Here is a 59,898-nt window from a genome sequence, read left to right on the forward strand (position 1 = left end):
AGCATTTATTTCTATCCTTTTTCTTGGTTTAAATTTCAGATTTCTGATGGAAATAGATAGTTTGAGACACGGAGAATCTGAAAATATAAAAAATTTGAGCTAAAAAAGTTGTTTTGAGGGAGAAAACGGGTCTAGAAAAGATGAAGGCCAGTTTGGTGGTTTTTAATTGAACTTTGCAGTTTTTTGAGTGATTTTTAATGATTTTTGAATTAAAAAACAATGGAAAAGGGTAAAATTAATGTTAGAATAGACTTTTAAGAGTTTTTATGCGAAAAAATCGGCACAGAATAGGATTTTTTTTGTATTTTCCACGATTTTTTGTTTTTTAAAAGCAAAAATAATTCAAAATCCTTAATCTCCCCATTTTTCCTCATTTCCATTCAATTTTCTCCAATAAAATTCAATTTTTAGCTAGAAATCGAGTATCTGGGTAATTATCCGACAAGAGGACCCTAGTAAATGTGAGTTTTCTTATTTTTATCCAAAAAAAAAAACGAAAATCTGATGAAAATCGTATTTCTTGACTTGTTTCATAACGAAAAATCCCTATTTTACCTGATTTTTCTTCTTAAAAACCTAAAAAATACGTTTTTCTTCACGGAAAACCAGATAATTACCTTTTCCGTAAAAAAAGATCATTTTATGAAAATGTCATATCGGTTTGTCAGGAAAATTTTTTTTTTAAATCGATTTTTGACTCGAAAAATGCTGATTTTTATGATTTTCATGATCATTTTTGACATTATTAGGGTAAAATCGATTCCAAAACCACTTAAAATCGAGAATTATCTCAAATTTTTAATTTTTTGGATTAAAAAAAATGGATTAAAACCAGCAAAAACTGCCTATTTTTGAGATTTTTAATCGGAAAATAAGCTAAAAATGACTCAAAAACGTCCATAAATAGCTTAGAAACCCAATTTTCTGAAAAACTACTCCATCAGTTGTTAAAATTAAGCTGAAAACAGTGAAAATAGGTAAAATTTCAAGTTTTCTGACTGATTATCACCTTAAAATCCGAATTTTTACAAAAATGAAGCTGAAAATTCAAATTTTTTCTCAAAATTCGCCGAAAAAAGCCTATTTTATAATTGGTGGCCTAGAAACCCAAATAGTTGGGAAAGTAGGCCATCGGTTTCGCTATTAAGTACGAAATTCTGATTTTTCTGCATAAATTGGGCTCCAAATCTAAGATTTTCATAAATTTTCAGCCGGGAAACCATTTTATAACGAAAAAATAGGTTTTCAAACCTTAAAAATCGTCAAAAAGTGAATTTTAGCCTCTTTTTCTGGTTTTTTTCAGTCCAAAAAGCACGAAAATCTGATATTTTCAGATTTTTCTGTCAAAATTGGTAGTTTTAAGCTGGAATTTTGTATATTTTCAGTGGAAACTCCTCCCTATATATATATATATTTCCAGTTCCATCTCCATATCTGAAAATGGGTCTCCGATCACACGAGCAATTAGTCGTGTGTGTCGGAGTGATGTTTCTCCTCACCGTCTGTATCACTGCTTTCTTTTTCCTCCCTTCCGGTGGAACTGATTTATATTTCAGAGAAGAGAACTCAGTTCATGTCAGGGATGTCTACGTTAGGTGAGCCGATTTTCAATCCAAATTTGCTCAAAAATCTGTCAAATTGTGTCTGAAAATGGATTTTTTAATGAAAAATCTCGGAATATCAGGTAGAAAATGAACAAAACAGACTGAAAATCAGATTTTGACAATTTTTCAGTTCATTTTTTAAAATAATTTTTGCCAATTTCACACAGTTTCTATCGTATTTTCTTTGATTTTCAGAGCAGATGAATCCTGATGAATTTGTAGCGATTTCAACTGATTTCAGACAATTTTTCAAAGTTTTAAACCGATTTTCAGCTTATAAAATGCTTCGAAACGGTCAATTTGTGTCTGAAAACGGATTTCTAGTCATTTTATAAAAATTGTTTAAAAAAAAACAAAACATCTGATTTTCAGCAATTTTCAGACACTCTTTCGTTGGGAAACTAGGTTTTCAGCCATTTTTTCGTGTCCTATTACACTTTCCGGTGGTTTGAGACGATTTTCAGCTGGTTTTGGTCCAAAAATACACTTTTTGACCAATTTTAGACGATTTAGATTTTAAAAAATTTCGGAATTTCATGTGGAAAATGGCGAAAAATGGCTGAAAATACGAGATTTTCACAGATCCTAGACCGATTTTTAGCGTTCATCTCCCCCAAGACGGTCAAATTGTGTCTGAAAACGAATTTTTCTCCATTTTCAGCAAATTTTGAACGATTTTAGTCAATTTTTCAGTGTTTTAGTCGAAATTTTCAGCTTACGAACGGTCAAATTATATCTGAAAATAAATTTCTTTTAAATTTAGGCCAGTTTTAACTGATTTCAGTCAACTTCTCAGAGTTTTAGACGAGATTTTTAGCTTAAAAACCGCCAAATTGTGTCTGAAAACGGATTTAGACAATTTTTCATCAATTTCCAGAGAAGAATTGCGACGAAAAGAGCAAGATGCTTTGCGTCGAAAAGCCGAAGAAGCCAATCCGATTCCAATTCCAAAACCAGAAATCGGTGCGGCAGATGATACGGAAGGCCGTCGTATCTTCGTCAAACAAATGATCAAATTCGCATGGGATGGATATCGAAAATACGCGTGGGGAGAGAACGAATTGCGGCCGAATTCCCTCTCAGGACACTCCTCGTCGATATTCGGATACGGAAAAACGGGCGCCACTATCATTGATGCAATCGATACGTTATTCATTGTCGGATTGAAGGAAGAGTATAAAGAAGCGAGAGAATGGATTGCACAATTCAATTTTAAAGAGTCCGCGGTACGGGAAATCACGTTTTTAGAGTAAAAATCGGCTGAAAATGCGGAAAAATAGCCGAAAAATGCCAGAAAAGAAGTGGGCGGAGCTTAGATAGGCTTCGGTGAGAAAAATCGCGTTTTTAGAATTGAAAATCTGCCGAAAAAGTGGGCGGAGCCTAATCAGGCCGGCCTCCTTTTTTATAGGAAACTCTGTTAAAAGTGGGCGGAGCTTAGGCACCCTGAGAACTCACAAAAGTCCAGAAATGGGCGGAGCCTAGGTAGTGTTGCACAATTCAATTTTAAAAGAGTCCGCGGTGAGGAAAATCGGCTGAAAATGCAAAAAAAATAGTCGAAAAATTCGTTGAAAGGGGCGGAGTCTAATCAGGTTCCGCCTAATTTTGCATGAAAATCTCAATTAAAAGTGGGCGGAGCTTAGTCTTTCTGAAATTTTGTTTTTGAGCCGAAAACTTGCAAAAATCAAGAAATGGGCGGAGCCGAATTTCCATAAAAACTTCCAAAATTTCGCTAAAATCTCAAAAGCCTTAAAGTGGGCGGAGCCTAAGCAGGCTCCGCCTACTTCCAGATGAGAACTTCTATTAAAAGTGGGCGGAGCTTAATTTGCCCGGAAACTTACAAAAATCAAGAAATGGGCGGAGCCTAGGTAGCCACGCCTCTTTGAAATCACATTTCAAATCGAAAACTCAAAAAATCGCGAAATTTCGCGAAAAGGGGCGGGGCTTGAAGAAACATCGATCTTGCAAAAAGTGGGTGGAGCCTATGAGGCCACGCCCATTCGAGATCATAGTTTCAGATGAATAATCTCCAAATTTTCGCTAAAATTCACAAAATCGAGAAGTTTCGCAAAAAGGGGCGGAGCTTTTAAAAGACGATTTTCTAAAGTGGGCGGAGTCTAACTGATTTCTAAGCCAAAAATGGTCATTTTTAACTCAAAAACCACCAAAATTTCACAAATTTCAACCAATTTTCTTTGCAGAAAGGTGATCTATCGGTGTTCGAAACGAATATCCGATTCACGGGCGGTCTCTTGTCAGCCTATGCTCTGACAGGCGATAAAATGTTTCTGGAGAAAGCAGAAGACGTGGCGACACTTCTCCTTCCAGCATTCGACACGCCCTCTGGAATACCGTACTCCCTAATTGATCTACAAACTGGGCGGGCGAAAACGTATAGTTGGGCGAGTGGAAAAGCGATTCTATCGGAATATGGATCCATTCAACTGGAATTTGATTATTTGTCAAATTTGACTGGAAATCCAGTGTTTGCACAGAAAGCTGATAAGATTCGAGACGTTTTGACGGAAATGGAGAAGCCTGAGGGATTGTATCCTATCTATTTGTCGATGGATAACCCGCCTCGGTGGGGACAACGTAAGGACCACTTAATGCCTAAAAAATAGCCGATTTTTGAGCCTAAAACCAGCAAAAACCATCAATTTTCTACGAAATGAGCGTAAAAGTGGTGAAAAATGACCTAAAATCGGCCTAGTGGCCTAGAAACCCGAATTTTTGGAAAAACTAGTCCCTGGACCTGTTAGAGTGAAATTGGAGTGAAAAACCATTGAAAATAGGTCAATTTTCAAGTAAAGCGACCAAAAAACAATCAAATTAACCCAAAAATGCCAAAAAATAGCCGATTTTTGGGCCTAAAACCAGCAAAAACGAGCGATTTGCTACCACATGAGCCGAAAAAACGCTGAAAAGTGGCCTAAAATCGGTTTGGTGGCCTAGAAACCCCAACTCTTGGAAAACTAGTCCCTCAACTCAAATGGCCAAAAATAGCCGATTTTTTAGTGAAAAATGACCTAAAAATCAGCAAAAACTGCTTATTTGTGAGGTTTTTTAATCGAAAAATGAGCGAAAAATTACTCAAAAACGTTCATTTTCATGATTGATGGCCTAGAAAACCCAATTTCAGGAAAACTAGTCCCTCGCTGAAAATGGTTTTAAGCTATTTTTCAGCATTTTTTCATTCTTTTCCAGCCAAAATCTCAGAAATTGCCCATCTTTCGGTCATTTTTCAGCGAGGGACTAGTTTTCCAGAAAATCGGGTTTCTAGGCCACGAAGTGGTTTTTGCCGATTTTAGGCCATTTTCAGCGTTTTTCAGCTCATTTCATAGCAAAAAAGCGACAATTGATCGTTTTCAATCAGTTTCCAGGTTTTGGCCGCTTTTACTTGGAAAATGATATCATGATGGCCCAGTTGTCGGATCCTAGGCCATTGACTACTTTTCTATAAAAGTTGCCAAAAAAAAGTGCATTTTCGGCTCCTTTTCTAGCCTTTTTCAGTCCAAAAAAGTTCAAAAATTTGGATTTTTATAGATCTATTGCTTCAAAATGAGCGGAAAAACGCTGATAAATGGTCGGCTTTGTGGCCTAGAAACCCAATTTTTGGAAAACTAGTCCCTCAGCTCGCTGAAGATGAAAAACGACCGAAAAAATGTCAATTTTCCGAATTTTGGCTAAAAAAAACAGTGAAAAAACGCAGAAAAATTGCTCAAAACCGGTGAAATCAGTCTATTTTCGAGTTTTTTGAATTGCCATTGTTTTCTGAAGTACAAAATTCAGTTTTTTTTTGCCAAAATTGGGGTCCAAGTCTGATATTCTCATAGATTTTCAGCCGGGAAACCATTTTACGACGAAAAATGGGTTTTCGAATCTTAAAAAGTGCATTTTCGGCTCCTTTTCTAGCTTTTTTCAGTCCAAAAAATCTGAATTTTTATAGATCTATTCTCAATGGGAGCAATGGCAGACAGTTGGTATGAATACCTGCTGAAACAATGGATCTCAACTGGAAAACGAGATAAACGAACAAAAAGAGAGTATGAAGAGGCGATATTCGCAATGGAGAAACGAATGCTCTTCAAATCAGAGCAATCGAATTTGTGGTATTTCGCAAAAATGAATGGAAACCGAGTGGAACATTCATTCGAACATTTGGCATGTTTCTCCGGTGGAATGGTTGTTCTACATGCGATGAATGAGGAGAATTCAACCATTTCAGACCATTATTTAACACTTGGAAAAGAGATTGGACACACTTGTCATGAGTCCTACGCGAGATCTGGTAAGAATCGGAATTTCAGCATGAAAAGCTGATTTTTTTTGGGACAAAATCGTGAAAAATGGTCAATTTTAAGGTTTTTTCAAGTTTAAAATGACTAAAACGGCCAAAAACTTTCAGAAATGCTGAAAAACGACCAAATTTCAGACTAGTGGCCTAGAAATCCGATTTCTTGGAAAACTAGTCCCTTGACGCTTTTGTGTTAAAAATCAGCAGAAAACTTGTAAATGAGCTAAAAAGCAGTGAAAAATGGCTAATTTTTGTGTTTTTTCAAGCTCAAAATGGCTCAGCAAACGTACATTTTCAAGATTGGTGGCCTAGAATTCACAGATGTTGTAAAACTAGGCCACTTGACATTTGGAAAAGAGATTGGACACACTTGTCATGAGTCGTATGCGAGATCTGGTAAGGAACACGAAAATTGACATTTTTAGAGTGGAAATAGACTGAAAATGCGAAAAAATGCGCCAAAATAGAGAAAAGTAGGCGGAGCCTTTGTGGCCACGCCCATTTGAGATCATAGATTGAGATTTGACACACTTGTCATGAGTCCTATGTTTCTTTGGTAATACAAGAGAATTTCAGCACGAAAACTGGTTTTTTTTGGGTCAAAATCGTGAAAAATGGTTAATTTTAAGGTTTTTTCAAGCTCAAAATGACTCCAAAACGTCGAATTTCGAAATGCAAACTTGTTTGTAGAAAAAATGCTGAAAATTCTATATTTTCCGAGTTCTCAGCTCAAAAACTTGCAGAAAATTGATGAAAAACGGCCAAATTTCAGACAAGTAGCCTAGAAACCCGATTTCTTGGAAAACTAGTCCCTTGACGCTTTTGTGCTCAATTTCAGCTGTAAACTTGTAAATGAGCCGAAAATTAGTTCTAAAAATATTCAAAACCCCTGAAAAAATGCCAAAAAAAACACGAATTTTCAGTCGGAAAATGTGATTATGGGCGAACTTTTGATATTTGGGTTTCTAGACCAGCAAAGTTCTCCCATGTCTTTCGGTGGAAGAACTTTCCATATGTTGGCTTTTAGAAACATAAGCTAGGCCGTGATCACATTTTTAGCATTTTTCTGACAGAAAATTCGAGTTTTTAGGCTTTTTTAATGATTCTGAGTATTTTTAAATGATACTTTTGCTTTTTTTCGGCATTTTCTGCAAGTTTTTGAGCTGATAATTCAGAAAATAAAGCATTTTTCGACTAAAATTTGCATTTCGAAATTTGGACGTTTTGGAGTCATTTTGAGCTCGAAAAAACTCCAAAATCAGCCACTTCTAACTAATTTTCAGCTCATTTACAAGTGTTCAGCTGAATTTTATCTGGAATTTGAGAGTTTTTCAGCATTTTCAGCAAGTTTTTGAGCTGAGAACTCGGAAAATATAGCATTTTTTCGACTGAAAAATCGTCAAAAATCCACTCAAATTCTTCGTTTTCCAGCCACCGGCATCGGTCCCGAATCCTTCCAATTCACGTCATCAATCGAGGCGAAAACCGAACGTCGTCAAGATTCCTACTATATCCTTCGTCCAGAAGTCGTCGAAACATGGTTCTACTTGTGGAGAGCCACAAAAGACGACAAATATCGTCAATGGGCGTGGGATCATGTGCAGAATCTCGAGAAGTACGCAAAAGGCACCGCCGGATACTCGGGAATTCGAAATGTGTATGATGAGCGGCCGGAGCAAGACGACGTGCAACAATCATTTCTGTTCGCTGAGCTCTTCAAATATTTGTTCCTCATTTTCAGTGAAGACGACGTTCTTCCATTGGATCAATGGGTTTTCAATACGGAGGCTCATCCATTCCGGATTCGGCATTAATTACTTCTAATTACCCTAATTATCCCTCTTTTCCTCCTGTGTAAATATGGGTATCACTCTTCTGAAATTGCTCTTTTCCATAATTTATTTATTTTCTTCTGTAATTTATTCATGTTGAATTTTCCTCTCCGCCTAATTGCCACCAACATCAATCATTTTTAGCTAATTTTCACCGATTTCAGTCAATATTTCGATAAAAATGACAGAAAAATCTGATTTTCAGCCTTTTTCTGTCTAAAAAAACGAAAAAGTTTCGGAAAATTACTGAAAATTCGAGATTTTGTCATTTTTTCAGCGAATCACCGAATCCTCCAGCAAAAATTTATAGGAAGTGGTGCAATAAAAGAAAATCGATAATCATCATCATCATCATTAGAGTTCAATTTTCCCTTTTTCTCACTATTTACGAAATACTGTAGCGGGGAGGGGCGGAGCTTGAGGAGGATAGTGACCTTCCGGCTTCTTTTTGTCTGAATTACTATAATTCAAGGGGGACAGAGAGATTCAGGGAGAAAAGGGGGCGGGGCTTATAAAACAAGATTCAGGGGGCGATAAAAACATTAAAAATGCAAAAATCAATAAATTTTAGGCCAAAAAATGCAATTTAAAGGGGGAAAATTAGCAAATTAAATACCACCGCATGCTCGATTGACACTCGGCGTTCCGTGAATTTCGTCCAGATATCCGACGAGTCGATTGCTGGTGAGTTGACCGCCTTTCAGACCAGAGTACAGCTGAAATTTCAAAATTCAGATTTTTTTTTGAAAAATTTGAAATTTTTTTTTGAATTTTCTGGAAAAAAGTTAATTTTTCCAATTTTTTCGTAATTTACCTGGAAGAATTCGGCAATCTCAATCTCTCCGTTCTTGTTAAGATCCACTTCGTTGAGAAGCTCGTGAAGGACGCGTTCGTCGATTTTCTGGTTGTGTTCCTGCAAAAAATGGGTGTATTTCAAATATTTATACATTTTTTTTAATGCAAAATCTTATTGTTTCGCAAAAAAACGATCAGAAACACTCGAAAAATCACTTTTCTAACTGAAAAATCGCAATTTTAAAAATTCCAGTTTAAAGGCGCATCGAATTATCTGAAATCGTGGTCTCGCCACGACATTCAGTACGATGCTCCGTTATTACGCAGGGGAAATGCGCTATGTTTAGCGTAAATCGACACGACTTAATTTCAAAAATGGGCGGTTTTTATCGGAAAAAAACGCGATTTCCGGCTGAAAAATATAGTTTTTAGCGTTAAAATTGATAATAGAAAAGAATTTTGGATAGAAAATGCTGGAAAATCGTGTGATAATGATGAATTTCAGGTCAAAAAACTGTTTTCTTAGAAAAAGGAGCATTGCGGGGTGGAAATTATGCAATTTAGGCAATGAAAATGAGCTGAAATATTGATTTTCACATGAAAATCAACGGTTTCCAGTAATTTTCAATAAAAATCGTGTTCTCGGCGGCGAAATGTTTTAAACTTGATAATGTCATTCTGAGGCCCAGAAATCGAAGAAATGCGATTTTGAAAAAGACAACTCCTAAAATATGTTCAAAAATGCAAATTTTCAGCTTTTTAACTGTGGAAAACCACAAAAAAGTTCAATTTATCGCTCCAAATCCAATTTTTCTCGTTGTTTTCGCGAAAATTCTAACTTTCTCTGTTTCGAAGCTATAAAATTGTAAATTTGGGGCGATTTGAACTGGAAAATCTCTAAAATCCGTGATTTTCAGCTTTTAAACTGTGAAAAACACTAAAAATCCTCAAAAATCGCAAATATTTCAATCTTTTTTCCAAATAAATAAAGAAAATTCCAATTTTCCAGTTCCGCAATTCTAAACTGCCAAAATATGCTCAAAAATGTAGATTTTCAGCTTTTTAACTCGGAGAATCGCAACCACTTTCCAGAGCTATAAAATAATCTCATTTTGGGGCTTAGAGACCAAAAAATCGCGATTTTTCTGCTTAAAAAACTCGAAAAACCGCAAAAAATTCCAATTTCTCCTTGCTCTCACCCTAAAGTGTTTCCTCAAATCGTTAACCGTAATATGCCCCTTGCGATCCTTATCCAACTGATGGAATCGCTCCTTCGCCCTCTGCATCTCCTCTTTAGTCAAATTCAACGGCGCATTCGACACGGCCGTCTGTTTAGCCATTTGTCCCATTTCCAAATCGATAAACGTGCGAGCCTTTCGAGTTGAGCTCTCTGCTCCGCCGAACTCCATCCAAGCTCCTCCCCCATGACGCGTACGACGTCGGGAAGAACTTCATGGGCGGCGTACGTGTTGAGGAACGCCAGACGCATACGTCTCGCGATCACATCGACCGCCGTACACGCGTACTCTTTCACCGCGTACCGTACCTCTGCGTCGAGATATGGGAATTCTGGATGAAGACGTTGTCCAACGATGGGCCAACGCTTTCCAGTCATTTTACACATCCGAGCGACAACAAAGGCGCGGTCTCCATAAGTGGAACTCAAATGTTGAGCAACATCAACTTCCATTCCATAGTCCTGCACTAAATGGATATATTGGAGTGCGTTCCAGTCGTGTGCTCCTTCTAAAAGGAGCCCAGGGGTGACACATCCGGACACTGTCTGGAGCCCATGGACTTCTACCACCTTGTCAACGGTCTCCTCCGCCATATGACGGTATGTTGTCCATTTCCCACCGGCAATCGTGATAAGTCCCGATTTTCCCACTTCGATGATATGATTTCTCGCCAGACTCTTCGTATCCTTCTTATTCGGGTCACGAACAAGTGGGCGGAGTCCACTCCAAGCGCTCATCACGTCTCCACGTCGCACGGAGACATCTTTCGAGAGGTATCCTCGAATTTCTTGGAGAATAAACTCGATATCGTGGTCGGTGGGTTGCGGTGAGAGAGTCACTTCCGACGGGGCGTCTGTCGTCCCAGCGATCGTCATTCGTTCCCACGGTAGGAAAAAGATGACACGCCCATCTGAAGTGTCTGGATCCAATAAACCAGTGTTCGATGGACTGTAATATCCGGGTAGGGTGATGTGCACACCGGAAGATGGCGCACAAATCGGACGAGCCGTCTCCGGATCACCCATCAACCGAATCGAATCGGTGAACGGGCCGGTCGCGTTGATCACCGCCTTCGCTTTGATATCCCACTCGGCGCCGGTGACCATATCACGGACATGGGCTCCTGTCACTTTTCCTGTCTCGTCCTTGTTGAGACGTTCGACGCGGACGTGGTTGGCACACTGAAAATTATAGTTTTTTGGGGGAAAAATCGTTAAAATCCGAAAATTCGCTCCAAAATTCATCATTTTCCGATGAAAATGGCTCGTTTTGGGGCGATTTTCTATGAAAAATCTGAAAAATGAACCATTTTCAGTATTTCGAGCTCAGTCACAGAGATATAGCATGTGACTTGTTTGCTGAAAATACTGTAAATAGCGCATTTTTTCACATTTTTCATAGAAAATTGTGATTTTCAGGCGATTTTTTCGCGTTTTTACAGCAAAAAACTGTAAAAAATGAAAAATGAAGTTTCGACATGGACTTTTTTCGATTTCTAGTCCACCAAACACAGAACTGAGCACAATTTCAAATTTTTCATATAATTTGCAAAGTTTTGAGCCCCATATTGACCGATTTTGAAGCATTTTGGGGTCCGTGGCCTAGAAACCCAAATTTTTGGATTTCTAGGCCACGGACCCCAAAATGCTCCACAATCGGTCATTATGGGGCTCAAAACTTTGCAAATTTTGTGTAAAACTCGAATTTGATGTTGGTTCCCTGTAAAAAATTCGGCTTTTAGATTTTCAGAAGTTTTGAAGTTTTCGAGAAATTTTTTGAATAACACCCCGCTAAAATCGCCCTAAAATCCACATTTTCCATGAAAAATGCGACATTTTCATTACTTTCAGTTTTCAAGTCATATGCTATAACTCTGTGAGCAAGCTGAAAATGCTGAAAATATCTCATTTAGGCTCAAAATAGCTCGTTTTTCACGGAAATTGGCTCATTTTAAGGCGATTTTTCGGGGTTTTTCGCCGAAAAAAGGGAATTTTTCGGCCCAATCCATACCGCCGCTCCATGCCGAATAGCCGTCAAAATGATTGCCAAATTCATGCGAGCATCATTGTGTTGTCCATCATAATAAATGAGTGCTCCCTTCAACGACTCATTCTTCAACATTGGAAATCTCTCCAACGCTTGCGATTTACTGATGAAAAACGAGTTTTTGAGGACTCTTTTGCCCGAAACAAGTCGTATGCCTTGATTCCAGACCAATAATATGGTACTTGCCATAATTTGTAAATGGGTAACATAATTGGAAGGGGACTGCTCAGATGGGGAGCAATTTCCAAGAGATTATGTCTCTCGAATAGCGCCTCTTTCACCATTCGATATTGTTCCAAGTCCAGTTTCATGATGGCCGCCTGCAAGAAGAATTTTTTTGAAAAAAATTGAAAAATTGCGTTTTTTTTTTCGATTTATTGTAAAAATTTGAAATTTTCCTCGTGTACTCCTCTCGGACAAGTCGAATCCAACCATTTCATTGGTTTTTCGTCAGTTTTTGTGGACTTTTTCGCGGGAAAAATTGACCGAAATTCCAGGAAAACGAATTCTGTTTGTCCGGGAGAAGTGCACAACAAAAAAAAAAGAAAATTTTGAAAAATTCGCGTTTTTAGCGATTTACGGAGTTAGGGGTAGATTTACGGGAGTGTCGATTTTAATTTTTTCAACTTGTCCGAGAGGAGTACACGAAGAAATTTTCCTGCAAAAAAACATTTTGAAAAATTCGCGTTTTTAGCGGAATTTTTGAAAATTTCCTCGTGTACTCCTCTCGGACAAGCCGAATCCATTTTTCAATTTGACATCGTTTTTTTGTTGTCAAAACAATTTTAGTGATTTTTAGGAATTTTTTAGGGTGTTAAATTACGGGAAAGTTGATGTCGATTTACGGGAGCTAGGGGTGGATTTACGGGAGTCACGTGTCGTTTTACGGGAGTTAGGGGGGGGGGGGGATTTACGAAAAATTTCTTCGTGTACTCCTTTCGGACAAGCCGAATCCATTTCACTGGTTTTTCGTCAATTTTTGTGACTTTTTCGCGGGAAAAATTGACGAAATTCCAGGAAAACGAATTCTCTATTTGTCCGGGAGAAGTACACAACAAGAAAAGTAAAAAAAAATCGCGTTTTTACCGATTTACAGAGTTAGGGGTCGATTTACGGGAGTCATGTCTCGATTTACGGAGTCACCTGTGGATTTACGGGAGTTAGGGGTCGATTACGAGAGCTCACGGCTTAAGGATCCATTTACGCGAGATTCTTAGCCAAAATTTCGAATATTTTTTCGTGTACTCCTCTCGGACAAGTCGAATTCATTTCACTGGTTTTTTGTCAATTTTGTGACTTTTTCGCGGGAAAAATTGACGAAATTCCAGGAAAATGGATTCGGCTTGTCCGAGAGGAGTACACTCTCGTGTGCGGTGGGTAGTGGTTATTATAGAAAATCCGAATTTTTAGTCAGAAAACTGTTGTGGTGATGGCCTAACTTGGGTTTCTAGGTCATCGGAAAGTTCTTCTATTGACGTGACAGAACTTTGGTGGCCTAGAAACCCACAGTTCGGCCATTATCACATTTTAAGTTTTTCTGACTGAAAAATCGTGTTTTTTGTGATTTTTCGCTGTTTTTCAGCCAATTTCCGCCTATTTTTCACGATTTTTATGCGTTTTTTTTTGGATTTTCCCGCACCTGAAGGTATCTAACACCTCCATGAATCAATTTCGTCGATCTCGACGATGTTCCCGACGAGAAATCGTCCAACTCGACGAGTGCCGTCTTCAATCCACGTGTTTGAGCGTCGAGGGCGACGCCAGCGCCAGTGGCTCCGCCTCCAATGATGAGAACATCGAATTCGTCACCTTTCTGCAAAAAAATGAGATGGAGATGGCCTAGAAAACCAAATTTTCGGTTTCCTAGGCCATCAAAATTCTTACATTCAAACTGGTCAGAATATCTTTTCGGGTTGGGAGAGCACTCGGAGCTCGTTTATTCAATTCGGCGAGTCGATCGGCGGTGAACTGTTCGGAAGTGATCTTTCTGCAAACAAAAATCAATTATTTGTTTATTTTTTTCAAAAAAGCATAAAATTTGACATCTTTTTTCAAAAAAAAATCGATAATTTGGGTTTTTTCCGAAAAAATGGATTATTTAACAACTGTTTGATGCAAGTGCGCTCTATCGGACTCTCTAAAAACTTCTTGTGCGGTGGAGCGCATTTACAACCAGTCTGTTAGAAGTGATGAAATCGCGCTCCACCGCAAACTCAGATTGTGCAATAGAGCGCATTTACAACCGATTTTTAAAGGGGTGTTGCAATCGCGCTCCACTGCAAATTCGTCTTGAGTGCGATGGAGCGCATTTACAACCTTTTTTAAAGAGGTTTTGCAATCGCGCTCTACTGCAAATTCGTCTTGAGTGCGATGGAGCGCATTTACAACCGATTTTTAAAGAGGTGTTGCAATCGCGCTCCACTGCCAATTCCTCTTGAGTGCAATAGAGCGCATTTACAACCGATTTTTAAAGAGGTTTTGCAATCGCGCTCCACTGCAAACTCAGATTGTCCAATAGAGCGCATTTACAGAACCAATGCAAACTCACACACGCTCGCTGAAATCGCTTCTCGTTCGTCATGTCGAGCGCGAGCATCGCCGCCGCCGACGTGGCGACGACGGCGACGCCCGTCTTCGTGAATCGCACCCACGACATCTGAAGTTGGGTGTCTGGAAAGAAATTCAGAAATGAAGGGAGTTTTTGGCGCGAAAAAATTGGAAAAAATCGGAGAAAAATCGAACGAGAAAGGTCAATTTTGACGTGGGAAGAGTAAATATGTGCACTCCGGATGACAATGTACTCATTGTTGTCAATGTCAGCAGTTGTGACTTAGATCTGAGTCTAAGAGAGAATCCTAGGCCATGCTGGGAGGTTTCTAGGCCATCTTCACGGTAATAAAGGAAAATATGCCAAAAAATGTGTCGAAAAATGTGAAAATTCCTAGAAAAACACAATTTTTCAACAATTTTCGCGTTTTTTTTCCATAATTTTTGGAAAAAACCTTCCAAAAATTGATTCATGGAGGTGTCAGGTACCTTCAGGTCCGGGAAGATACTGAAAAACAGCCAAAAACTATAAAAAATGGCGAGAATTTGCTGAAAACCCGTGAAAAACCCCCAAAAAACCGGTTTTTTAGTCGCCGAAAATGTGATCTGGCCGAATTTTGTGTTGCTAGGCCATCAAAAGTTCATCCACGTCAATGGAAGAACTTCCCCTGGCCTAGAAACCCAAAGTTCGGCCATGATTACAATTTCAGCATTTTTCCGACAGAAAATTAGTTTTTTCGGGTTTTCTTCGCGATTTTTGAATACTTTTATAGGAGTTTTATAGTTTTCGCCACATTTTTGGACACATTACCCGTTATGACCTAGAACTTCATATTCGGGAAAATGTTCTTGTTTGTCCTTGATTAAATCAAGTACGATGAGTGGAATTAAAGTGTGTTGACTTAATTGTGTTAATTACATCATTAATGAGATTAAAGGGGTGTCTTATAGTGATAAAATCTATTTTAAGAGGGTCAGACAAGATGACAGAGGGGGAAAAAGCGGAAATTTCCAGAGAAATCGCTTTGGAAACTCATCACAAGGTACTCATCAGAGTTGCATGGAAGTGAAATTTTCTTATCCGGAAGTCGGAAGTCGGAAGTCGGAAGTGAAAAAACGCCCGGAAGTCGGAAGTCGGAAGTCGGAATTAGATTTTTTCGCAAATATTCAAAAACTCCAAGAGAAAAATCATGAAATTCGCCAAACTCAGTGGAAAACTAGTTTTTGGCTGAAGAAAAGCCTATTTTCTGTCCTTTAAGACCATTTTTTCATGCATTTTTGCGAAATGCACTTTTCGAAAATTCCACAGTTATGAAATGACGGAAGTCGGAAGTAAAATTCCTTATCCGGAAGTCGGAAGTCGTAAGTAAAATTCCTTATCCGGAAGTCGGAAGTGATTTTTGTTATCCGGAAGTCGGAAGTATGAATGGAAAAAATGCCCGGAAGTCGGAAGTCGGAAGTCGGAATTCCATGCAACTCTGGTACTCATGGAGAATTTCCAAAATTAAAAAATGATGACGGAAAAAATCGAAGAACTCTATTCTATATTAATAGAATTTTTGTTTTCCGTATAGCAGAGAGACTAGGGACCAGAATTTCAGCAAAAGAGAGATCTCGTTGTATGAAAACTAAAGAGATATCCAGCTCTGCGGAAAAACTATTACAACTTTAATGACTCTCTGCTAGAGATCTTAAAGTTTTGCGGGGAAAAAACTCTGAAAGACAAAATGCGCCGACGGCGCGCCAGATCGAGAGTTTAGGAAAAGTGTACTTGTCAGCGGGCCGAAACGGGCCGACACGGGCCAGCGCGTAACTCGCTTCAAACTGAGTTTTATGAGCTGAAAAATATACCAAAATGTAGATCTCGACGAGTTATATGTCCGTGACCTATTACGGACCGGATGTCTATTCGTTAATGTGCCGCGGGTCGGGCTAGAATGGCTTTTTTGGCCATTTTCGCGTTTTTTGCCACTTTTTCCCGGCCCGCGGCACATTAACGAATAGACATCCGGTCCGTAATAGGTCACGGACATAGAACTCGCCGAGATCTACATTTTGGTATATTTTTCAGCTCATAATATTCATTTTGACGCGAGTTACGAGCCGGCCCGTGTCGGCCCGTTTCGGCCCGGTTGACAAGTATGAGGAAAAGTGTCCAACGAGATTTGAATGACTGCAAATTGAATATTCTGAAACTGAGATTGCTAGCATAACAATCCCTAGGCAAAAACCCAGAAAACGAGGAAAAGACTGCAAAAACTACAAAGAAAGAGGGGAACTGAGCCGAAAAAGTACGAAAATCTCCTTTTTTCTCCTAAAATATACAAGGGATAGAGATATCTCTTTCACACATTTTGCATCATATAGACACAGAAAAAGAGAGCGGGAGAGTCTAGACAGACATGTGTGTGTACCAGAGTTGCATGGAAGTGAAATTTTCTTATCCGGAAGTCGGAAGTCGGAAGTGAATTTCCTTATCCGGAAGTCGGAAGTCGGAAGTGATTTTCCTTATCCGGAAGTCGGAAGTCGGAAGTCGGAAGTGAAAAAATGCCCGGAAGTCGGAATTCCATGCAACTCTGGTGTGTACTAACAAAAAATACTAAAAATGGGCATTCGAACCATTTGAAAATCAGAAAATCTCCTACTTGTCATCTTTCTTTTTGAAATTTCGAACAATTTCCCATCGAAAATGTGAAAATTTTTGATGATTTTTCAGAATTTCTTCTAATTTAGAATTGATAGGCAAAAATGTTACTTTTTTCCCAAAAAAATTCAAATATTCAAAACAATTTGAATCGCGAAAATGGACACCTAAATAAAAACACCCTAAAAACCGCCGATTTTTGAGGATTTTCGAGGAAAATACCTTTTTTTTTGAAAAATTTTACAAAATTTTTGATTTTCTGCAAAAGAAAACCAGATTGCACAGAGCTTAAACCGACATAAACTAGTCTTGGCTGAAAATTTCCCTATCAGAGCTCAAAAATAAGCAACAAACAGCAGTAATCGCGTCAGAACTTCAGAAATCGAAATTTTGCAACGAACTACGTCAGAATCTTGCAGAAACTAGCGAAAATGATAGATTTTGACATTAAAAAATCACTTTTTGAGGCTTAAATACGTCAAAATCATGCAAAAAAAACTCGAAAAACTTGAATTTTACAGAAAAACCGCGTCGGAGGAGCTAGAAAACGCCAAAAAAACCGTATTGCTAACTTGAAAAGCGCCAAAAGCGCGCCAGAATCCTAAATACCTTTTTTTTCTCGCTAAAAATGGCGAAAAACTTCAAAATTTAACGCGTCAAAGACACGCCAGCCACTTAAAAACCGCGGAAAACCTTGGAAAACTGTGTGAAATGACTTGTTCGTAAAATGAAATGGTAAACATTTGGGGGTCGGGGAATCGGGGAAAAGACGGTAAACAACGGAATCAGATGGGCGGAACGTCATCTGGAGACAACGGACGGAGAGAATATGTGAAAACAATTTTTGGGAAAAAACGGGCGGCACATTTCCAATTATTTTTCACTTTTGTTCACTCCCGATGAGCCAGCCATGAGATATTAAACTCTTTTCTTCCGCCTCTCGGCAAGAAAAAAACATGAAAACGAGAGAGTACACGAAATGAAGAGTGTGGCGAGAGAAATGACATCGATTGAGAGAGCGAAGAGACGCAGAGAAGCTAGACGGAGAGGAGACATGTGAAAAGGGCGTGAATGGCTTCGCGCGCCGACTTGATTGGTACTTTGGTGTTGTTGAGTGGCGATTTTTGAAGTTTTCTGTTGGAAAATTCGGAAAAATTGATCCCAGATCAAGTTTTAATAGAAAAAACCGCGAAAATTTTCGAAAAACCACCGAAAAATGAGTTTCCAACAATTAATTACAGTAGCTCCGTAAATCTACATTTCAAGGCGCACGCCCAAAATCTGTCAATCGGGTCTCGCCACGATAAACATTTTAAAATAGAAATTTAAATTTTTTGAATTTTTAATAAAATAACAACGAAAAAAGGGCTTCACAGATTCAAATGTCATGAAAAAATGCAATTAATCAGTTTTTTATTATTATGAAACACGAAAACAATCAGAAAACTCGAAAAGATTGCCCAGACTGAGAAAAGACAAAAATCTGAAATTTCAGAGCAGATTTTTAATTTCCAAGAATTGAAATAATTATAAAATTCAAGATATTCTCTAAAACCACTGAAAAATCGCTAAAAACTGAATAAAAAAGCAAATACTCCGCTGATCAAAAAAATAAAATGAAAAATTACAGTACTCCTCGTAAATCTACATTAAAGGCGCATGCTCAACTTTGTCTCTGGGTCTCGACACGAATATAGCTAGAGTAAGTTTTGAAGCATATTTTTGAGTGATTTCAGAGCTTAAAACTTAGAAAAAAAACTCATTTTTAGGCCAAAACCGATTCTTTTGAACTGAAAAACGTGGCCAGTGATAAGAAATGTGTGAGAAATAGCAATAAAATGATAATGACATCAAAGTATTTTGCACTTTTCTTCATGGGAAACAATTTTTTTCGCGAAACAATATTAAATCAAAATCAATAACAAACGGGGGATAACAGGTTAGGAAAGAACAAGAAAAACGAAGAAATAGTAGGAAAAACGGGTGGTTAACAATAGAAAAAAAACAAAAAAGTTATCAAAAAATGATTTTTAAAACGAAGAAATTATTCCTCTTGCATAGGCTCCGCCCCCTCCTCCTCCTCAGCCGTCTCCTCCTTCATTTCGTCGTCATCAAACTTCAGATCATCCAACATTTCAGCCAACGAAGGCGCCTCTGGATGAGCATCGTCGTCGTCTCCGTCGATGGCCACTGCCTTTTCGGCGTCCTGGAAAAACAGGTTTTAGGGGTCAAAAAGCTGGAAAAACTGGCTGAAAATGCCATTTTTGAACAATTTTCTTTGGAAAAATGTTGAAAATTTGGTAATTTTTAGAAGAAAATGCTTTTTAGCACCGAAAAATTCGAATATTTTATGAAAACATGAAGTTTCCCCTCCAAAAATCCTAATTTTTTGAATAAAACTAGATTTTTTGGTCGCAAAACTACTAAAATTCGGAATTTAGACTCGATAATCTCTATTTCAGTAATTTTAACTGAAATTCTCAGATTTTTGTTTAAAAAACTGGCTGAAAAATGACATTTTTCAGAACAATTTTCTCAAGAAAAGGTTAAAAAATTGAAATTCCGCTCATTTTTCTTCAAAAATCAGTCGAAAAAGTGGTTTATAGCATCGAAAATTCGAGATTTTCATCGAAAATTTCAAACTTTGGCAGTGAAAAACGCTTAAAAAAGCATTTTTTGAACGATTCTCCCTCCAAAATCGTCAATTTTCAGCATCATTCTACCTTATAGATATTGATTTTCTCTCTCATCAACGCGTCCTCCTCAATATCTTCCATAAATCCTTGGAATTCATCAGCAACTGACGCCGTCTCATTTCCAACAATATTTCCATCGACAACCAATCTTTTCAGCTTCCATTGACGTTTGGCGACACGGCGGGAACGATCGAATACCTGGAATTTTCATTTTTTTGAGATTTTCTGGATTTTTCTTCCATATTTTCACTGATTTTTACTCGAAAATATGGATTTTTCAACCCAGACTGGCGCGCCTTCGGCGCAGAACAGCAGACTGTAACTTTCAACAAAAATTAGACGGTGAGTCCGAAAATTGGGTGTCTGGCGCGCCTTGAACGCCTGGAATCAATGAAAAAAACTGGAATTGATCAGAATTTAAGATGGCTGTCGCGCCTTTGGAGCCTATTTCCAGAGATTTTTACTCGAAAATCTGAAATTTTCAACAGAAATGGGAGAACAGAGGTCCAGGCTGGCGCGCCGTTGGCGCCTAGACTCTATGAGACTTCTGATTCAAAAAATCTGGCGCGCCTTTGCCGCCCGGAGTCTATTTTCACAGATTTTGACTCAAAAATCTGGATTTTTTAACAGAAATGGGGGCAGATTGGCGCGCCTTGGGCGCAGAATCAGCGAGAGTTAACAAGACGGTGCGAGTCCGAAAATTGAGTGTCTGGCGCGCCTTCGGCGCCTAGAATCGGTGAAAACGGCTTATTGCAGCCGTTGTTAGGGATTTTCAAACACTTTACATCGGTTTTTGACGGAAAAATGGCGAAAATCCACCACTTTTTGGCTGAAAATCAGAATTCTTACCTTTCTGACGATAATTGCGTCTGGAACATTATCGACACTCATCGCATCGAATGTCGCATTGTTCACATTGCAATTCTTCATGTCGAAAGCTGAAAATAGTCAAAAATTAAAATTTTCAGCCCATAAATATAAATTTTAATGTAAAATATGCGTTTTTCCGATGAAAATCAAGCAAAATTCTGCCGAAACCCTCATTTTCATCATAAAAACTTCCAATTTTGCACTGAAAAACACAATTTCCGTCTAAAAACTCGATTTTCACTCTAAAACGTCAATTTTCAGTATAAAATCTCAGTTTCCCTATTGAAAGCTCTATTTTCAGTCCAAAAACATCATTTTTTGTCGTAAAAAATGAGTTTTTTTGACAAAAATTCAAGTAAATTATGCCTAAAACCTCATTTTCAGCCTAAACTCCAGCTAAAACCCGCCAAAAACCCTCTTTCTAGCCTAAAAACCCTAATTTTTCCACTAAATAACACAATTTCTGGGTGAAAATAGTCAAAAATAGGAAGTTTTCACTATAAAAACTCTAATTTCAGTGTAAAAATATCATTCTTGATGAAAAAAATGAGTTTTTCGACTAAAATCCAATTAAATTCTGTCTACAACTTCATTTTTACCTTGAAACCTTCAATTTTTCCACTGAAAATTACAATTTTTGGCTGAAAATAGTCGAATGTTGGATATTATCAGTCCAAAAACATCATTTTTGACGTTAAAAAAATGAATTTTTTCGACAGAAATTCAAGTAGATTCTGTCTGAAACCTCATAGCCTACAAATCCCCAATTTTTACACTGATGCTGTGTCGAAGGCTGAAAATCGGATGAATAGACACGCGACAGACAAAAATGACTGAAAAAACACAATTTCTGGCTGAAAATAGCCAAAAATCGATATTTTCACACCAGAAATATCATTTTTGCTGGGAAAAATGCGTTTTCCGATGAAAATCCAGCTAAAATCTGCCTAAAATCTCGTTTTCAGCCTAAAAATCTCTAATTTTTCCACTTTCCACTCACCCATAACCAAGTCACCAGGCGACAACAAATGTCCCAAATGAGTTCTGGCTGAAAGTGACTGAGCATCCGACATTCCAACTTGATCACTTCTCACCAACCACACATCAGCCAACTCGTGCTTCTTACTAATGTATCCGTGACCAGCTTTCCGTTCGAAATTATCGATTGACTCCACGTCGAGCACATAGAACTCTGTCAATTGTTTCGGTCCACACAACGAATCGAACGGCTCACGCCAGAAGTTTGTACTGAAAATTAGGCAATTTCTAGTGAAAAATAAAGGAAAAACACTGAAAAATCGCAACTGTTAGCGAAAATCAGTATATTTAATAAAAAATCAGCCGCATTCGCTATTTTTTAGTGAAAAAATCTCTTAAATCGTTCAGAATCATCGATGAAATGGGCTGATTTTCAGTGAAAAAGTGATGGAAAACAGCTCAAAATCGTCATTTTTTAGCGAAAACAGGTAATTTTATTCAAAACTATGGAAATTTTGCTAAAAATTGATATTATTCGTTTAAAAAAACTATCGAAAATTCGAATTTTTCACCGAATTTTCCGATTTTCGTCTCTGAAACACTGAAAAATTGATTATAGATCGATTTTTCTATACAAAAACTGCTAAAATCAGGATTTTCAGTCATTTTCATTGAAATTTCCTGATTTTTGGCTTAAAAATGCTGAAAGATCCATTTTTGCTGAGAAATTAGTGAATTTTTAGTGAAAAAGTCGTTGAAAACACTGAAAAATCGTCATTTTTCAGTCAAAATCATAAGAATTCAGTGAAAACTAGTCTTTATCAAGAAAACTTGTAATTTGTTGGAAAACTGTAAAACCTTGCTTATTTGCAGTCAGAAAAGTGGTTTTTAGTGTCGAAAATTCGAATTTCCAGGTTAGAAAATGCTATTCCTCCAAAAATCGTCATTTTCTGATCAAAAATCGATTTCTCACAGCCAAAATCTGAAATTTGGCGTCTGAAAGTCACAATTTCCCGATTTTTGGCTCAAAAAGCGCTGAAAACCCCCAATTTTCCCTCTATTTCCACCCAAAAACCCGTCCAAAACCCTCACTTACGCCTGAACATCGACCAACTGCAAATTGTTGGGATCGATGAGAGTGATGACATTGGACACACGGAGACACAGAACGATTTGTGACATATTTCCGTATTGTTGAGCCTGTTTCTTGGGAAGACAAACGATATTGTCACGACAGATTGGAACGATTTCAACGCAGAATGTGTGTTTGTAGTCGTATGTATTGTTCTTCGTATCGTGAGAAACAAGTTCCTGCAAAAGAAAATGGATATTGGGATGGCTGGCGTGTCTTTGGAGCGTTTTCCCACAGTTTTTGATTCGAAATCTGGATTTTTCTACAGAAATGGGACAATATAGGTGCAGACTGGCGCGCCTTTAGCGCAGAATCGGTGAGAGTTCAGGCCCTAAAATCTGGCGCACCTTTGGCGCCTTGGTCTCATTTTGGAGAATAGTGGTACAGACTGGCGTGCCTTTGGCGCCTAGAATCTGTGATACTTCGGACTGAAAAACTGGCGTGCCTTAGACGCATCATACCACAGACGAGTTCCTGGAATTGATCGGGAAATTGAGTGGCTGGCGCGCCTTTGAATCTTTTTTTTTCATTTTCACAGTTTTTGACCCAAAAATCTGGAATTTCCCACAGAAATTGGAGAACAGAGGTCCAGTCTGGCGCGCCTTTGGCGCCTAGAATCTGTGATAGTTTCTAATTCAATAATCTGGCGTGCCTTTGGCGCATGGATCTCCTTTCCACAGTTTCTTATTAAAAATCTGGATTTTTCCGGAATTTGAGTGTCTGGCGCGCCTTGGGAGCATATTTCGAGAGATTTTTACTCTAAAATCTGGATTTTTCAACAGAAATCGGAGAACAGAGGTCCAGGCTGGCGCGCCTTGGACGCAGAGTATAATTCTACAGATTCTGACCGAAAATCTGGATTTTTCAACAGAAATCAGGGAACAGAGGCCCAGGCTGGCGTGCCTTTGGCGCCTAGAATCTGTGATAGTTTCCGATTCAAAAATCTGGCGTGCCTTTGCGCCCGGAGCATAATTCTACAGATTTTTATTAAAAAATTTGGATTTTTCAACAGAAATTGAAGAATAGAGATCCAGTCTGGCGCGCCTTGAGCGCTTTTCAACAGAAATGGGAGCTGGCGAGTCCAGTCTGGCGTGCCTTCAACGCTAAAATCCGTTTATACAGATTCTGTCTCAAAAAGTGGTCTGGCGCGCCTGGAGCGCTTTGAATCGGTGAAAATGGTTCAGAAGAGAAGCCAGCGCCTCATTGTAGACATTTTTCATCGGTTTTTAATGGGAAAATGCCAAAAATACACAAATTTTCGGTCAAAAGTCAGTTTCGATAAAAAATTCCAGACTTCAAAAACGGGTCGATTTTCGAATATTTTCAGCTATTTCAGAGCAAAAACGCTCGATTTAGAGCGTTTTTGCTCTGAAATAGCTGAAAATCGAGTTTTTGAAGCTCCAAAACTGCTTCTTGCCACTGAAATTCGATTAATTTCTCACCTGTGCATAATGATATTTGCACGGAAGTACGGTCATCAAAAAGTCGACAAATTTGCGTGCCTCCTGTTGTTTTGCAAAGTAGAAATCGATTCCAGTCGGCACTGGCTTCACTCCAGTACACTCTTTATGGGCAGAGTGTTTGAGAAGAAGTTGTTCCAAATAGAAGAGTGTCTTCTTGAATTCGGCACGTTGACGAACTTGAACACACGCACGCCAGAAGTCTTTCGCTTCCGCACGACGACAGTCATCACACAACTGAAAATGGGCGGTTTAGAGGGATTTTTCTGGGAAAATCGACAAATTTTTAGCTTTTTAGATGCAAAAATAGGAAATTAGAAGGGTTTTGACGTATTTTCATGAAAAATCGGGCTATTTTTGAAACAAATCCAAAATTTCAGACCCGTTTTTGCCAATTTTGGGTAATTTGGGTCACTTTTGACAATTTTCAGCTCAAAATCGACTGATTTGGATCATTTTCCAGCCGCTTTTTTTTAACAGTTGAATTAAAGCTGATTTTCAGCTGTTTTGATGCAATTTTTCGTGAAAATCGGCAAAATTTTAGCCATTTCGGCCGTTTTTTTGAGTGAAAAATAGGAATTTGCATAGATATCGATTGATTTTGAGCTGAAAATTCGAATTTTTCATCGGTTTTCGACAATTTTTAGCTCTAAGTCGACTGACTTAGGTCATTTTTCCATTTTCCAGATATAGATTTTTGAAGATATTTGGCTTATTTTTACAAAAATTCGATTGATTTTGAGCTGAAAATACCAATATTCCGGTTTTCCATCAGTTTTTGACAATTTTCAGCTCAAAATCGACCATTTTCAGCCGTTTTTACGCTAAAAGTCTTAAATTTGAGCCGATTTTCAGTATTTCCAGTCATTTTCCACTTAATTACCTGACTATGAACAGTGAACTCGACGACGACGGCCTGTTGAAGAATTGTGTTTGTGAAGACTTCCTTCTGAATCGTAATCTTCACTTTGATACGTTTCGAGTGAGCCTCAGTCCAGACGAAACACGCGTCAGTGAGACGGACCTGGAACAAGGGAAAAATAGAGAAATATCCCATTTTGGGGTAAAAAAACTCGAAAAAACTAGATTTTTCAAGCTGAAATAAGCGAAAAATAAGGTTTTTCAGCTTAAATTCGATGATTTTAGCTAAAAAAAAAAACCATTTTCCCTAAAAAAAGTGGAAATTTTCTCACTTTTGTGAGCATTGGCTTCAATTTTTTGAGACAAATCGACAGAAGTTCCTTCGATTCGAGTTCTGCTCTCATCCACGCACTCGGTGGCACAAAGTACCTATCGCAGAACTTGCACATGTAGATTGTGCCTGAAATTTCGAAATTTATCGATTTTTTTCGATTTTTCAATCGATAATCGGCCTTACACGATCTCTGAATGCCTTCGGTGATGTCGACACGCGAACGGAGACATCCACTGCACATATTCGCCGGATTCGGCTCGATTGCCACACCGCATTCGCAGCAAGCGATTAGGCCGACCGTCTGTTTGATTTCCAATGATTGCATCTTTTTTGGAGCTGAAAAATTGAGATTTTGAGTGAAAAATGTGAAAAAAATGCGGAAAAACGAAGAAAAATGAGTGGAAAATGTGAAATTTAGGTGAAAAATGAAGAAAAATTGTGAAATAAACGTGACCCAGCAAGTGCGCTCCATTGGACTCCACCGGTTTTGCGCGGGTTTTCAAAAATGGATTTTTTCGCTGTTTCGCATTATTTGAGCTTTAAACGCAAATTCAAGTGGTTCATTTTCATTTTTTTAGTGGTTAAAAGAAAGAATTAAAGTTTTTATACAAATTTATTCAATTTATTAGTAAGATATAGATTTTCAGTTGAAAAACTTTCGGAAATTTGGTTTTTCGGACAGAAAATCATGGTACTGGTGTAGTTAGGTTCTCTACGAAACAAGGGGCGATTCGATTGGACAAAATCCTAAACTTATTTTATTAATGATTTATTCATTACATGTTTTTCTTATCTTTTCTTTTTTTTATTAGAAATTTATATATTATGATCAAATAGAAACTGGGATACAGGGAAAAGGGAACAGGGAAATATATCAAATTGTGTCAAAGAATTTCAAATTTTTCAGGGAAAAGAAAAGAAACCGCATTATGTACAAACTCCGTATCAAATGAATCAAGAAATGGCCAAGTAGGGGTACTGTAATTAAGGGGGCGGGGCTTCGAGTCGTAGTACAAATAGATTTTCCATTGGAAACAAGATGGGAGGGGAATGAGACAAGAAAACAAGTTATTAGAACAATTACATAATAATAATAATAGATTTTTGGGGCAAAATATAGAATTTATCACAAATTTTCGACCGTCGGCGGGCATTTGCGGTCGAATTTCCGCAATTTTTTGGTCGGTTGGCGTTTGATTGGTTTGTAGTGTTCATCGCACGAGTCTTCGTCGCCGAATTGAGAGATTTGGGGATGGTCGTACGGGGCGATGACACCTTCCATTCGTTCGTCCCATGTCCAGACGGTAGTCACTCCGTCCCACTGGAAAATTTATCTTTTGCAACATGGAAGAGAAATAGTGGCCTAGGATTTGCAGGGCGCGGGGAATCTAGGCCAGAGTTGAGCGGAATGCGGTTTTTGAAATGGCGGAAGGCGGAAAGCGGAAGGCGGAAGGCGGAAGGCGGAAAGCGGAATGGAAAAAAATGCCAAAGGGCGGAAGGCGGAACACAATGTCGCTTTCAAAAATACGATTTTGGCCTTATTTTGTAGTAAAAAACACTAAAATGGTTAAATTTGTGTTAAATTTTGTTTTTTCGGTAAATACTGATAGCTTTGCTGCAAAAAACCCCAAAAATATCAGTAAATTGGAATAGGTGATCAAATTTTTCATGCTGAGGAAAAAATCTTTAAACAGCGGAAGGCGGAAGGCGGAAATAGGACAATTTTTGGCGGAAAGCGGAAAGCGGAAGGCGGAACTCCGCTCAACTCTGATCTAGGCGTTTTTTGAGCTAAAAATCGCAAAAATCGGAGTTTTTTTAAAACAAATTCCATAAATTTTGTAATGTTCGAACGCTTTTCTACCGAAAAATCGCAACATTCTGTCAATTTTCACCCGTCCAAGCTAAAATCAATGCTTTCGAATGGATTATTCTCGTTTTTTTCGGTTAAAAATACGTTTTGAAGCGGATTTTAATGCCAAAAACGATGAAAATCAACAAAAAAGCATCAATTTTCGAGTGAAAATCGTGATTTTTCAATCAAAACCGTTTTGGTGGCCTAGAAACCTTTGGAGAGTCGGAAAACTAGTCCGCGTGATTAAAAATCGCAGAAAAAAACGATGTGGGTTAAAAAGCTGAAAACTCCGGCTGAAAACGAGAAAAATCTGTATTTTTGGAAGAGAAAGACGCGATTTTTAGTTGTTTGAGGGCGGAGCCTAAATTTCCCAAATTTTTAGAGTTTTTATTGTAAAAATAGCGAATTTCACCAATTTTTGTGAAATTTTGGCTAAAAATTCAACGTATCTAAGAAGCCCCAAAAATCCGCGTTTTCTAGTCCCCAAACCCCCAAATTCCTAAATTTCCCCATTTTTTCGTATATTTTCGACCTAAACAACAACCAAAACACAACTTTTGTCACTTCCTCCCTAAGCTCCGCCCCTTTTCTACCCTGCTGCTGCAGAGAAATGATGACAAATAAGGAAAGACGCAGTCTCTGGTCGTTTTAGTGAACTAGAGATTGAGAAAAAGATTTTTGGACACATTTTCATGGCCTAGAAACCCAAAAATCGGGTTTTCTAGTCCCCAAACTTACCGAACTGGAGACAATCTCGTTCTCTTGTGGATGCCAATCACACTCTCTCACCACTGATTGATGACCTTTCAGACGGCGGCTTACTGTACCCGTCACGATGTCGTATACTAAAAAAAAAGATTTTTGTGAAAAATAAGGGCAAAACCGACAAAAAATTGCCAAAGTACAGTAACCTGGATCCTAGAAGCAGGTTCTATAGATCCTGGATCTGGTTACGGTAGCTAGATCCAGGATAAAGTACAGTAACCCGATCCAAGATCTAGGATCCAATGTCCCATATAGATCCTGGATGGGGTTACTGTAGCAATATCCAGAATCTTGAATCCATCCCCAGATCCTGGATCCAGGACAAATCGATTACTGTACTTATCTGACTATTGTTAGATAAGATACAGTAACCTTCAGATCCTAGCAACGCACCGGATCCAGGATCTTATAGGTTACTGTAGCTGTCTCTAGATCCTAGACCCAGGATCCCCGGATCCTAAGGGCTACTGTAGCTGAAGGATCCTGGATCCTAGATCCAGAATCCAATAAGTTACTGTAGTTGAAGATCTCTGGATCCCATATTGTAGATCCTAGATCCAGGATAGGTTACTGTAGCTCAAAATTTTCCTTTTTTTTTCAACTAAACTCACCAACAACCTCTCCTCTCGCACATCCCGTATAAATGTATCGTCTTCCGGTGTTCTCTGGAGAGAATTTGGCTCGAACCAGCGTGTGCAGGACACTGTGTCCCCTGAGTGTCATCACGGAGGTGTCCCCTTGGACCGCTTGACACAATCCGGGCGGTGCCGGCTGCCATCGATAATCCCAGTGTTGACTCTGAACGCACGCACGTGTAGCTTCCTATAAATGAGACGTCGTCTATGCAGGCTCCGCCCCCCGTTTAGACTAAGCCCCGCCCCCATTTTAAGCTACTCACCACTCCGTCCTGACTCGAGAATTTCCGCAGATCCCACACTTTGATCGTTTGATCCTTACTGTTACTCAGGAGATACCGTTCGTCTTGCCGCGAATCGACGTATGTCACACCGTCCCGATGTCCGGCGAACACACCGACGGGGATGACGTCACCGTCGGACCACGCACGTTTGTCCCACACCTGGAAAGAGGAAATTACAGTAATGAGATCTAGGATTCAAAATTTTTCGGATCTAGGATAGGGTTACTGTAACCTATAGGGTCTAAGATGTAGGATCGCTAACCTATGCTACAGTAACCTATGAATCCAGGACACTTTAGATCCTGGATACCTAAGATCGAGTACAGTAATCCAGCGGATCCTATAGCCGAGATCCCGGATCGGTTTACTGTACTTCGATCCTGTGATAAACTACAGTAACTCATTTCAGGAACTAGGCTATAGGGTCTAGATGACTAGGATCCAGGATCAGCTAAGCTACAGTAACCCATAGGATCCTGGATCGATATCTCATAGATCCCGGATTGGGTTACTGTACTTGATCCAAGGTATCCAGAATCCAAATCTGAAGGGTTTCTGGATCGGGTTACTGTACCTTCATGGATCCAGACTATAGGATCCGAGATTACTGTACTTGATCCTATTGATCCTGGATCGGGTTACTGTATTTTCTAGGATCCAGAATACACGATCGAAATGGCCAGGATCTGGCAGGATTACTGTACTTGATCCTAGAGATCCTGGATTGGGTTACTGTATTGGATCCTAGGGATACAGGATCTAAATCTGAAGGGTTTCTGGATCGGGTTACTGTACTTGTTCCTAGAGATCCAGGATCCAAATTTGCGAATCCAGGATCGGGTTACTGTACCTTCGTATCCTAACCAGAGAAACGCTTAGAACACTTATTTATAGACAAAATGATGATAATCAAGTGGTCATCATTATCAACACCAAAAATTCTAAAGTTTGATGTGCAGGGTCACCAGGGGGTATACTGTACCGTACCTTCACTAATCCATCATCTCCCGCACTGTAGATCAAATTCGATCCAACGTCCGCAAAACAGACAGAATTCACGTCGTCCTCATGCGCGTTGACTATCGTTCGAATTCGGCGACGTTGTTCGACGTCGAACACGTGGATACTGTATTCGGAGGTGCCGCACACGATTTGTGCGCTATCCGCCGAGAAACGGACACAGAACACCGCGCAGTGACTGAAAAATTCGAAATTTTGAAAGAAAATGAGGTAAATTCATGGAAATCAAGATTTTTCACTAAATTTTTGAATTTGGCGCCAAATTGTCATAAATCCAGTAGAGCGTGTTTTCTTCAATTTGCGATTTTTGAAGTTTTGAGTCGCTACGCAGACAAGTTTGATACGGAAAAATTGAAAAATGTGTTTTTCCTTCAATGACCGAGTTTTTGCAAAAGTTAGGCCACCGGTAGTTCACGATGGAAGTGCGCTCTATTGACAAGCTTCAATTCCACCGTGTACTCCTTGTGGACAATCATACAAAGATTTTTCATCAAAATTTCAAAAACGCTCTTTGATATTATCCACGAGGAGTACAACGTCAAAAAATTTGGTGGCCTAACTTTTGCAAAAACTCGGCCAGCTGTGAAAATCAAGTTTTTTTTCACATTTTTATGATCTCTGTATCGAATTTGGCTGCGTAGCGACTGAAAACCTTAAAAATCGCAAATTCTCATAAATATTTGGCGGGAAATTTAAAATTTTGTGAATTTGAGACATTCACAGCTTTTACGTATTCAAAGCGATTCAAGCTGCTCAAATTTGAATATCTATGCAAATGCGCTCTACCGGACTCATGAAGATTTGGCGCCAAATTCAAATTTTTGGCTCCAAATTTCAATTTTTCTCGTTTTTTCGCGTACTTTTGGCCGGCATCCTCATTCCAATCGATCGGGAACCATATAATATTCTGAGTGTCCTCTTGCTCCATTCGTCCAATATAAACAGCGTCTTTCCACGTACAATAGCATATCAAATCTCCGCTTTGATTCACTGCCGTATCGAGAATCGACCAACTACAATGGTCGACACGCAACTCATTCGATTGCACGTATTTCGAACGATATTTCGATTTCTCCGGGCATTTCTGATAGAAACGAATCTTCTCGTCTGAAAAATCGATAATTTTCATCGAAAATAGTGCAAAAATTGGGTTTTTGAGCTAAAATCGCAAAATTTGGAATTTTTGACCGCTTTAGGTAACAATATTCATTGAAAATGTTGCATTTTTCAACCAAAATCGTCCTGATGGCCTAGAAACCCAAATGATGGAAAACTAGTCCGTGTGTCAGGCGAAAGAACTGAAATGTTCATCATTTTTGGTTAAAAACATCGGAAAATCAGAAAAATCGATATTTTTGAACAAAACATCACGAATTTTAGTGTTTTTTTCATAGCGAAATCTAAATTTTATAGATTTTTTGATAAAAATCCGAGTTTTTACTGTAAAAATAGCGATTTTTCACCAAAAAAAATGAAGGTTTCGCTACGAAACCTCATCAAGCACAAATTTGTGGGCGTGGCCTATTTTCAGTGCTAACAATGCTGGATATGTCGAATTTTTCGAGCTCGGGGTTTTTGGGGGGAAAATGTGAAAAAAAAAGCGATTTTTGGGTTAAAAAATTGAAATTTTCGTCATTTTTGTGTCAAAAACTTTGAAAAACGCGATTTTAGGCTTAAAAATCTTTCTAATGGCAAAAATGCGTTTTCTGACTCAAAAAATCGCCATTTTTCAGTCTAAAATTCCGAATATTGCAGTTTTTGGGCTAAAAATGACAAAAATTGCAGCTTTTTCACCAGACAAATCGCAATTTTCCTCCTCCGACTCACGCTGACTGCTAATAACCAAAAACACTGGAATTCTTGTCATTTTTTGCCTAAAAACCTAGAAAAAAACGTGATTCTTGGCTTAAAAATTACATTTTTCGATGAAAAAATGATGAAAATCAACAAAAAAAGGTCAAATTTTAGGTGAAAATCGTGAAAACCGTCTTGGTGGCCTAGAAACCCAAAAGCGTGAAAAACTAGTCCCCGGGTGGAAATTGCCCGAAAAATTGCGATTTTAGGGTAAAAAACCTCGAAAAATGTGATTTTTGACTCAAAAAATCACAATTTTCTCAATTTCTCAGCCTAAAATCCCAAATTTTCGCAATTTTCTGCTCAAAAATCAGTATTTTTACGTTTTCAAGCCTAAATATCGGTCAAAAATGTGATTTTTGACCCAAAAAATCACAATTTTTTGAATTTTTCAGCCTAAAATCTGAAAATTTCCAACTCACCCTGACTACTAACAACCATTTTCCGTCCGTTCTGTACGTATTGCGCACAGAAATTCTTAGTTCTCAACTCATCGACTCGTCTCTTCTGATTCGGTAGATGTGTATTCAGAAGGTGGGCTCTCGTCGTTGACGTCATCACCGAATGCTTATTTTGAACGTCTCGATTCAGAAGATTCGCCTGATTATTCCAAGAAGACGTCGACGGGCGGCATCGAGAGTTGATGTCACGGCGGAGTTGTTGGCAACTCTGAAATTTTACGGATTTATTGCAAATTCAAGTGATTCATACCATTTTGAGACTCTTAAAATGCTAAAAAATCGATTTTTTTTCAAAAATTTCTTGATCTTCTGAGTGGATTCTGATTTTCAGAATTCTTCCAACTCATCTGAATCGCCACGTAGCTTTTTTCAGAAGACGTTGGCATTCAGAAGACAGGGGCCGACAAGACACGTGGCTTCTGAATTCCCCCCTGGAGGCGTTGAGAGAGAATTCAGAAGCCACGTGGCGGTTAAGATGACGTCATCTTGGTATTTTGATCGCTAGGGAAATTCTAATGATTGGTGCAAACGCGCTCTATTGAGAAAAGTAGGATTTTACCATTTTTGGAAGTGCGCTCTATTGAGAAAAGTTGGATTTTCAGAGTTTTCACTTATTTCTTGATGTAAAAAATGATTTTAGTCGGTTTTTAGCATTAAAAATGTCGATTTCAGCTATTTTTTTAATAAAAATGTCAAAAGACTGGTGCAAATGCGCTCTATTGAGAAAGTACGCAATTTTGGTGTTTTTTTTCGAGTTTTCGATAGTTTTTAACGCAATTTTTGAATAAGAAACAGGTTTTGACTGGAATTATATTGAATTCACAAAAAATTCTAATAAAAAGCTGTTTTTTTAGATTGAGAATTGATGAAAAACGGAATTTCGGGATTTTTTCGGAAACTTTCTGGTTTTCAAGAGTTTTAGAGAGTGAAAAATATGAAAAATTCAGCTCAAACATGAATACTTGGCACTATTTTCAAGGTTTGAGCACAATTTAAAAATTTTGAAAAAAATTCAAAAAAAAAATTTTTTTTCGAAAATTTTTATTTTTCTAAAATTCTCTAAAAAACACATTTTCCTATCTTAAAATCATCCTATTTTTCCATTTTTCGTCATTAGAAAGTCCCCAAATCCCTCTTTTTTCTCTCAAATCCCACAACACCTGTCGAAGCGTCATGTCATGTCATCAAGTCACACTAACTACAAACTACAAAAAATGTTACGCGTTTTCTGGTTTCTATGATTTGTGTCGGGGATTTTGAAGAGAAAAAACTATTAAATTGGGTAATTTGGTGTATTAAAACTGCTTATTTAATTTTAATTCGATAAAGAAAAAAAATTATTTTTCAAAAAAAAAAAATTTTAATGAAAATTTTCGAAAATATCAAAAAACTGGTAAATCATAACAATATAAGATAGTTTGTACTATTTTGAGAGCCACAAAATGCTGAAAATATAGATTTTCAAGTAAAAAAAAGTTTCAACAAAAAATTGTTTTTCTTTAAATTTTCAGATTTAAAAAAATTTCAGATGTTTTTTTTAACTGGTAAATTATAGCAAATTAAGTTGATTTCGACTATTTTAAGACGTTTGAAATGCTAAAAAAAGAACTTTCAAGCAAAAAATTTTTTTGAAATTTTTTTTGAAATTTTCAGAATTTTTTCAAAAATATTCAGATTTTCAGATTTTTTAAAAACTTCAAAAACAGGTTAATTATAGCGAATTCGCGTGATTTAGACCATTTTGAGAGCCTAAAAATGCTCTAAAAATTGATTTTTAAGCAAAAAAAGTTCCAAAAAAAACTTTTTTTTTCAAAAATTTTCAGATTTTTCCAGCATACTCACTTCAGGATCTCCAATGAAGCAGCGCCCACTGAAAGCGACTTTCTGCTCTCTCTCGAACATTCTCTGCTCTTCTTGAGGTGTCATCTGAGGGCATCCACCTGAAGACGTCGTCGATCCCCCCTCCTCATCATCATCCGAGAAATCTGTGTCACTGTCATTGCGTCGACTCTGAAAATTGGAAAAAGTGGGCGTGGTCGGTTTACAGATTGAACACAGATCATTATATTGATGTCTTTCTTAGTCGGTGGTTAGCATTGTGTAGTGTCCTTTATTTTCTCACGTGACTTCTCAGTGACGACAGACAATTCACGTATTGCGTCAGCACACCACAAAACTGAAACCATTCTGATGGCTGAGTGATGAAAGTGCGCTCTAGTGGACACACACGAGAAAAATCACGAAAAATCACGAGAAAATTCGAGAAAATTGGGGGAAAAACCGTTAAAATCAGAGAATTTTCAATAGAGCGCGGTTGCAACATCTCCTAATGGAAGTGCGCTCTATCGAATAGAAACACCAATTTTTGTCAATAGAGCGCGTTTTCACCACTTTTCGCAGTCGAAACTACGAAAATGTGGAAAATGCGCTCTACTGAACACTCTACTGGGCAGAAAACGTCGATTATCAATAGAGCGCATTTTCATTTCTTTGATAATGATGATGATGAAGAGGTCAGAAAGTGCGCTCTATCGAACAATCAATTAAAAATTGGTCGAAAAGGTCACAAATCATCGAAAACTATCGAAAACCAATTTTTGTCAATAGAGCACATTTTCATCACACTTAGAAAATGTTGAAAGTGCGCTCCACTGGAAAAATTTGAAGCCGATTATCCATAGAGCCCGTTTCCACACTTTTCGCAGTCTAAACTACAAAAATGTGGAAAATTTGCTCTACTGAACAAAAAAAAGCTTCGATTATCACTAGAGCGCGTTTTCACCACTTTTGTAGTCTAAACAACAGAAAAGTTGAAAATGTGCTCTACCGACTCTCGATGGAGCGCATTTCTCTTACGAATGGAATCTAATCATCAATAGAGCGCACTTTCTCCTCCAAGGTGTCTCCACCTCCAAATGCTCCAGTTAGTGAAAAGGGGGCGGAGCCAAACGAGAGAGGAATGGCGTGAGAGAGAGTACTGTAGCCTCATCGAATTGTCATCATCACTTCAGAAGAACACTATTTTTCGTAGTTTGTAGTCTAACGTAGTCTAAATGGGGGGATTCCCCAAAAACCACCTTCCACAGCAAGTGCGCTCTACCGAACTCTCAGTACAGTACACACTTTTCTGTGTAGTTTGCTGGGAAATGAATAAATGTCATTCCCCTCGCTATCAGCTGTTCCAAAAAAAGAGGAAGTACCAGACTACAAAGACTACAAATGATGACAAAAAACGAAGAAATTATTCAATTTTTGATGACAAAAATGAACTTTTAGAAACAATTTCAGAGAACTTCCAAATTCCAACGGGAGGGACTAGTTTTGGGATTCTAGGCCACCAAGTGAAAAAGTTAGGCCATCACGGAAAAAATGGTTTATTTTCAACGATGACCGAGTTTTGGGATTCTAGGCCACCGAATGGGAAAGTTAGGCCACTTGCGGTGGCCTAGAAATCCAAATTGTTTGGGTTTCTAGGCCATCACCACTAAAATTGACGGTGGAGCGCATTTACATCGCTTAAAATCAAAAAATCACGTTATTTCGCGTCTTGTAACAAGCAAACCAAGAGGTGGCCTAGAAATCCAAAAAAGTGGAAAACTAGGCCACCAGAGTGTTCTTAAGGACTTTTGGATGTTAGATGAAAAAGAGGGACTAGTTTTCTCTAGATTTGGTTTTCTAGGCCACCATGGCCTAGAAAACTGAAATTTGGTGTTCTAGGCCACCAATGGCCATGACGCCGTTTTGTAGATCAAAAAATCGATTTCTTTTTTCTCACTTTCTCTCTCTCCGACTACACTCTACTTCCGCATCATATTTACCTTTTTTTGTTGTGATCTACGCTCAAAAAATGAAAAAATCTCAAACTCACCCTCTTCAGATCAGGCGAACAACTGCCACGTTTTTTGAATGGCATTTATTTCGAAAAATAGAAAAAATTTGATAAAAATAATAGGAAATTTCAGTGAAAAAAGGGCCTAAAAGGTTAAGAATGATGATGACTGTCGGCTGGCGAGTGGAGACGAGAGACGCAGAGAGTGAAGAGACGCAGAGAAATGAGAGAAAGGAAACGGGAATCTGTCTCTGCGTCTCTCTCTTTTCAGTGTACTCTCTCGTCGTTTCGATTGATCGGTGGGGAGAGTACCGCCTGTGTGAGGAGAGAGAAATCAACTGATTTCTCTGTGTTGTGATGACAAATGACTAGAAGTTTGTGTGTGTTCAGTCATGAATTTTATCGATTTTTTTTTTAGATCAAAAAAAAAATTTGAGAAAAAATCTTCCAGAACGTTCCAGATGACTATGACTAACAGGTAGATCAAAAAATCACTATTTTTACAGTAATTTACACAAAAAAAGACAGAATTTTTTTTTAAGCGAAAAGCCAATTTTCGACTCAAAATTTGGGGAGAATCGTGATTTTTACTGTAATTTACACAAAAAAAAAATGATTTTCGCCGATTTTTCGAGGTTTTTGACACAAAAATGACGAAAATTTCAGTTTTTTGACCCAAAAATTGCATTTTTTGTCCTGATTTCCACCCGGGGACTAGTTTCCCATCTTTTGGGTTTCTAGGTCATCTAAACTAAAAACGGTGATTTCAAACGGATTTTTAGCCAAAAATGGTGAATTTTAAGCCTGAAAAGACAATTTTTGCTGCATTTCAATCGATTTAGGTGGAAAAAACTGCAAAATCGAGTTTTTAAGCCAAAAACCGCAAAATTCAAAAATAATTTTTTATTAAAACTGAAAAAAAATCCGGGTTTTTTGATTAAAACTCGAAAAATTTTGTCATTTTCGGCAAAAAAACTACGAAAATCGGCTTTTTACAGATTTTTTCACTGAAAAATCGCAAAATTTTGTCAGAAAATCGTGATTTTTCAACCAAAACCGTCTAGGTGGCCGAGAAACCCAAAAGCGTTGAAAACTAGTCCCTGCGATGCAAAATTGAGACAAAAATGAGAAAAAAAACTAAAATTTTCGCCATTTTTGGTTCAAAAACATCTGAAAATCCGGCTGAAAACGGTAAAAATTGGTATTTTTGGCCGAAAAATCGCGATTTTCCCCGATTTTTTTGTCGAAAATCGAGATTTCGCTAGGATTTCAGCCTAAATGCACGGAAAATTCGGGATTTTTCGAATTTTCAAAGCGAAAACCTGGAAAAAAATCGTGAAAATTAAGTTTTCTAGCTCTAAAAATGTCTGTCTGTATATATGTTTGTCCGGATGTCTGTTTCACAGGCAATAGTGCAAAAGCGCTCCATCGAAGAGTCCAGTGGAGCGCACTTACCGGTTTCATATTCTGATAGGCGACAATTTCGGCGGCCACGGCGAGAGATAGTGGTGCTCCTCGGTTAGAAGCACTTTCGACTGAAAATTTACTCATTTTTGTAGTCTTTTTGTAGTTCTAGAGACAACTGTACCTCCTCTGGGTAATTCTAAAAAACGGCGATTGGCGGATGGGTGGAAAAGATGATCGAATCGAAGGAACGTCGAGGTTATCCAGTTGCCCATTCGAGCATCGAGTAGAGAGAAGAAGACAAACTATAAAGCATTTATTCAGCAAAAAGGCCGAGAAAACTACACATAAAATGAGAAATTATCATCAAAACACGAGAAATTGATGACAATTGGTTGGAGATAAGAGTGTGGAGAGCATGAGAATCACGTGGAGAACCAATTTATCAGAAGAAAATTCAAAAAAAGAAATTATTTCGGCGGTTTTTGGGGGAAAAATGAGGGAAAGAATGCGAAAAAACAAAAGAAATAAATTAATTACAGTAACCCCCGTAAATCGACATTAAAGGCGCATGGCAGGAAACTGTCGGCGGGGTCTCGCCACGAAATTGGTTTTTTTTTGGAAAAAATCAAGGAAATAAAAATTTTACATTTTCTGAGGGTTTTAAGAAGAAAATAGGCGCGTTTGAGATGAAAAACATTAAAAAATCAAAGAAAATAGACAATTTTTGAGAAAACTCGATTTTTAGAGAGTTTAAACAGAAATTTCGAGGAAAAAAACTTGTTTTTGAATGATTTTAACTTAAAATTTCGAATTTTTGAGTGAAAACCAACTTATTTCTACTTAAAAACCGAAGAAAATGGTTAATTTTGAAAAATAATTTTCCACCGAAAAATACGGTATTTTTAAATGCGCATACACGAAAAGTTGTCGTTGGGTCTCAACGCGATTACTGTTTTTTAAAGAGAAAAATAATTTTTGAAGATAAATAAAGTTTTAAAAGTGATTTATAGCTGTAAAAGGGGATTTTTAGAGAGAAAATGTTGAAAAACCGGCAAAAATCTATTTTACAACAAAAAATTCTTGAAAAATCCAATTTTTAGGCCAAAAAACCCAAAATTTTAGGCCAGACCGCCCAATAAAAAAGAAAAATAAAATCAGAACGGAAATCTCCGACGGTGAAGAGGTGTGGTCTCCGTTAAAAACTGGTTTACGTGACTTTTGTGTAAATATTTTTTAAACTTTCGGTCTCTCTTCGTCAACAAATTTTTGGTAGAAAATAAAAGTTTCCATTCAAGAATTAAATAAAAAAATATTTTTGCGGCCCTAAAACAAAAGTACCCAATCATATGTTAGGTTAGATAATTAGACGCAGACACATTGAAAAGGGGCGCATGTCTGTCGGGGAGGCCGAAAAATCGATAATCGTCGGTCACCCCCCGATAACATTTTTTTTCCATTTTGTCGCCCCAACACATGATGACAATTAAACACACACTCTCTCTCTAAACTAGGAAAAGAAACTCAAACAATTCCAGCCGTGACGATGAGAACGCGCGTAGCCGATCTCTGCGTCTCTCACACTCTCAAAATGCTTTCGGTGGTGTCGGTGCGGAGAGAAATGATGACAATTCGAAAGAGAAAACAGAGAGAAATAGTGTGGGGAAGGGCGGAGTACGACGTAGTCTATAGTGGGAAGGGGAGGAAACGGGGAAGGAGAAGAAGAAGTCTTTAGGGAAGAGAGATCTTTAAGATCACAATCGAGTTGGAGGGGCGACGAATTATTATGACTTGGGTTTCGATTTGGTGGTCGTTGAACCGAGACTATGGAATACGAATACAATGACAAAAAAGTGATACAATGACAAAAATTGTGTCTCGTTGGACTTGGGGATCGGAGAAATTGGAAAAGTTCATTGACAATCTCACAAGGGAAGTTCAGGACGAGGGATTTGAAATTTTTCTAAAAATTGGACCCCTGGTACTTTCGACTCTGCTGATTCCGAAAATGCAAGAAAAATTAGCGAAATGCTCACGTGAACCGAGTTATGACCCGTCAAACTTTTCAATTTGTTCACGTGGTTAAGCTTTTCACGTTTTCATCGACACTTGTGCAGTAGAATTGCAAGTTTGACGGGTCATAACTCGGTTCACGCGAGCATTTCGCTGATTTTTCTTGCATTTTTGGAATCAGCAGGGTCGAAAGTACCAGGGGGGTCCAATTTTTAGAAAAGTTCGACTCGCCTCGTCATGAACTTCCCTTGTCAGAAATTGGGATGCGGAACTAGGGAAGGTCGTGAAGTTAGTCTGGAGTTATTTGACGTGACCAATATCTTTGGAAAGCTGAGAAAACACTGATTCCAATTATATAATCAAGTTTTTCCCTCGAGCCCCGGTACTCGAGAAAATGAGGTCAAAGTTGGGTAAATTGCGAAACAAAGGCAATAACTCGTCATTTTTACTAACTTTGTCTTGTATTGTGTGAATACCAGCTCTCGAGGGCAAAAACTGAATATATATTTGGAATCAGCGTTCTTTCAGCTTTCTAATGATATAGGTCACGTCCCAAGACTCCATGACCTTCCCTAGTAAGATAATGTGTCATTTGAAATTCTCAGTTAAAAATGAGCAACTTCGCCCAGCGACTTGCAGAAAAAATTGTCAACTTATTGATGAAACGGCTCTAGTCGATTAGAAGACACCAGAGCCAATTTTATCATTAGGGACTGGATGGCTCGAGAATCTGACATAAAACTGTTCTGAAAGATGCGTTCGCATTTACACAGTACCGCTCAGTGTTAAATGACCAACTTTGACAGTGTATTTCTGCGTCACCTGATTGTCCGATAAACTCAATTTTGTATGGGTTGGACAGAGCAAAAATAGTACAACATTTTTGTAGTTGACCATTTTTTTGTATGGACACTAACAAGAAAGTTACGGGCTTCAATGTTTTCAGTGCACATTTGCGAAAATTTGGACCTATTCACTTTGAGAACCTATAACTTTCATGGTAGTGTCCCTACAAAAAAATGGTCAACTACAAAAATTATGTGCTATTTTGTTCTGTCCAACCCATACAAAATTGAGTTTATGGGACAATCAGGTAACACCGAAATACACTCTCAAAATCTATAGTGATTTTCTTTGAGATCCCTTTGAATTGTGTCTGGGGCGCCTATGGCGCACGAAATCGTGTTTTCTGACTGAAAATTATCTAACCAAGCTGTTATTTTGGCAAGTTTCAAAACGCTGGGGTGCCTGCGGCGCGTTTTCACCGAAAACAAAAAATTCCATATGAAATCACTTTGATATACAGATGCTGGTGCGTCTTGGCCGTGTTTTTCAAGAACATGAGATCCCGAATGGCCTAATTTGGGTTTCCTAGGCCACCAAAACTTCGGCCACCCCATTACATTTCCGTTATCATTATTAACCCCTTATGACGCCTTTTCGCAAAAAAAAAAGTGAGCGTAATCTGAAAAATGTGTCATTTTCCTCTTTCTCTTATCAGTCCCCCTTATTTTATTGTCGCCCCCCTTTTCCCAAAATGAGGGAAGAGGCACTCGAATCGATATGTGCTGCACTTTCCATTAGTTTCTCAGATGATCCCACTCATCTCGAGACAATTATCGATCGATTTTCGGAGGTAGGTCAAAAAATAGGAGTTTTTGCGAAAAAAAACCACGAAAAACCGTTAAAAAACGTTAATTTTTGTGGTGGCCTAACTTTGGTGGCCGAGGAACCCAAAACTCGGCCACCGCCGTTAAAATCGCCAAAAAGTCATCAAAACCACTCAAACTCCGTCGAAAACCAAGTTTTAAACGATTTTCGAGTGGTGGCCTAGAATTTCACTTGGTGGCCTAGAATCCCAAAACTCGGCCACCAACGTTTTTTCTGAATTTTTCTCATTTTTTGACTTTTTCTTGCAGATTTTCAAAGTGAAAGATCGTCTTGCTCATTTACGGAAGAGTTGTGAAAAATATGTAGGTCAAAAAAAACTTAAAATTTTTTTTTTCGAAATTAAGAAAAACTAATTTCCAGCAAACCTACACTCTGGAAATCCGACCGATTAATAGTAATGGTGCGACTGCAACGTGTCCGGACAATGTTTATGCGTATATTATTGGGTAGGTCATTAGAAAAGGGGCCTAGGAACCCAAACCACGGCCATCAATGAGAAAACCGCGCATTTTCGTGTGGTGGCCTATGTTTCCACTTACTGGTCTAGAAAACTAAACCTCGGCCACTACTCAAAAAACAGAAAAATTAGAAAAAACACCCATTTTTGTGTTGAAAATTTCGATTTTTATTGAAAAATAGCTCAACTTTGACATGTCCCCTTGGTGTCACATTTTGTTCCAACTGTCCCAAATTTATATTTTTCCGGTAGATCAAAAATAGGGCTACATTTTTGTAGTTGAAAGTTTTTCAATAGCTCTTCACGCTTTTGAGATATACGCCTTTGAAGTTAGGTATCTCCAAGGCGAGAAGGAGGGAGACGCAGAGAAACGAGACACCCTCCTCGTTTCGCACATTCTCTCGCCTCCCAATCTTTAAAGGCGCATATCTCAAAAGCGTGAAGAGATAGAGAGAAATTGCCAACTACAAAAATGGAGATCAGGATTTGATCTACAAGAAAAATATGAATTTGGGACAGTGGGGACACAATGTGACACTAAGGGGACATTTTAATTTTTAAAAGGCGCGTATCTCAAAAGTGGGCGGAGCTATTGAAAAGCTGTCAACTACAAAAATGTAGCTCCGGATTTGATCTATCATAATAATTTTAGTAATTCAATCAAAAATGCAATTTTCAGACCCGAAACCTGTCAGCGCCAGGAACTCAACACCTCAGGGATGACTAAACTGTAAGAATAGCCTAGAAACCCAAAACTCTTCCATTTTTCAGGGAAATCGGAAGTCAAAAGGATGTTTCCCTGAAATTTGGCCTCAATCAGAAGAAAGATTCCACAGCTAAAAGAAGTGTCTCGCGGTCTGCGTCTCTCCTAAAAAAACTCACTTTTTCCGACAAAAAGTCTTCCGAGGAACAGCTGAAAATATCGATTTTTCCGCTAGATGTATCCGTCAGGAAGAATATCAATTTGGGGGCGGGGCTCGGCGGAAAATCAGTTTTTCTCGAAATGACATTGAAGAGGAACGACCGGAGGAATATGATAGAGCCACTGGGATTCGACGAGTTTCTGGAGATGACCACGTGTTTTCATGAGTGGCAGGCCGGCATTTGTGAGGTGAGCGGGATAATTTAAATTTTTGAGTAGATCAAATCAAGAGCTATATGTTTGTAGTTGACGGTTTTCTGATAGCTATAAAGAGAAATGAGATAGAGGCGTTTGAAAATTCCAAAATTTTTGAGTTTAGACAAAAAAAATGCTAGATTCGACATGTCCCCTAACTGTCACATTTTATCCCCAATGTCCCAAATTTATATTGTTTTGTAGATCAAATCAACGGCTACATTTTGGTTGTTGACAGTTTTAAAATTGGTTCATAGCGCTTTGAGATATAAGCGTTTGAATTTTTTGATTTTTGATTTTTCTCGAAAAATAGCTCACCTTTAACATGTCCCCTATCTGTCACATTTTATCCCAAGTGTACCAAATTTGTATTTTTCTGGTAGATCAAAAATAGAGCTACATTTTTGTAGTTGACAACTTTTTGATTGCTCTTCACGCTTTTGAGATATGCGCCTTTAAAGTAGGTATCTTCAAGAGGGATGGGAAGAGACGCAGACAGTTAGACGCTCTCGTCTTCTCTGCGTCTCTCCTGAAAGTCGCATAACTTTAAAAGCGCATATCTCAAAAGCGTGATTAGCTATCAAAAAGTTTTCAACTACAAAAATGTAGCTCTATTTTTGATCTATCAAACAAATACAAATTTGGGACATTTGGGACAAATGTGACACCAAGGGGACATGTCAAAGTTGGGTGTTTTTTCAGTTCAAATTCGAGAAATATGAGTTAGAAACCGATTTTTTCTAGTTCGTAGTGCTTGGTGGCCGAGTTTTGGTTTTCTAGGCCACCGAGTGGAAACCTAGGCCACCACTAAAAATCGCGTATACCATCGATTATAGTCAGATTTTCACTATTTTTTGTCATGGCCTAGAATTTTTTTTTGATTTCTAGGCCACCGAATACGACGGCAACCTCGGCGACCCGACCTTCTCAATGTTCTACTCAATTGCGTTCTTCTTTGAAGTTCCTTCGTTTGTGCTGAAAGTGACGTGAGTGACGGGACACAAAAAATTAATTAATTAATTAATTACAAATTTTTGTCTGAAATCAATGAATTAATCAATTTTCAGAGAAATGACATGTTTCCTGGTGTGGGACGATGAAATGAAGGTGTGTCCAAAAAACGTTTTTTTTTTTCGAAAAAAAAAACTTTTTCAAAAAATGTTTTCAGAAATTAGACGAGAAGGCGTTGGCCGACGTGAGTCTCAAAATGACAGCGTGCGAGTCGGAAGTGGATTTACAGCATCCGCTATTGGTGAGTTGAGCATGGTGGCCGAGTTTTGGGTTTCTAGGCCACCAAATGAAATTCTAGGTCACCACTCGAAAATCACTTCAAACTTCGCTCAAGGAACTTTTATTTTTCGAGATTTCCAATTTTCCGTATTCTGCGCTGACTCCTACTAAACGCTTTTTGACAATTTTATCGGCGGTGGCCGAGTTTTCGGTTTCTAGACCATCAGACGGAAAACTAGGCCCCCACGATTTTTGGGCTTTAAAACTCGAATTTTTGAATAGAAAAATTAGAAAAACGTGATTTTGTGAAAAAATCACAAGCTTTACATAAAAAATGAAAAAAAAAAACGCCTATTTGGTTGGTGGCCTAATTTTTCCAGATACTTGGTTTTCTAGGCCCTCAGTTTTTTTCTTTTTCTAGGCTCAGACGTTTTAGACTTTAAAAATCGTCAAAAAGTAAAAAAAAAACAAAGCTTTGAGCGCCTTTTGAGTGATGGCCTAGAATTTCACCTGGCGGCCTAGAATCCCAAAACTCGGCCACCACCGTTAAAATCGTCGAAAAGTCATAAAAAATCACTTAAACTCCGTCGAAAACCAAGTTTTAAGCGATTTTAGGGTGATGGCCTAGAATTTCACTTGGCGGTCTGGAAAACCAAAACTCGGCCACCAAAGTAAAATCGTCAAAAAGTCAGTTTAAACGGATTTAGGGTGATGGCCTAGAATTTTACCTGGTGACCTAGAATTCCAAAACTCGGCCATCACGGTTAATAATCGATAAGAACCGCTCAAAATCAAGTTTTAAGCGATTTTAGGGTGATGGCCTAGTTTTCCAAGTGGTGGCCTAGAATCCCAAAACTCGGCCACCACCGTTAAAATCGTCAAAAAGTCATTAAAACCACTAAAACACTGTCGAAAATTCAGTTTTAACGGTTTTAGGGTAATGGCCTAGAATTTCACCTGGTGGCCTAGAATCCCAAAACTCGGCCACCAAAGTAAAATCGTCGAAATTTCGGCCTAAACCCTTTAAAACCGCTTAAATCCTGGCAAAACCAAGTTTTCAGCGATTTCCGAGTAGTGGCCTAGAAAACCAAAACTCGGCCACCACTCTGAAAACCAAAAATTCTTCCAGAACCCTGCGTTGATCTACCTAAATGACTGTACATGCAACACAATCCGATGCATCCTCCAACCGTATTCCACGGAGCCATTCTTCCCGCCCGTCTCCCCGTCCCGCCTAAAATCGATCAATATTTCTCTGAAACTGATCGCCGACATCTGTGTACTCGACGTATGGGACGAATTCGAGAATCTTCTGAATCCATCGAATTTTTTGTCTTCTGAGCTCAAGAAACTTCTGGAATCGAGTGTCGGGCGGTACGCGGAGACCCTCAGAAAGATGGAATTCCACGAGTTGTGTCGACAGATTCAGACGCTTTGGATGACGTTGAGCAATGAGAGTCAACCGTATTATATATTCTTTCATCAGTTTGATATCAATTATATCGGTGCAGCGATGATTAAATTGGATGAGGAGGTAGGTCAAATCGTGATCTACATTTTTGCAGTTGACCATTTTTTGATAGCTGTAAAGAGTGACGAGATATAAGCGATTTTCGTTGAAAAATAGCTCATTTTTGACATGTCCCCTTGGTGTCACATTGTGTCCCCACTGTCCCAAATTTATGTTTTTCTTGTAGAGCAAAAACAGGGCTATATTTTTGCAGTTGAAAGTTTTTCGATAGCTATTCACGCTTTTGAGATATGCGCCTTTAAAAATGGGTACCTGAGCGGAGAGACGCAACCAAACGAGAGCGCCTGACTGTCTGCGTCTCTCCTCCCAGGTGTCTAACTTTAAAGCCGCATATCTCGAAAGCGTGAAGAGCTATCAAAAAGTTGTCAACTACAAAAATGTAGCCCTGGTTTGGATCTACAAGAAAAATCTAAATTTGGGACAGTGGGGACAAAATGTGACACCAAGGGGATATGTCAAAGTTTGGTGTTTTTTCACTTCAAATTTGATTTTTTCAAGATTTTTTTCTAGTTTACGTTAATTTCAAACTTGGCTTATGGGATAACCAAATTTTGGTTTTCTAGGCCACCGAGTGAAAACCTAGGCCACCACTAAAAGTTGCATATTTTCACTGAAAACCCAAAATACATTTTTGGAATAAAACGCTTATATCTCAAAATCCTGCAATGCTATCGAAAAACTTTCAACTACAGAAATATAGCAAATTTTATGATCTACAGCTCGCCGTCACAATCCGGTCCTCCCTGCAACTCCAACTCTCCCAAATCAATCTCCGCAACCCGACGGACCTCGAAAACTTCACAAAGACCACAATGCGTCTATTTGTAACCCTCCGGAACCTTCTAAACATGGTCGAGACGTTTCATTTGCCTGAATGTCAACTCTTCCATTTCGAGGAGTGGTTCCAAGATATCAGTGTCTTCTGGACGTACTCCTGGCGGGAAGTCACTCAACAGATGGTTGAGAGGACTATCACCCTGGATGAAGACGGCGATTCTGTGAAGTACGGTGCAAGGAGACCCCTCCCGGCCGGCTTATACTCGTTCTTATGTATTCAGAAAGGTATGTGTCTCAATCTGTGTGTCCAGCTTTCCAGATGTCCATTTTATGCTCATTTAGGTATATCCGATGACATGTCCCGGCTGGAATTCACTCTACCTCATCATCTAGTGATATGCTCCGCTTCGGTGGTTAATGTAAGTGTAAAAAACGTAAAAAACCTCAAAAATTTCAAAAAAATTGCTCAACTTTAACATGTCCCCTTGGTGTCACATTTTGTCCCCACTGTTCCAAATTTATATTTTTCGGGTAGATCAAATCCAGGTCTATATTTTTGTAGTTAACAACTTTTTGATAGCTATTCACGCTTTTGAGATATGCGCCTTTGAAGATAAACGACTTGGAAGAGAGACGCAGAGAAACGTGAGCGGCTGCCTGTCTGCGTCACTCTCTCTCGCCCATGGAGGTACTTATTTTTGAAGCCGCATATCTCAAAAGCGTGAATAGCTATCAAAAAGTTGTTAACTACAAAAATATAGACCTGGTTTTGATCTACAAGATAAATACAAATTTGGGACAGTGGGGACACAATGTGACAGATAGGGGACATGTCAAAGTTTGGTGTTCACATTTTTTTTACAAAAAATGTGTTTTCCCTAGTTTTGATGACCGAGTTTTGGTTTTCTAGGTCATGATTTCGATTTCAGATAATGTGCCAAAACATCCACACCTACGCGCGGAAGCTTTTCAGCGAGGCGATGCGTCCGCACATCGAAAAGTCGTCTCGTCTAGTTCGGGCGACGAATGGAATCGAGCAAGCGATGTGTTTCGTCGAGGAGGGCTACAGGCGGTTTGCTCAATTTCAGAGATTAGAGGAGGTATGGTCTAAAAAAATATTGATTTGCATTGAAAAATTGGCTAACTTTGACATGTCCCCTTGGTGTCACTTTATGTCCCCACGTTTCAAATTTATATTTTTCATGTAGATCAAATCAAGGGCTACATTTTTGTAGTTATCAACTTTTTGATAGCCATTCACGCTTTTGAGATATGCGCCTTTAAAGTTAGTCACCTGGGAGGAGAGACGCAGAAAAACGAGAGCGTCTCCTGCCCCATCGAGCTTCCAGGTACCAGTTTTTAAAGGTGCGTATCTCAGAAGCGTGAAGAGCTATCAAAAAGTTGTCAACTGCAAAAATGTAGCCCTGGTTTTGATCTGTCAGAAAAATATAAGTTTGGGACAAATGAGACAAAATGTGACACCAAGGGGGCATGTCAAAGTTGACCGATTGTTTAAAAAATTCAAAAAATTTTTTTCAGTTCGTCGACGCCGAGGATCTCTCCGCAGTGCGCACAACTTCCACACGTCTTCTGAAGTCTACACGCGAAACGTGTGAATCCCAAATATCGATTTTGTTATCTCATTTTGTTACCCTTAAAATCGATATCGTCACTCGAATCGCCAAAAATCTGTGTGCCGACGGAAAGGAGTCGAATAAGGGATTGGTGAGTGGTGGCCTAGAAACCCAAAACTCGGCCACCACCGGTAAAATTGTCAAAAAGCCATCAAAATCACTCAAATTTGGTCAAAACCAAGTTTTAAGCGATTTCCGAGTTATGGCCTAGAATTTCACTTGGTGGCCTAGAAAACCAAAACTCGGCCACCACTCTGAAAATCATCCAAATTTTTGCTTTTCAGAAATCCTACATGCGTGAAGTGACGTCATCTGAACGAATCGAGAGCATTCTGGAGTGTTGCTATGGATTGGTTGATGACGTCAGATGTCTCCTCCTACCAAAGTGAGTAATGGACATCCGGACATCCGGACATCCGGACATCCGGACAGACAGACAGACAGATTCTGTAATTTCAGCTGCTTCAAATTGTCCACACAACACTTCGCCGCATCTTTGGAGACTCAGATTCGAAAAAATATTCGACAGAGGCAGCCGGCCGAGTACTACAGTAATATTTATGTAAGTACGGATGTCCAATAATCCTAAAAACCTACAAAAATGAAAAAAAAAACCGGTTTTCATTAAAAAATTGCTCAACTTTGACATGTCCCCTTGGTGTCACATTTTGTCCCAAATGTCCCAAATTTATGTTTTTCTGGTAGATCAAATCCAGGGCTACATTTTTGAAGTTGAAAGTTTTCCAATAGCTCTGCACGCTTTTGAGATATGCGCCTTTAAAGATAGGCACCCGGGAGGAGAGACGCAGACAGTCAGCCACTGTCGTTTCTCTGCGTCTCTCCTCATCGGCGCCTAACTTTGAAAGCGCATATCTCAAAAGCGTGAAGAGCCATCAAAAAACTTTCAACTACAAAAATGTAGCCATGGTTTTGATCTACAAGACAAATGTAAATTTGGGACAGCGGGGACAAAATGTGACACCAAGGGGACATGTCAAAGTTTGGTCTTTTTTCAACTCAAAATTGATTTTTTTAAAAGTTTTTTTTTCTATTTTACGTATACTTCAAGCTTGGTTTGCGCGGTGGCCGAGTTTTGGTTTTCTAGGCCGTCGAGTGAAAAGTTAGGCCACCACTGAAAAATCGCGTATAACATCGATTTCAATCGGTTTTTCACAATTTTTTGTTGTTTTTCCCAGATCGCTCTAAAATACATTTACGAATTCTTGGAAATTGATGACCGAAAGGATATTGAACTCCTCTCGGACCTCCATCTCAACAGTTTCTCCACAAAAGACCTCATCCTCTCCTATTACGATTCCCTTTGCGAGAAAATCGATCGAACGAGATTCGGGAACGCCCCTCATGTGGATGTACATATTTCTTATGTCAAAATGGAAGAAGACGATATGATATCGATACAGATTAAGTGTGAGTGTCGATAATGAACATTTTTGTCGACAATGAAAATTTTATCGATAATAAAATTTTTGTCGATAAATTCGTTTTTCATCGATAATTCCCCGTCATTACAGTAGTAAAAATGTCGCCAATCGAGTGGATCGACGTGCTCTCCGACCGTGTCGACTATTTCGTCCGTCTGGAACTTTTCCCGAAAATTCTTTTTCCATCGAACAAATTCGATTCGCCGACCACGAATCCGATGCCACAATCGACACGTCCCCAGTGGAAACAGTTGTTTGAAATGTGAGTTTGTCCCATTGGTGTCTCTGAGGTGTCACATGTCCCCTAAATGTCCCAATGTCCCCCAAGTCTCCCCTAGGTGTCCCTTTAATGTCCCATGACCCATATGTGTCTCTGAGGTGCCCTATGGCCCCTAGATGTCCCCTAAGTGTCACTAGATCCCAAAAAGTGAAAATGTCCCATTACTGTAACGGATACCTTTATGTCCCCTTTTTGTCCCCTAAGTGTCCCAATGTTCCCTAAATGCCCCCTAAGTGTCTCCATTGTCCCGTAAGTGTCACCATACCGTACCCCCCTTAGAGAAGCCACTAATGACATCATTTTTGTTTTTTTGTTGTTTTTTTTGTGATCTTTATGACTAATTAATTAATTAGTTTGACTAATTAATCATTAATGTCAGATGTATATCGCTTGTAGACCAAAATCGCCAAAGTTCAATCAATCAGATCAAACCCTTAAATTCGCTTTTCTGTTGAAGATTAACCAACTTTGACATGTCCCCAAGCTGTCACATTTTGTCCCCACTGTCCCAAATTTATAATTTTATGGTAGATCAAAAATAGATATTTATTTTTGTAGTTGACAACTTTCTACTAGCTCCGCCCACTTTTGAGATATGCGCCTTTAAAGATTGCATGCTGAGATCCGCTCTCCGTGTGACAGCTATCTTTAAAGGCGCATATCTCAAAAGTGGGCGGAGCTAGCAAAAAGTTGTCAACTACAAAAATGTATTTCTATTTTTGATCTACCAGAAAATTGTAAATTTGGAATGCTAGGGACAAAATGTAACACCAAGGGGACATGTCAAAATTAATTAATTTTTGAAAAAAATTTTCAAAGTTTCTCCCAGATTGTTTGTTATACCTGTCTGTTTGTGCTTATGTTTTGTTGTGTCGGTGTGTCCAGATGTCCGATATAATTCATAAAATTTATTGCGGACATCCGGACACACCGATCCTAAAATCTTCTCCATTTCCAGCCACGTCCCACTGGAATGCTTCTTCCTACGCGGCGCGTGTCTCGCAATTTCAGTTTTTGACCATGAGAGGTACCGTAACGACACACAGACACACAGACAGACATTAAATTTTTTTCTATAGATTCATAGACCGTCTAGTGGGGCGTGGCTTCATAAGTCTCCATTCGGTGCCTCAGGCTTCTGAAGAGAAGCCAACGCAGAGGCTCCAAGTGCCTCTCTTGCCGAATGACTACTCGGATCAGAATAATGTGTTTTATCAGGTAGCTGGCGTGTCGTTGGCGCGACCTTTGAAAAAATCGATAAAAAATCATTTCAGCTCCTAAAAAACCGTGCCGGACGAGACGCCGTCGCCAAAGAGTTCATCGAGACACGCACACGACGTCATCAGAGAATCCGAGCCCTCCAACATTATATTAGGAGGAATAGGAATCGTGTGGGACACATGTTGTTGGGGTGAACAACTAATTATGTAATTAAATAAATAATTTTTTGAAAAAAAAAGAGAAATTTTCAAAAAAACCTTTTTTTTGAAAAATTGAAATGGTTTCAAGAAATGATTGTACAAATGTATATTGATTATGTAGATCAAATCCAGTGCTTCATTTTTGCAGTTGACAACTTTTTGATAGCTCCGCCCACTTTTGAGATATGCGACTTTAAAGATAGGAACCTGAAATGAGAAAGGTGAAGGCGCAGAGAGGCTAGACATTTTTAAAGGCGCATATCTCAAAAGTGGGCGGAGTTATCAAAACGGTGTTAACTATAGAATTGTAGCCCTGGATTTGATCTACAAGAAAAATACAAATTTGGGGCACTTGGAACAAAATGTGACAGTTAGGGGACATGTCAAATTTGATAAATTTTTAGGCTGAAAATAAAAATTACAGATTTTTAAAGCGCATATCTCAAAAGCGTTGACAGCTATCAAAACGTTGTCAACTACAAAAATAAAGATCTATATTTGATCTACCAGAAAAACATAAATTTGATACATTTGGGACAAAATGTGACACCAAGGGGACATGATAAATCTTGCAGATTTTGACTAGAACTCAAAAATGTTGGGATTTTAAAACTCTTTGATTTCAAAAGCGTGAGGAGCTATTAAAAAATTGTCAACTACAAAAGTGTAGTCCAAGATTTGATCTACAAGATAATATAATTTTGAGACAGTTTTGCCAGATACCAAGACCAAGACGGGATCTCAAAATACCCCTATACTGTTTTTTTGAGAATTTTTTTGTTGTTTTCTCAGAGTTGAGTTTTGATAAAGTTTGCAGATGTCAATATCATATTATTTTCAACTCCTCGATTATCCCAAAACTCTCAAAATCAAAACCTGTCTGGCGCACCTCCGACGCGTCTTCAAAGGGTCCCCCATATCTCTCCTCCCAATCCATCAGTATGTTCTACTGGAACGATGAGAGAGGGCGGTATGGGATGATGAGAACGTCGCGATAAACGATAAAGGACGACGTCTTCTGTTTCCTCTGCCTGCGCAATCGACCGCCCGTCTTCTCACTCTCTCTTCTCTGCGTATCTCTTCTCTGGTCGATCCGTCCTTAACTGGGTCGCGCATATCACGTCGGCCCTCCCCGTCACCTCTTCTTCCGATATACCGTTTGTGTCTCCTATTGTGTTGAAAACTTCCGCTTTTTTTTCTTTATTTTTATTTTTTGTTTTGGAAAAATTGCTTTAAAAAAAGCTTTTACGGCACCCTAAAAATCTGAAAATCCCGGGGAGCCCGCGCAGCTGTACCGCTTGTGCCACAGCTTCGATTTGTGTCCGTGTGGTCGAGGGGTTAGCGCGGCGGGCCGTCGCGCCGAACTACCCGGGTTCGACTTTTCCCCTGAACCCACATTTTTTTGTTTTCTTTTTTAATTTTTTTGTTGAAGTTTTTGTGGTAAAATCATTTGAAAAGATACCTGTTCCATATTACTTTGTACTTCCCTCCTTTCAATTTCAACAAAATAAACAACCATAATAATAATAATAGTGTAAAATGGGGGGTAACCGGATTCTGATGAACCTCGAGAGGGGGAATTGGAATGGTGGGAATGGGTTAGTTTTAGTTTCATTGTTGTTTTTTAAAGTTTTCAGAAATTTTATAGTGTTTGAGGTTTTAAATATGTAAATACTTATGAAAAAATTGAAAAAAAAGTTAGGGACTAGCAAAAGCTAGGCCACGTGTACCTTCTAGCGGAATTTGGACGATAATTTTGGATTTTTCGGATTAAAATCACTTGAAAAAACTAATTTTTGACCACTTTTTAGTCATTTGAAACTCAACATTTTGAACTTTTGGAAAAGTTTTTTGAAAAAATTTGAAATTTTTTTTGAAAAAGCACAAACTTTGACTATCTGTAACTTTGTCAGTTTTGGATCATTTCTAAAAAATTTTGCACTCAGTTTGTAGATCAAATCCAGGGCTATATTTTTGTAGTTGAAAACTTTTTGTTAGGTCTGCAGGGTTTTGAGAAATTAAGAGTTTTGGCAACGCAACTTTTTTCCTTTTTTGAGATTGCAAGCTACTTTAAAAGACGCATATCTCAAAAGTGGGCGGAGCTATCAAAACATTGTGAACTACAAAAATAAAGATCTAGTTTTGATCTACATAATGCATTGAAAAATTTATAAATTTTGAAGAATCCTGCAAAAATTACATAGAGTCAAAGATGGGCTGTTTTTGGGAAAAATCGCAAATTTTTTCAAATCAAAGAGTTTTTTTGTTGATACTATTAATCTCTGCTCTTTTAATCTTTCAACTTCTTCCAAAAAACCTTCTCCTTATCACTCGTTCCCCCCTCTCTGAATCCTGAATCACCTCCTTGTAGTTCTTGTCCTATTTCCGTCGCTCATTATCACAGAAACCGCATCCAAATCGCATCCCATCCCCCCTCCTTCTACAATACACATCGTTTCGTTTCGAACAAATAAAAAAAAGAAGCGAAGGGCATTGGTCTGTACACACGACCACTACTCGTTTTCATATAGATAGCGATCAGATCCAATGGCAGACTGCCTGTATCCATGTGGTGGTGTAGGGATGACTTATCTGACAGTACCATCTATCGGGTGGCCTCGAGATATTGATTTACTAGCGGAATAAAAAAAACAAAATCATTTGGGTGAGGGGTAAAACCGAACTTGGGTAACATTGGGTGCGGCACGCCGCCTTAGTCCACTGCGCCACGCCGGCAGATAAAACGATAAAGGGGTGAGGGCGTAGAGGTGGCGGGGGAAAAGCGGGATTTTCCAAGGGGATGGAGGATCCAAATTTTTTTCAAAAATAATTTTTTTCGAATAAAAAAAACTTATTTTGTGTCATGTTCCGTGTCTACAAAAAAGGTTCCTCTGCCTATTTGACCTTCCCCTCCCTCTGTCGGTCTCTTCTTCCCCAAATTAGCCAAGATTACCTAATGTTGTCTTCGTCGTCTTCCATCGGTTTTCGATTTTCCAACAATTTAGGACAAAGCGTTAGGTGTTTAATCGTTTTATTTGGACTCGAATCACAATTTGCTAAATAACACACAAAACTTTTAATTTTTTCAAAAAAAAATTTTCCCTCAAATATTTTTTTTCAAGACCTCCAAAAACTTGTATTCCCTAAAATTGTCTAATTCATTTCAATTTCACGGTCAACTGACTTCAAATCCTCTTTTCGGAAGAAATAACACGATCTGGCGCGCCTTCGGCGCGAATTTTTAGCGATTGCGTCAAATTTTGGCATTGTCCCAAAAAACCACAATTTTTTGAGTTTTTGTCGGATTTTTGTATTTTCAAGCAATTCTAAAACACGTAAAACGCAAAAACTACCTGGCGCGCCTGCGACGCGTTCAGACACTTTTTTACATTAAAAAATGGTCAAAGGTTGAGGCAGACCACTCGGATCACTCGAAACAATTTTTTATCGAAAATTTTGTGATTATCGCTGATTGATTGTGTTATTGCAATGGAATTGAACAGGTTTAGAAGGGAAATTGGAATCATCCATAGACCACACATACACATGGCCACTAACATATGTGTGTATGTATGATATTGATGTTTCATTTAAACATGATATTTTAGGTTAGGTACCGCCCATTTTGTAGTAATTTTCATGTTATTTATTTATTTAATTGATTTCATTGAAGTAGTGAGCTGACAATTTTAAAAATAATCGTAATCTGAAAAACTTGCGGTTTATTTAGTAGGCATTTCTTTAATCATCGGTAGCAGAGTTGCGCGGAATTCCGACTTCCGACTTCCGGCTTCCGAGTTCCGTTTTGAAAATATTACTTCCGACTTCCGACTTCCGTTTTCGGATGTTTACTTCCGACTTCAGTCATTCCATAACGGTGAAATTTCCGAAAAGTAAATTTTGCAGAAATGCATGGAAAAATGGTCTAAAAGGACAGAAAATAGGCTCTTCTTCAACCAAAAACTAATTTTCCACTGATTTTCGCGAATTTTATGAACTTTTTCTAGGAGTTTTTGAATCTTTGCGAAAAAATCTACTTCCGACTTCCGACTTCCGACTTCCAACTTCCAACTTCCGACTTCCGGGCGTTTTTTCACTTCCGACTTTCGGCTTCCGACTTCCGCTTTCAAAATTGTACTTCCGACTTCCGACTTCCGACTTCCGTTTTAGAAAAAATCACTTCCGTGCAACTCTGATCTGTAGATTTTGAGTTTTCTAGTCCACTGAACTCTCGGTATTCAGAATTCTCTTTTTTTACACCAATTGTTTCTTGTATAGAACCGACCTCAGGGACACAGGAAAAGTAGAATTTTTCGGATTTTCGGTCTTGGTCATCTTTTTTGGAGTTACAGTCATTAAGGCTTGTTTTCCGCCTTCCGCCAAATGGGCTCATCACGGCGGAAGGTGGAACACAGGTTCAAACTGACTGTAACTCGTTTAGTTTTTAATATTTTAATGTCCTGTTTTTTCCAATCAATAGACAAATTTATGCTGCAAATTTAATATGAGCTGAAACATATACCAAATATAATTCTCGGTGAGTACTATAACCGTGACTTACTACGGGCGGGATGACTAATCGTGAACATGCCGTGGAGCGGAAAAAAACAAAAAATGTAACTTGCCGAGATCTACTCTTTGGGATATTTTTCAGCTCATAATATTGAGTTTTAAAGAAGTTACACGGAGATCCGTTTCGGGCCGTATTTTCACCGGCTGACAAGTATGCATAACGTAATTTCTGGTTTTCAACTGAAAATGGCCAAACTGTATATCATGGTACTGTAGTAATTCGAAAACCCTTCTATATGACAACATAAGTTTGGACGTAAAGACTTTTTCCCGAAACACGTTGTCTCGATTATTATTTTTTACGGGTTTTATTCTAGTCCCTTCGATTATTCGATTTTGATCCCAATCCCAATCCCTTTCCCCCCCAAAACTCCACAAGGACTGTTTTTTTTGTCCGTCCTCCTCCTCCACTCCTCTTATCCCATCCCCCCCCCCTCCCTCGCCCCAATCATTTTCACTAACACTATTAAGCACTGTCTACATCTCTCCATCCGTCTCTCTCTCACTCTCGAAAACTCTCATTGCGGAACAAAAGCGGAGTGCTCCGCGCCTCCCCCTCCCACCATTCTATTTGTCCTTTTGTCATTTTGGGGTAAAGGGGTTAACCTGAGGGTGCTCATTCTTTCTTAGAGCATATTTTTTTTCGTTTTGTAAGAAATTTGGAATTTTTAGAAAAATTCTCTCCCTTATCCTTATCACCACAGAATCCCCTCCCAACATCTTCTTCTTCTTCTCGATTGTTCTCTATTTCTCTAATCCTCTCACTATTTGGACACTCTCTCTCTCATGTCCCTTTAACCGAAACCTGTTTTCAATCCGTCTTGTCCTAACCGTCCCCCCCCCCCCTTACGGCCGCCTTTGCCTATAACGTCTTCTCGTTTTCTCTCCCCATCTATGGATGAAGGAGAAGACACTTGGAGAGAAGTTTTGTACTTTTTACTTTTTTACAGTTTTTTTTAGTAGTGATTGATGGTGGTGGTACTGTTAAAGTAATATTTTTGAAAAGTGTCAAAAAGGGGGGTGTACTTAAGGAAACCAGATTTTTATCATTTTTTTCTCATTGGAAAGGTTTTAACTTGGTTCTGATCGATTTTTAGCTGATTTGAACCGCAAGAATTGTAATTTTCGGCTTCCAAAGGGTACATGTAACAACATTTTTAGTCGGGTACACTTTTGTCGCTTTGGAAAGGTGCTACCTTGATTCTGACCGATTTTTAGCCGATTTAAAACTCAAAAACTAAAGTTATAGGATTCCGAAGGGTACCTAGTCCACGAATTTCAGTCATAGAGCTGATAAATACAGTTTTCACTGAAAAGCAGGCTGTGAGGCGTTATTTCTTGTAAAAAGTGTAGTTTTATAGGTTTTTGGATATTTTTCGGCCGTGTTTTCCTGAAATTTTGATATTCGAGAGAAACTTTGGACAGAGGACGAAAATCTCTGTATTTCGAATGTTGGAGGCGTTTTTTTTGAGGTTTTAGAAACCAAGACGGTTAGAAACCGGGAAAATGCGTTTTCGGAAAGTTCCAAATTTCAATGCCGCGTAACTCGGTCAGTTTTGATGATAACCGATTTCTGAAAACAGTTTTAGAATTCGGATGACTTCAGATTTTTAGACATATATCTTTTGCAGGGGTCCACACATGTGTTATTCCTCCAGACACTCGATTTCCACCTCATCCTAATCTTTTATACCTTATTCCCCCTGGAAAGTCTTATATAAAGTGATATCAGTATTTATTTTTATTTTCTGACAAGACTAGCCAGTTTTTGTTTTCTGTCCTCCTCTAAGAACGTACGTACTAATCCAAAGTTTATTTTTCGTCCTCTTGTTTTCTTTCCTCACAGACCTCTCCTATTTTAGAACTTAAAACCCCCGGGTCTAGTGATTCCGATCTTTTGCTCTTTCACGTTACCGTAATCTATAGTCTACAGTATATCTAGACTTGTGAATAGACCGGTTTAGGTTTATCTAGGTCCCTGATTCAAGTTTTTTGCAATTAACGCCAAATTTTTTAAGACCCTGCTCAAAACCGGCTTTTTGTAGCAAAAAATGACTAATTTTGAGTGTGAAGACCTTGTAACTTGGTCAGTTTTGACGTTAACTAAATTCTAAAGACAGTTTCAGAATTCCAGCCTTTTAGACATGAGTCATTTCTCGAGACCCTCAATTTTGCTCAAAACCAGGTTAAGAGGTTTTTTGGTCGAAATTAAAAGTGTCAATCTTTAAAGCCGCGTAACTCTGTCAGTTGTGATGCTTACTAATTTTTGAAGACAGTTCCAGAACCCTTGAAATCTAAGCTTTCCAGACATAAAACTTAATCCTATAATTTTAGACATGCCATAGCCTATATGGTGGTCCTAGACTGTCAAAACTGGAGAACGCCCTAAATACTACCCTAGACACAAGTTTATGACCTAAAAAACCGAATTCCTGAAAAACTAGGCCACGTGACATCTTAAAATTGAATATTCTAGGCCGCGAACTCTCAAAAATTTCAAAAGGTTCTTGACACAACCTTAGACACCTTAGACCTTAGGCACATTGTTAGTTAGACAAGTTTAGCGTGGCATGACCTAAAAAACCAAACTCGTAAAAAACTAGGCCACGTGATATCTTAAAATTTGGTTTTCTTAACCACGAAGACTCAAAAATTTCAAAAGGTACTAAAATAAAGGGCCGATTCCGTTCCGTTACCTTCTCTCAAACGACTTTTAAGTTAAAACTCCTCAAATTTGGTTTTCTAGGCCACGAACTTTAAAACTTTGTAACTCTGCCAGAATTCCTGTAACTTAAACTTTCTAGACATATAACTTTTACCAGATTCCACTTATAAGCCATTCCTCCAAACCCTTAATTTTAGCCTCTTACGTTACCGTAAAATTTTCCATTTCGTTGTATTTCATAACACAATGACGTGTGTACAATCTGAAATTCTGTGTCCCCACACAGATCAAACCATATCAGTAGTATCCATACACTCATTAATCACTCATAATCACCCCCCCCCCCCCTTTTTCCTTCTGAAGGTGGGGAATGGACAGTCATTCGATGTCAGTCCCCCCCCCCTCCGCCGAACAGGTTGACTGCGGAGGATAACAGAAGACCCCCAAAAGAGGAAAAATGATTCTTTCTCTCTCTCGTGATCATCACCCCTTCTTATCTCCAACCAATTCTCCTAAAATTTATTGATTTGTTAGAAAGAAAATTCTCGAGAATATTTTGAAGGATCTTGTGATAGGTGGTGCAGGGTTTGGGGGTATCGTGTGATCTCCTTCTTGTTATCTGAAATTTTTCTTTTTTTTGTCATGTCACTTCATTTTTCAAATTTTACTTTGGACCTTGACCGTATTCTTTCTTAGAATTGTCATTTTACTACCATTTGAGTGTTGATGGCCTAGATAACCAAATTTTGTGGCCTAGTTTTTCACGAATCGGGTTTTTTAGGTCATAAGCTTGTGGTTAAGGCAAAAAAACAGTCATTTTAGTATCCTTTGAAAATTTTGAGTCTTCATGGCCTAGAAAACCAAATTTTGGAAAGTTAGGCCGTTTGAGATGGTAACGAAACGGAATTAGACTTTGATCTTAGTACCTTTTGAAATTTAAAAGCCTTCGTGGCCTAAAAAACCAAATTTTGAGGAGTTGAGAAACTCACGTGGCCTAGTTTTTCACAAATTTGGTTTTTTAGGTCATAAATTTGTCTCAAGTGTAGTTTTTAGTGAATTTTCCGGTTTTGACCGCCTTTTGTCATAAAATTACGCAATTTTTTTTTGGAACTTCAAGCGTTATGATGGACTAGAAACTGAAACATTCGGATTTTAGGCCATTGGTTTTTTTAATGAGCGGCTAGTACGGTATAGTCCAGTTTTTTGTCATTTTTAGTATTTTGATGGCCTAGAAGCCCAAAAATTTGGAGTTCTAGGCCGCAAACCTTTCAATTTTCATAATTCTGGTGTTTGTGAGAGTTTGGTGGCCTGGAAACTCAAAATTTCGGAAGCTACGTCACCATTTCTTGCTATGGCCTATCTTTTGGGTTTCTAGGTCATTTTTTCTTACAGTACACTCATTTTCTACTCATTTTTTGTATATTTCCTTATCAAGCTCATCCAAATCCGAGTTTGGGTTTCCAGGACATGTAATCACTTCCTAAAGTACTTTTATCGTCTTTTTGTCATAATTTTTCACTCATTTTTCATTTAAATTCCAATTTTTACAGGCCCAGCCTCTATCGTCCGCCAACAACAACAACAACTATTTATTCCCTTCAGATTTCTATATTTTTACTATAATCATATATTTATCATTATCCTAATGAATCA

At 38.5% G+C, this 59,898-nt stretch overlaps 6 protein-coding genes across 6 annotated transcripts; 2 read left to right on the forward strand and 4 right to left on the reverse strand.

The window, feature by feature from the left end:
- Window positions 1-1,440: 1,440 nt before the first annotated feature.
- Window positions 1,441-7,712, forward strand: GCK72_000093 (uncharacterized protein; the record flags this gene model as incomplete). Its single annotated transcript, XM_003091976.2, has 5 exons — window positions 1,441-1,595; window positions 2,482-2,830; window positions 3,803-4,196; window positions 5,551-5,892; window positions 7,330-7,712. The coding sequence occupies 5 exons, from the start codon at window positions 1,441-1,443 to the stop codon at window positions 7,710-7,712; spliced, it is 1,623 nt and encodes a 540-aa protein (XP_003092024.2).
- Window positions 7,713-8,338: 626 nt separating this feature from the next.
- GCK72_000094 (uncharacterized protein) lies at window positions 8,339-11,998 on the reverse strand (the record flags this gene model as incomplete). Its single annotated transcript, XM_053722261.1, has 5 exons — window positions 8,339-8,446; window positions 8,545-8,643; window positions 9,725-9,974; window positions 10,067-10,944; window positions 11,774-11,998. The coding sequence occupies 5 exons, from the start codon at window positions 11,996-11,998 to the stop codon at window positions 8,339-8,341; spliced, it is 1,560 nt and encodes a 519-aa protein (XP_053590906.1).
- Window positions 11,999-13,418: 1,420 nt separating this feature from the next.
- On the reverse strand, window positions 13,419-14,465 carry GCK72_000095 (uncharacterized protein; the record flags this gene model as incomplete). Its single annotated transcript, XM_053722262.1, has 3 exons — window positions 13,419-13,622; window positions 13,694-13,796; window positions 14,362-14,465. The coding sequence occupies 3 exons, from the start codon at window positions 14,463-14,465 to the stop codon at window positions 13,419-13,421; spliced, it is 411 nt and encodes a 136-aa protein (XP_053590907.1).
- A 4,579-nt stretch (window positions 14,466-19,044) lies between these two features.
- Window positions 19,045-25,656, reverse strand: GCK72_000096 (uncharacterized protein; the record flags this gene model as incomplete). Its single annotated transcript, XM_003091983.2, has 9 exons — window positions 19,045-19,206; window positions 19,724-19,894; window positions 20,546-20,634; window positions 21,567-21,814; window positions 22,641-22,855; window positions 24,119-24,373; window positions 25,020-25,160; window positions 25,330-25,457; window positions 25,515-25,656. The coding sequence occupies 9 exons, from the start codon at window positions 25,654-25,656 to the stop codon at window positions 19,045-19,047; spliced, it is 1,551 nt and encodes a 516-aa protein (XP_003092031.2).
- Window positions 25,657-26,457: 801 nt separating this feature from the next.
- On the reverse strand, window positions 26,458-37,710 carry GCK72_000097 (uncharacterized protein; the record flags this gene model as incomplete). The annotated part of the gene is made up of 11 exons (XM_053722263.1): window positions 26,458-26,652; window positions 27,922-28,028; window positions 28,169-28,291; window positions 28,560-28,770; window positions 28,847-29,026; window positions 29,855-30,065; window positions 30,748-30,994; window positions 32,164-32,410; window positions 34,045-34,212; window positions 37,487-37,566; window positions 37,620-37,710. 11 exons carry the CDS (start codon window positions 37,708-37,710, stop codon window positions 26,458-26,460), a joined length of 1,860 nt encoding a protein of 619 aa, XP_053590908.1.
- A 4,869-nt stretch (window positions 37,711-42,579) lies between these two features.
- GCK72_000098 (uncharacterized protein) lies at window positions 42,580-51,002 on the forward strand (the record flags this gene model as incomplete). The annotated part of the gene is made up of 16 exons (XM_053722264.1): window positions 42,580-42,687; window positions 43,582-43,679; window positions 43,761-43,800; window positions 43,862-43,945; window positions 45,053-45,457; window positions 46,174-46,516; window positions 46,574-46,650; window positions 47,161-47,331; window positions 47,771-47,956; window positions 48,150-48,250; window positions 48,325-48,427; window positions 49,062-49,293; window positions 49,398-49,569; window positions 50,546-50,614; window positions 50,667-50,805; window positions 50,862-51,002. 16 exons carry the CDS (start codon window positions 42,580-42,582, stop codon window positions 51,000-51,002), a joined length of 2,469 nt encoding a protein of 822 aa, XP_053590909.1.
- Between the last annotated feature and the right edge of the window lie 8,896 nt (window positions 51,003-59,898).

The sequence above is a fragment of the Caenorhabditis remanei genome, chromosome I, assembly GCF_010183535.1.
Source record: "Caenorhabditis remanei strain PX506 chromosome I, whole genome shotgun sequence".
Classification (NCBI taxonomy): Eukaryota; Metazoa; Nematoda; class Chromadorea; order Rhabditida; family Rhabditidae; genus Caenorhabditis; species Caenorhabditis remanei.